The sequence below is a fragment of the Quercus suber genome, unplaced genomic scaffold (genome assembly GCF_002906115.3).
Source record: "Quercus suber isolate HL8 unplaced genomic scaffold, Cork oak 2.0 scaffold_251, whole genome shotgun sequence".
Taxonomy (NCBI): Eukaryota; Viridiplantae; Streptophyta; class Magnoliopsida; order Fagales; family Fagaceae; genus Quercus; species Quercus suber.
Genome location: NW_027069707.1, coordinates 498,248 through 570,336, shown reverse-complemented (window position 1 = coordinate 570,336; position 72,089 = coordinate 498,248). Strand labels below are relative to the sequence as shown.

Here is a 72,089-nt window from a genome sequence, read left to right as displayed (position 1 = left end):
AACCTCGGGTTCTACCAGGGGTACCTCATTCCTTTGCCTGGAAGCCACTTTATTTTCTCCCATAGTCTCTGATGCCACGGGTGGTATGTTGGCACCCTTGCTATTCCTTGGCCTTGAAGCCATGCTTTGCGAAGGGATTGCTTCTTCCCTCTTCTTTGTCCAGTCCCTAGTAAAGTCGTCTTAAAATGTGGGTTCTTATTTTTGACAGTACCCAGGCCTAGGTAGAAACAAGGATCCTATGCCTTATACTCGTGATTTAGTGGACTAGGCTTGGTTCATCGCAATTGTGTTGGGCTGATTACGAACCAAGTTATGCACAAAACATGATTCCTACAACACATACACATTTATACATACAAAATATATACGTATTGTACAGTAAGGAAACAATAAAGGAATAATAAAAAGTAAATAAGACGTTAGGGATCCTCAGAATGATAAATAATATTTCATTATTTTCTTGAGTTTTAGTACATTGGGTCCTTTCTCCACTGGGATATGTCACTAGGTCCAAATAAGTTCAAAAGTCATAGACTTAGATAGCTCTTTGTAGGCTTCTAAGACTTGTGAGGTTTGAATCCCTTTGAATCCAAGTGTATCTCTAGTGCCTGTCTCAGGATCCTTTACAGTGTTTTCTCTCTTTTCTCATTTTTTGAATTCTAAAGAAGTTTTTCAAAGGATCTTTTTGCTCTGATTCTCTATTGCTGATTGGTTTTTGCTGATGGCTTCACTGCCTTTTATAGTACATTCCTAGGGTTTTTGGTGTACCACTAATTCCCTCCATTTGCTACTTTGGGTATCAGAACTAATGTTGTTTCAACAACATTGGTGGCTGGTCCTTTCCTTATTTTCCCACTATTTTCCCCTTTTAAGGTTCCCCCCCCCTCCAAAAGTCCCCAACTGACCTTCCTTTTTGGGAAGTCCTAAGAGTTGATTTTTAATCTTTTCTTCCCAAAGCTTCTAGATGCTCCTTTTCAGACCTACCTTTTTGGTTGCTTCACCTTTTGTCATTTTCTTTACAGTGGCAGATTCCTCCTTGTTAAATTGAAAGATCCCCAGCCACCTTCGTTCATGATCCACCTTCCTGCGTTCCCGAGATACTAGACTTCTTTTTATGAAGTGTTGATTCCTAAGTCATCAACCTTTTTCTGAACCATGGGCGGCTGATGGGACATGCCTATCTTTGTTCCTTGTGTGCATGAGCATGCCCCCTTGAGCTATCCCAATCTCAGCTGATCCCTTTCTGCATTTTTCGAGGATCCCATCTTCCTAGGAATCCTAAGGTATCCTGGTTTAGTCCCTTTCTGGGCTTCCCAGGAAATTTTCCTCACCAATGTTGGGCTGAGCTTCCTTTTTTCCTTTTCCTTTCTTTTCTAAGGCCCAAAGCTTGCCCATTCATAGGTTTGGGCCTCCTCTTGCTTATTTTAAGTGGGCCTTGGTTGGCGAATTAGGCCTTGCATTTTTTGAGTGCCCCTTGGGTTTTAGATTTCAATATTTGTGATGTTTTGGGCCTCAGTACAATACTTGTGATATTTTGGACCTCAACAATAGCTTAGTGGAATAGCCTCCTCTCTTTTATTAGAAGAATAATGTTTCAAATCCCCCTTTCGTATTGTACTTTCAAATTATAGACTTAAAAATAGAAAAGAAAAAATTGATTCAATCATTACCTTTGAATGGTTGACGACTTGACGTTATGTTACCTTTACATGGTTTAACATTTGGATGATTTGCTAACTTATATGGTCTTCTTCTTTTTTTTTTCTTTTTTTTTTTAAATAAAAAAATTTAAAAAATTGGTCGGATCATGGTTCAACTTACTTTTACTCTAGGTAAAAAAATTTTAGATTTGGAGTGGGTCATTGGATTTGGGTCAATTTTGCCATGTCTATTCTTGGATAGGGAATTATAAAAGTCCTTAATTGGTTGCAGTGTTCATAGAATTTGATTGTAGTTTTTTAATTGTGACAAATGCGGTGTTCTATTGGCAGAAAATTATTGAAAATTTTTCTTAACTGAAAAAAATTATTAAAATCTTATTGAGAATAACATGAGAGAAATACCGATATCTTAAAAAGAATTAATGTTCAATTCGCAGTATATTCTCGAAAAAAAAGTGCCATGCAAAAAAAAAAAAAAAAAGATTTTAATTTTCTTGGGAAGTCCATATCATATGTATCGTTAAATTGTAATTTCGAAGTCGCAATGATGTATAACGGGTGTTATGGTCCCTTCGTAGTACGATGACATTAATTCCGAATAAAAAAAAAATTTCATTGATGTGAAAGAAGCATTTGATAATTTAATACGTTTTTTGTTTTTCTTCCCCACTCTCTTTCTTTAATATCATCCACAAAGTGTGATGCATGCAATCATTCTTCTATTTCGGTTTTACGCAAAACCAATAATATATGTGAAGAATAGGTCCTCAAAAGCCACAGAGAGTCCCTAAGTCATATTTAGTGGAGGAGGTTTCAGCACAAATCAAGGTCATTTAATTGATTGTCAATGTCAAAATAAAAATTTTCAATTCCACACACCAAAAGGGCAGTGCCTTTCATTGCGCAAAATTATCATTGTTACTCGCCCTGACTTCTGTCAATTGAATGACAACTATCTGTTTAATATTCCTTAAACCCATTGGAGAGAAATGACTAAGAACAGTACAATTAGTTTCTCGATCACTCAACTAATTAAAAACCTTACATCAGAGTAACAACAAATTAATTATTTAATATACTTGCTTCAAAATGTGTATCAAAATCCAATTTGAGAGAGTTTATTATTGTTGTCCCAACAAGAATTGAATACAATCTCATCTTTGTAAATGAACCCTTCAAGCTGCTTAACATTCAAGTAGATAGAAAACACCTCTTTATGAGAGATTTAGTGCACAAATAGGAGTGTCTCTTTCTCCTTCTTCACTACTACTCTTAATTACCTTTTCCTTCGAAGTTAAAATGTGATTTTTCACAAGCTATTTGACTTGGTTGCAAGTTCCTTCCCCTCTTTTGAAGGTTTTCTATGTGCTGTATAACCTCAAGAAGTACTGTAGCCTTCTTCATTATCTACGTAGATGTGAGTAGCAGATTCAGCTCTTCGAACTAAACCCAAGTCAGCAAAGAATAATCAAATTTAGATACAAGGCACATCAACAAAAAACCCCAAATAATACTATTGAGTCAAAGACATTTACAATGAGAGTAAATTAAAAGATTTCTCTGTTTTTTTATATTTATTTATTTATTTATTTATTTATAGATTCGATAATATTTCAAATATATGATTTTCGTTTCATGATGATTGCTCTTTATCATCAAGCCAAGGTATTGATTGATTTTTGGTGTAAGTAGGAATTAAAACCTAAATCTTTTATTCAACGACAAAATTTTGTTCTTTTGTAAATATTTAAATATAGAGAATTCTATTCCTTCATTAATACAAATTAATATTTTTAATTCACTTTTTAATGGTTTGATTTTGAATTCAAAATTTTTAATTACAACACCATGTTTATAACTTTTCGTGTTCAATTCATAATAAAAACCTTACCTCAGAGTAAAGGGTGAAAACTAAACACACACACAAAAAAAAAAAAAAAAAAAAACATTAATTAATATACTTACTCCATCTTCAAAATGATACCTCAGAGTAAAGGGTGAAAACTAAACACACACACAAAAAAAAAAAAAAAAAAAAAATCATTAATTAATATACTTACTCCATCTTCAAAATGAGTATCAAATTTCAATTTGAGAGATATTACTATTCTTATCCCAACAAGAATGGAATACAATCTCAACTTTCTAAATGAACCCTTCAAGCTACTTAAAATTCAAGTAGATAGAAAACAACCCTTTATGTGCAATTGAGTGCACAAACAGGAGTGTCTCTTCTCTTTCATGACAACTTCTGTTAATTATCCTTTCCTTCAAAATTAAAAGTGTGTTTGGCATGATTAATTTTGCCAATTTATTTTACTATTTAGCTTATTTTTGCAACTATTCATGGGTCTTACTGCATTTTTTAGTACTATTCTTGAGTCCCACTATACTATTTCAACTAACTTTTACTTTTATCTACAGTACTTTCAGTAAAAAAGTTTTCAATTTTAACAAAATAAGTGGATCTCGTGAAGCACCGTTAGCCTTCTTCATTATTTGTGTAGACGTGATTATTATTTGTGTAGACGTGAGCAGTGGATTAAGCTAAACCCAAGTCAACAAAATAGCCCAATCAAATTCAGATACAGGGCACATCAACAAAAGATCCCAAACAATAACTATTGAGTCAAAGACATTTCAATGAGGGCAAATTAGAAGATTTCATTCTCTTTTTATTTATTTATTTTTATCAATACAATAATATTTCAAACCTATGGTTTTACTCCATGATGATTGATCTTTATTATTAGGCCAAAACATCAATTGGTTCTTGGTGTAGGCGGATCCTAGATCTCTTACTCGACGACAAGATTTCGTTCTTTTTAAATATTTAAACACTGAATTCTACTTATTCGTTAATGCAAATTAATATTTTAAAATCACTCTTTAAGTGTTATTTTGAATTCAAAATTTTTATTTACAATACCATGAAAAGTAGGGGTGGCAATTCGTGTTCACATGTCAAGTTCGTGTCGTTTCAACTCATGAGTATTCGACTATATGGGTTAACCTTAACCCGACATGTTTATTAAACGGGTCAGGATTCCCCAACCCTAACACAACCCATTTATTAAACTAGTTAGTCGTGTCGACTTATTTATCATATTTATCAAAATGAAAAAAAAAAAAAAAACTAATTTTAGTATTAACCAAATTGATATGAATTATGAAAAACCAAACAAATAAATATTTTTAACATAAAATTCAAAACCAATGAGAAACTACATCACTAATAATCATTTAAAACTAAAACATATCTCAATATCACAAATAATCAATTATAATATGTCAAAGAAAATAAACCACAACAACTAATAAGTTTATATATCTAGGGTTTGAAGGGTATATTGGTAAAATGTTATTTAATTAAATGGGTCAAACAGATTTCAAGTGATGGACACTAACCCAATCCATTTATTAAACTGGTTAGTCGTGTCAACCCGAATATGACACGAACCCATTAAGCCTCAACTCATAACCTACTAATTTCGTGTCATGTTGTGTCAGATTTGTGGGTTGTGTCCAATTTTGCCACCCCTAATGAAACGTGTTTTTAACTTATCAGCAACTTGTAATTACATATAAGGATTGAAAGTTCTTCAGTTGTATGCCTTTGTTAAGCACAATTGGAATAACTCATGATCCCTTATTATAATAATTGTGTTGAGAATTAAGAGCAATAGTTATGTCACATATTAGATAATATGTATCTTCTCTTATACAATATGTGAGTCTCGCATAGTAGTGAGCTTGTGCAACAGAAGATGCATATATCTGATGTACAAGATACATTCTCAATTAAGAGACCGTGTTGTCACCAAGAGTTTTGTGGCTTACCTTGTACCTCTACTTTTTAGTGTTTCCAACCTAGATATTCAGAGTCCAAATCTCCCCATCCAACTATCTAGTTATAAATTTGAAGAAAAAAAACACATGTTGTTAGTGGCATAACCTTCTCTTTTTTATTAGGAGAATCGTGATTTAATTTCCCCTTCTCCATTGTACTATCAAATTTAAATAAATAAATAAATTTTAAATTTGAGCTTGCACTTGCGCTTGTGCTTGGATAGTAAATGATAAAAATTCTCTTTTATTAGGAGAATCATTATTCAAATTCCCATCTTCTCTTATTATACCATCAAATTATTAAAAAAAAAAAGAGGAAAAAACTGAAAATTTGCATTGGGAAGTCCATAAGCATCCTCAAATTGTAATGTTGAAGAATGATGTATATATACGGGTGTTATGGTTCCTTGGTAGTACGATGAAATTATTATAGAGTGGATGGGATGTTTTAAACTTTAAATTTGTTTCCTCTCAAAAAATAATAATAAAAATCTTATTGTTAATTCCAAAGAGAGAGAAAAAATCATTGATGTGAAAGTAGTCATAGATAATTTCTTACGTTTTTCTTTTTCTTTTTTCTTCCCCCACTTTCATTACTTTTTAATATCATCTACAAAGTTGAATGCATGCAATATTGCTATCGTGTTCATCTATTCCGGTTTTACTCAAAACCAATAATATTTGTGAAGAAAATAGGTCCTCAAAAACCACAGTGAGCATGTAATTCATATTTAGTGGAGGAGGTTGATCAGCACAAATCAAGGTCATTTGATTGTCAATGTCAAAATAAAATATTCAATTCCTTAAAACCAAAAGGGGCATATGCCTTTCATTGTGCAAAATTATCAATGTTACTCGACCTCATGATTTACTATCAATTGAATGACAACTATCTGTTTAGTATTCCTTAAGCCCGTGAAGAAATGATTACTAACAGTACAATTAATTTCTTGATCACTAAACTAAAAGCCTTACATCAGAGATTCAGGGTAAAGAAGAAAACTAACACAAAGTTAATTAGTTAATATACTCACTCTGCCTTCAAAACGTGCATCAAATTCCAATTTCAGAGAGAGGTTACTACTGTTGTTTGAAAAAGATCTCAACTTTGAAATGAACCCTTCAAGCTGCTTCAATTGTAGATAAAAATCTATGGGTATCGGATTATGACTTGACAGTAAGAATGGGTTTTAAACTTCTATTATGTTTTGGACAAAGCTTAGATACGGTTTTTAACTACTTTTTATTTTTTATTTTTTTATTTTTATAAAAAGTTCTAAATTAAATTTAACCATGTAATTGAATTGATCAATGAGTCACATAGTTGAATTTAATTATCTTTGAAGAAAATAATATTTTTTGTGTCGAATTGGTTAATACAATTAAATGGTTGAAATTTACTTGGAAAATCTAAGGTATAGACTGTTTAAACTAAAACCAAATTTCGATTAATCTTGGTTTGTTAATTACCTTTTCAGGTTACTCAAAATGATTGTGGACGGATTGTTATTACCTCGAGATGGTTCTCAAGATATTATTACTAGCTCGAAATGTTATCTGACCTCAAAGACTAGAGTCTAGGGTCTGGAAATGCCTAACTTAATGGGAATTTGGAAATACACACAAATTAACAATTAAAGGGAATGAGAAATTTTTAAATGACAAAGTTACTTAATTGACTTAAGCAGTTTACAACATCTTGAAATCAAAGAGCTTGAAGTAAATCATCTGGATTGAACTAAAACTTAGGCAAATAATCCTGAATAAAGTCATATCATAGGAATTCAGTTGATTCAATCCTAAAACACTAAATTGCATCGAAATGGAAGTTCATACTGATCAAATTGCCACAAACATGTACATATCACATCAAACTTAAAAATATACACAAATATAAGTATCAAGATATAAACTTACGTATCCTATACTATGGTCGTTGTTATGTGCTCAGAAATAAGTTCTCTGATTTGTTCATGAGGTTTGTGGCGTCATTTGAAGGTGGGATGGAACGCTTTGAACGCTCTCTCTCCCTCGAAGAACAAGCGGAGCTTGCCCGCAGTAATAAAAAAGTTAAAAATGTGAACCATGCTAGATTCTGTGAAGGTCAAAGCTCAGGTTCCTCATCTCCTAGCTTCGCTGGGGGTTCTGGCAGCCGAAATTCTTCCTTCAAGGACAAACTTATGGGTGAAATACCAAGTGCATACACACAGGCTTTTTGTTTTAAGGAGTTCATGGATGATGATGCCAAGTCGAATGACGAAGTGGAAACACTCAGGCAAGGTATGGTAGCTGTGAAGTTTTCGAAGGAGCTTAAAGAGATTCAGAGACCATGGGCAAGAGCTTTGATTGTGAAAGTGTACGATAGAGCTACTGGATTAAATTTCCTTCAAGCTAAACTATTGTCTATGTGGAAGCCAGTAGGGCGTTTGGAAGTTGCAGATATAGAACATGGCTTCTTCCTTGTAAGGTTGTCATTGAGGGAAGATGTTGAGAATGTTCTGAAGAAAGGCCCTTGGTTTGTAGGAGACCATTTCCTCTCCGTTAGACCATGGGAACCAGATTTCAAGCCTGACTCAGCCAATGTGTCTTCCATTGCAGTTTGGATAAGACTCAGTGGATTACCAATTAAGTATTACAATGCTAAGGCTCTTCAACATATTGGAAAGGCTATTCGCAATGTGTTAAGGATTGATACGTTTACTGCAGCTGAATCTAGAGGCAAGTTTGCAAGGTTGTGTATCCAAGTTGATGTGGCTAAGCCGCTTATCACTAAGGTGATGATAAAACTTAAGTAATCAGTTACATATGAGGGTATTCATAACTTGTGTTTTGAGTGTGGAGGAATGGGCCACAGAAGAGAGTTCTGTCCATTTGTTGTTAGGCCGGTGCTGTTGTGTGAGGAAGCGGAGTTGGGAGGTGCAGGCAATAGAGGAGCAAGCTCACACGTTGTGCATGTGGCTGATGATGCTGAGCTAAAGGGACCTTTATGGCAAGGAGCACAATGCCGTATGTAAGGACGTGCATGAAGGATTGTATGGGCCATAGGTGGTCGTGGCATGCAGGAAGAAAGAGACAAAAATTCAGAGGAGTACTGGGTCCTTACCTGACCACGGTCTGGCTTATAAGCAGAGGAATAACAGACACCAGGTAGTAAATAGGAAGGCTTGGGCTGGTGTGGAGAGGGATGATGGTCCCAGCGGGCTGAACAGGGAGACAAAGAGAAAAATGTCTCCCTCGAGGATTTTGGATAAAGGCCGAGTGGAGTAGGTGATACATAGAATAGGGAAAGAAGCCCAATCCAGTTTGGCCCAAAGTTTAAGTTTAAAAGTAAAAGAATCAATAGTTGATAAGGCCCAAAAGCCTAACTCAGTAAAGGGAATGAAGGTTGTTGTGCGTGTAAGGGTTGGTCATACTCCTCTAAATAGCATCGCTAGGGAAGACGACATGAAGGAGTTGTCTGAGATGCAAAGTAAGGAGCTAAACGCACCGTTGCACATGAAGGGCTGTTCATATCTTGATGTTGGCTATGGAGATACAAGGTCGAGAACTGCTGAAGATTTTCACTTCACTACCATCGCTGTGTCAGAATGGGTCAAAATCAAAGAGGAAGCATTGGAAAAAATGCTGGTGATTGGGTTGGCCGTGAGGTGAGTAATCTTAACTTGGATTATGGGTTGAGGCAGCCTAAAGACCAAGAAGGCGTGGAAGGAGGGTTGGATGATTCTATCTGTCCTGGCATGGAAAGTAGCGACGACTTGGTGGGCTTTCCTGGCAGTTGTTCCGGCATTGGAGAAGGAACACAGGAAGCTCAATCTGTTCACTGTTCTATATGTGATGGGAGTGGGGGTCGTGCAGCTTATGGTGTGGATCAGATGGAATTGGAAGGGGGTGGAGATGGTAGCGCTTCCTTTTGATGTTTGTTAGAACCCATTCCAAAGATTCCTTATGAATAGCATCATTTGGAATTGTAAAGGTCCTTCAAAGCTCTCCTTTCAAAAGTGTGTTAGGCAGCTGGTTCTAAGTCATAATCCAGCTATCCTGGTGGTAATGGAAACCCGAGTTGGGGGAAAGAGAGTAAGGGAAATCACTGAGAGGCTTCCTTTTAATGGAGCTATCCATTTTGATGTAGTTGGGTATGCTGGTGGAATAGGGGTGCTAAGAAATTCAGACAGAGTTGAGGTTGCCCATTTGGCCAGCATTGAACAAGAAATTCACTTCACGGTTAAGGTACGAATTTCTAATGTAATTTGGCTTTTCTTTGCTGTGTACACTAGTCCTAGGAGTGCTGAAAGGCACATTTTGTGGAATAACCTCATGGAAGTTGCAGACCTTCACAATATGCCTTGAGTTATAGCAGGGGATTTTAATGAACCTTTGGTAAATGATGATAAATTTGGGGGTAGAGCGGTGAGTGTGAACAGGTCTCTTTTGTTCAAGGAGTGTTTAGATAAATGCAATATGATAGATATCAGTTTTGCGGGGCCTCGATACATATGGACCAATAGAAGGGAAATTCAAGCTTTGATTCAGGAAAGGATAGATAGGTTCTTTATGAATCCTAAGTGGTGCTTGCTAAACCCGGATGCAAAAATTACCCATCTACCTAGGTATCATTCTGATCATTGCCCTGTTCTGCTAGATATGCTACCAAGTTTAAAGGGTGGAATAAAGATGCCTTTTAGGTTCCAAATGTGCTAGCTGTTAGACCCTACTTTCCCTGATGTTGTTTCTCAAGCATGGGAAGGTGCAAATAATCTAGTTGAGGCAGTTGATAGCTTCACTAGGAATATTGTAGCTTGGAATAAAAATCAGTTCGGGAATATTTTTACAAGGAAGAGAATTCTGATGGCTAGGATCAATAGTATTCAGAGGGCTATTGCTAGCAAACCTTCTAGTTTTCTTCTTAAGTTGGAAGAGGATCTCCTTAGGGATCTTGATCTTGTTCTTAATCAAGAGGAGGAGTTATGGGCTCTAAAGTCTCGGGAAAATTGGATGGTTTAGGATGATCATAATACAGCTTTCTACCATGTTTTGACATTGGTTAAGAGGAAAAGGAATTAGATCATGGCAATCAAAAATGCAGTGGGGGAGTGGATTCATGAGGAAAGTGATATTAAAGAGGTTATTAAAAGTGGTTTTAATGGGATATACTCGATATCTCATGAGACTGCTTCAAGGGAAGACCCTATCATATTACAGTGTTAGGCTAGACTATCGGATAGGGATAGAGAGAGCATCAGGGATAGAGAGAGCATTGAAGAAGAAATAAAGGCTGCATCGTGGTCCTTAAAACCATTTAAAGCCCCGGGTCCGGATGGGCTTCATGCGGGTTTTTTCCAAAAATTTTGGTCGATAGTGAGGGACTCAATGATTAAGGAAGTTAAGTAGATTTTTAGGAATTGGAAATGCCTGAGCATTTGAATAAAACTCTCATTGCATTGATTCCTAAGATCGCAGGTCCTGAGACATTAGGTAATTACAGACCTATTAGTCTTTGTAACACAGTGTATAAAGTGGTGACCAAGATTATTGTGGCAAGGTTGAGACCTTTCTTGGATAAGCTTATATCTCCCTTACAGAAGGCTTTTGTCCCGGGTAGAAAAGGTATTGACAATATCATCATTGCTCAGGAGATAATTCATTCCCTTGGGAAAAAGAAAGGGAAGACAGGGTATATGGCTTTAAAGATAGATTTGGAAAAGGCTTATGACAAGTTTGAGTGGGGTTTTATTCAAAACATGCTTGCTAGGATTAATCTTCCCATAAAGCTCATAGATGTCATAATGAGTTGTGTGTCAACGGTCCCCACTTCCATCTTGTTTAATGGGGAAGCTTTAGATTAGATTCTACCTTCTAGAGGGATAAGGTAGGGTGACTCGCTTTCCTTTTATCTTTTCATCATTTGCATGGACTTTCTTGGACAGCTAATAGAAGAGATGTGCAATATGAAGACATGGTAGCTAGTAAAAGCCTCTCAAAGTGGTCCTGAATTCTCTCACCTTTTATTTGCGAATGATCTCGTCTTCTTTGCTAAAGCAGATTGGGTAAATTGTTTTGCCATTAGAGATGTTCTTGATGAGTTTTGTGAGTTATCTGGGCAATCAGTGAGTGAAGCTAAATCGAGAGCGTACTTCTCTCCAAATGTGTACAGAGACACAAGGGAATCACTTTGTGACATTCTTGGGTTTGCTTCCACCCTTTTCTTGGGAAAGTATCTTGGCTTTCCTCTAAAGCATCCTAGATCTTCATCTCAAGAGTACAATTTCATCCTTGATAGAGTGAAACAAAAACTCTCAGGTTGGAAGAATAACATGCTCTCTTTGGCGGGGTAGACTGTTCTCATACAAGCCTCTTTTGCTGCTGTACCTTCGTATGTTATGTAATGTACCCATTTGTCTAGTAAAATTTTGGATGGGTTAGATAGAGTGAATTGAAATATCCTTTGGGGTTCATCGGAGGCAACTAAGAAGATTCATTAGGTTGGTTGGGATAAGTTGATGAAGTCTAAGGAGGAAGGGGGACTTGGGCTGCAATCAGCAAAGGGCAAGAATATAGCTCTCCTATCTAATTAGAGGTTCCATAATGAAAAGAAGGCCCCTTGGGCTAGAGTGTTGAATCTGAATTATTGTAATTAGAGAAGAAGAGGTGCTTCCAATGCTAATAGGCTTCCTTGTTCTCACATATGGGCTGTTATGAAAAAAGTGTTAGGTTCTAAATGTTTAGAACAATTGGCAAATTGTGAACACAAACTTGGCTAGATATAGATCTTAGAGTCTATAGGTTTTATTAGACAATACTCAAGGTGATTCAAGTCAAGATTCAAGAACATACAAGCTGCAGGAAGAAGACTTCATATTTTGCCTGGTTCGATCGATCGAAGAACATGCTCGATAAATTGAAAATCGTATCTGTAGAATTTTAAGTCGGCCCAAACAGTCAGCTTAAGCCCATTAAGGATTACGGTTTCAGATCTACTTCTCCCACTATATAAAGGAAACCCTAAGCCACGTTTTTGAGAGCTTTGAGAGAGAGAGAGAGAGAGAAGAGTGTGCCTCTTTTGTATCTAGGGTTTTGTACCCAAACCTCTCTAAGGTCTTTGTTGCTCGTATTGCTGTTTTGTGTAAATCTCTTGTGAGATCTAGAGAAGCTTTCTTTCACACAAAACTTAGGATTTTCAAGGTGGAGATGTTATCTGCATCTTGATGATCAATTCAGTTGCTGTCATTGGAGCTTAAAGAATAACAAGCGTGGGTGCTTGTAGCTGATTGGAGAATCCAAGAAAGAAGGAGTCCGTGGATTCGGAGCTTGCACATGGTCGTGTTAGTGAGTTCTATTGGTGGGTAGCATTAGGAAGTCAAGCGGGGAGCTTGTAAGTTCTTTTGTATGAACTTCGATTCTTTCGCATAGTGGATTCAGGTTTACCTTGAGGATAGCTAGGTTAAATCCTCCCCAGGTTTTTACCGTGTGGTTTTCTAGGTGATCATATCATTGTGTCTTTTATATTTCCGCTGCTTTATATTCTTGATATGATTGTATGTTTGTGATAACCTAGAATTGCATGATTTGACTAAGTTAATCACTTGGCTAATTAACTAGGTTAATCTGGTTGGTTTAAGGGGTCTAAACTGTTCAAGTGGTATCAGAGCGGGTAGCTCTTCTGTTTTAGATCTTTTGATCTAAGACCTGATCCTTGACCCCTGTTATCATGGATAATTTGAAGTGTCTTTCTGCTCATGTTTGTGATGCTTTGAATAAAAAGACACTATTGTTTCTGTTGATTTTTTTGATGCTTTTGAAACTCTTCATAAGGAATTATCTAAATCTTTGAAAATTTTTAAGAAATTCAAGGAAGAGTTAAAATTGGCTAATCTTGAAAAAGAGGAATTGATTGTGAGATTGGATGAGTCTAATAAAAAGAATGAATTTTTGAGAAATCAAATTTCCTCTCAAGATGAGAAGATGAAAAGCTTGGAACAAGAGTTAGTTGAATCTAAAAATAAAATTGAAAATTTGACTAGTACCAAGCCTGTTGTTGATAACAGAAATATTTCTGTTTCTCTTAAGCCTAAAACTGAAAAAGTTTATATCCCTCATTTCAAGAGGAATAATAAAGAAAAAGCTTATTTTGCTAGGTTAAACAAAAGTAAAAGTTCTGTTGTAGGTGCTGAAGTTTCTAAACCTATGTCTAAACCTACTGTTGGAGAGCATAATAAATCTGTTTTTGTGCCTACCTGTCACCTTTGTGGTGTTGTTGATCATATTAAACCAAACTATTCTTTGTTGAGGTAAAAACCAAAATCTGAGACTAGATTTGCTGTTAGGAATACTGATGTTCCTAAATTTGTTCCTGTTTGCCACTGTTGTGGTGTTCGTGGACACATTCATTGTAATTATCATAAATTGAAAATTAAGCATTCTTTGTTTCAATCTAGGATATGTGATGATATTTCTCTTGCCATAAGTCCATATAAATTGTTTCATATTCTTTTGAAAAATTTGAGCTTGTTGGTTTGTGAAAGGAATTTACAGGATTTTATTCTTTCTCAGAAGATTAGTGTAATTCCTCAAATACACTATGCCTCTCATGGATTTTTACCTACAAAGCTGAAGACTCATGCTATATGGGTGAGAAAAGATTTTCCAAGGTGAGTGTTGCTGACTTGTCCCTGATTTAATTCTTTCAATTGTTTGTGGACATGTCTTGTTTCTGTTTTTGGTTGTTTTATATTTTAAGTTTTTTTTATATAAAAAAAAAAATCCAAAAACATTGAAAAATTTCAAAAAGACAAAAATATTTTATTTTGTGTCTTGTTTTATTTTTGAGGATTACATGAGTTATGATATCTCTCTCTTGATTTAGAACATGCTTGACATTGTGGAGAAACTTGAATAGCATGTGTTATATAAGTGTTAAGCTATTTTTGATTTTGTGTGAGTATGTACTGGTTTGTACATGTACTCAAGGGTTAATTAAGAAATTGATATTTCTTGTTTGTGTACCCTCTATAGCTTAGTTAAGCACCATCATGCATAGCTTTGCATTGTTCATTTAGCAAAATGTGTGCTTTTTGTTTTTGGTCATAATTTTTTTTTTTAAAACCAAAAAGATTTTTTGTGTTTTGTATTACACATTTTGGATTTATAATCGAGGATTGGTCATATTATATTTACATAACAAGTTTATGTACCTTGTTTAGCTTTGATGAACTTATTTTTGCATTTTACTAGTTGAAACTTTGTAGTGCATGTTGTGTGAGAAAGATGTTTATAGTTTTTTATCACTTTGTCTTGATCTTGAAATCACATGCTTTTGATTGTTGGACTTGAACCTTTTAAGAAAAGCATAAATAACCATCTCACCACTGTTCACTAGCCAATCATGAACACCTTAGTGCATATCTTAAGATTCTGTGCTCGAGAAAGTGTAGCACATGCACAAAAAGAACATAAGGTGTAACCTCAGTTTAATTACTAAATGCTTAAAATTGGTGTGTACTACTAGGCTTGATACCAAATCACATAATTAAAATTGGTGTGTATATTATGAGGCAAAATTCAAGAAACTTACATGATTGCAAGCTTTTGTTTTAGGAGAAGTGGGAGTTATATGATGTAACTCTTTAGGTGATAGTCTCTTTTAAATTCTATGTGATAAATTTTGTAGACTTTGTGATTGATTGCTATTCACATATCATCTCATATGTATCTCAAAACTTTTGCTAGTTGCACACACTACACAAGTTACTATTTACTAAACTTGGTACATTTTATTGTGTGTAATCTTGTTGTGGCCATCAAAGATTAAAAGTTCCTTGATTTTAATGCAAAATGTGTTTAATGTTTGTGCTTTGAGGACAAATTGATTGAAAATCTTGATTTTGGAAGATCTAGGTTAAATTCAAGTGTTTTTGGAAAACCTTTTGTCTCATACTCATGCATTTTTTATATAAAACAATGTGCCTTGAGGAGTTTCTGCATTAAAATGCTCTGTTTTCAAAAATCTGATTTTTCCAGACTTTCGATCGATCGAACCTATTTTTCGATCAATCGAAATTGCGATTAAAATTTTTGGTTTGAGTCTACCTGACTCGATTGATGTTCGCTCGATTCTTGATCGATCAAAACTGAAAAATTTTCAGTTTCTATGTTTTTGACCAATTTTTTTTTTCCATGCATCATTTGTGTTTAGGATTCACATGCATTGCATTGATTTCTGTATCCATCTTGCAGTTTTGTAGTCATATCTCTCATTGTTTTCACACATAGCATGCATAAACTTTGCTAAATTGGGTACTCAACTTGATTTAAAAATTGATTGATTAATTTTTGAGTTTTGTACATTCTAGTATATGCTATTTCTTATGTGTGAACTGCAGAAAATATTTTTCTTAAGAGATATGATGGATAATCAATGTGCAAATATTTTTCTCTATTTATGCAACTGTTTATGGGTCACATAGTGTCAAGTTTGCATTTATTGGAAGAGAGAATTTTTTTTTTATGTGTATCCTCACCTTAGTTTTTAACTTTGGTTTGTGTGTTTTTCCCCACCTCCTAAAGTTTCTCCAAAACTGTTTTTTCCAAAAACTTGTTTTGTTTTTCCTATTTTTATAGGGGGAGATTTTTTTAAACCTTTGTTGGTCATAAGGGGAGTTGTCTCTATTTACTATAGAGTTGAAGTGGTTTGTGTCCCCTTGATTCTCTATTTTCTCTTATCTTTTATTGCGTATGGTGACTGTTTACTCTTTGTATGAGTTGTCTTTGTCAATACGTGACAAAAAGGGGGAGAAATTATTGATTTATGGGAATCATGTTTGTCTTGTTTAGGGGGAGTTGAAATTATTTTTGAAAGGGGAGAATATAAATAAAAACTTTTTGTTGTATCTAACTTAGGGGGAGAGTTAGAATTTATTTTGATTTATATGTTTCTTGTTTCACTTCTTATTGATTTATACTTATGAGTTCTTCACTGGTATATGTCTTTATTTTGTCATATGTGAAATCAAGAATTTATTTTTGTTTACTTGTATTTTCCACACATGTGTTTATGCGTTTTGTTTAGTGTTTCAGGAAATATACAGGTTGATTCAATTGAGCTGCTGTCTATACTTGCAACTGATGGATAGTAGTTAGATTGAATTTGTTGTAATGGGCATTTTATTGTATTGGGTTGTTCTTGTATTTGAGCATTTCATTTTGTATGAAAGTTTTGTCACGAATTGCCAAAGGGAGAGTTTGTTAGGTTCTAAATGTTTAGAACAATTGGCAAATCGTGAACACAAACTTGTCTAGATATAGATCTTAGAGTCTATAGGTTTTATTAGACAATGCTCAAGGTGATTCAAGTCAAGATTCAAGAACATACAAGCTACAGGAAGAAGACTTCATATTCTACCTAGTTCGATCGATCGAAGAACAGACTCGATCAATTGAAAATCGTATCTGCAGAATTTTAAGTCGGCCCAAATAGTCAGCTTAAGCCTATTAAGGATTAGGGTTTTAGATCTACTTCTCCCACTATATAAAGGAAACCCTAAACCACGTTTTTGAGGGCTTTGAGAGAGAGAGAAGAGTGTGCTTCTTTTGTATCTAGGGTTTTGTACCCAAACCTCTCCAAGGTTTTTGTTGCTCATATTGCTATTTTGTGTAAATCTCTTGTAAGATCTAGAGGAGCTTTCTTTCACACAAAACTTAGGATTTTCAAGGTGGAGATGTTATCTGCATCTTGATGATCAATTCAGTTGCTGCCATTGGAGCTTAAAGAATAACAAGCATGGGTGCTTGTAGCTGATTGGAGAATCCAAGAAAGAAGGAGTCCATGGATTCGGAGCTTACATGTGGTCGTGTTAGTGAGTTCTATTGGTGGGTAGCATTAGGAAGTCAAGCGGGGAGCTTGTAAGTTCTTTTGTATGAACTTCGACTCTTTCGCATAGTGGATTCAGGTTTACCTTGAGGATAGCTAGGTTAAATCCTCCCCAGGTTTTTACCGTGTGGTTTTCTAGGTAATCATATCATTGTGTCTTTTATATTTCCGCTGCTTTATATTCTTGATATGATTGTATGTTTGTGATAACCTAGAACTGCATAATTTGACTAAATTAATCACTTGGCTAATTAACTAGGTTAATCTGATTGGTTTAAAGGGTCTAAAACTGTTCAAAAAGGTATGGATACTTTTAATAAAGGAAGCAGGTGGCTGATTGGTAGGGATAGTGGGCTGAATGTGGCAAAATAAATGGACAAATGGAGGTTCTCTTAGAGGGTTGATTCAAGGTCCTATCATGAGGGAGGCTAGCCATCTAGAAGTTAAAAACTTTATGATGGACACGGGTTGGGATTGGGGGAAGATACCCTTTGAACTTCCCGTAGAAGTTAAAAGGGTGATTCAAGCAACCCTAGTGATGCTGTTAAGTAGAGGTGTTGATAAGTTGGCTTGGTCAGGGTCTCCTAAAGGCACCTTTGATTTAAAGAGTGCTTACAAGATTGCAATGGGGGCTAAATGTATTGAACATTTCTCAGCGCATTGGATTTGGAACTTTTCTTTGGACATGTGTTCATAACAGCATTGGAGTTAAGGTTTGCCTTGAAAGGAGGGGATTTAGTCATGATACTACATGCCCTTTATGTCAGGAAGGAGCTGAAAGCATTTTACATGCCTTGAAGGACTGCTCACTATTAAGATGCATGTGGAACCAGTTGGGGGTTATACCCTCTAATCAAGCTTTTTGGAGGAGTAACCTCCAAGACTGGCTGATGTTAAATAGCAAATTTAAGCACAATTTAGGTGCTACTGAACTGCCTTGGAAAATTTTTTTTCCCTTTGCTGTGTGGAATGTTTGGAAGAGTAGAAACAATTTGGTTTTCAATGGCAAAAGTAGGAACCCGAAGCTAGCTTTGGTGATTGTAAATCAAGCTGTAGAATTTTTTCATTGCCTTTCCTCTCCAAGGTTGCTGACCTGGAATGTCATGATGAGGATTAGATGGGAGAAGTCGATCCAAGGATGGTGGAAGCTGAACACAGATGGCTCATATTGTGGTAACACAGGTTTGGCAGGATGTGGAGGGGTGGTTAGGGATGATGTAGGTAGGTGGGTTATTGGGTTTAGTAGGAGTATTGGCAGGACAAACAGCTTTGCTGTTGAGCTGTGGGGTTTAAGGGAGGGCCTTCTTCTATGCAGCAACCTCAACATTAATCCTCTTGAAGTTGAACTTGATGCCAAGTCTATTGTGGATGCCTTAGGGAACCCCTCATATGTCAATAACGTCATATCACCTTTGTTGGATGATTGCAGGCTTTTGATCTCTCGCATACCGCAGATTTGTATTAAGCACTGCTTCTGTTAGGCGAACAGGTGTGCGGATAGTCTTGCTAGGATGAGCTTTTGTCTAGATGTTGATTTTGCTACCTTTGATAATCTTCCTGTGGACTTAATTGATGTTGTTAAGGATGACCTCAGTGGGATGTTTGGTAACTGGGGCTGTACTGAGAATGTTGATATTTCTTATTTGGTAATGAATCTTATTTTCACCAAAAAAGAGGTTTGTGGCGTCCTTCTTTGTTGAACAAGGCCTTTATTTATATCTACCACCACATGTCCTTTCTCCGTCTTCTTTATTTTGCCATTTGTCCCACGTTTGTAACCGTTGAGGCAACTCTTCAACAACGTCCCATGATCTCTCTTATCAATGGCTACCTTGTAACTGGGCCTTAGTCATCATTGGTAACAAATACTTAGCCCAATGCTCATCAGAATTAATATTACACAGTCATAACAGATTGCATATAATTTTTTTAAAAGGTAAATAGTAGGAGAGAGAGTTGGGACAATTTCCACATAAATTCCAAGATTGAGAGTATGTAGAAGTAGAAGGCAAGCATTTGGCTTAGACGTTGTTGTTAAATAAAACATAAAACATACAACTTGCATATAAAAAAAAAATATATATATATATATATATATCTTGGCAGTTACTTTTGGCCCCACTAATTATTGGGCCCTATGTCCAGATACAAAGACAATTTGAGATTACGAAGGAAAAGAAAAAGTCTTCACAGTTTCCCCGCTTTTATTTTTTTCAACTTGATAATACTCTCTCCTTTTCTTCTTTTTCAATCATCATAATCACAGAGTCCAACTTTCTCCTCCCTTTGTTTTTAACCTTTATTGTGTTCCCATTTACTTTAGCTGGTCTCCTATGAATACAAACTACAAAGAGACTAAAAATAACAATTTCCTTTTTAAAAAAATATTTGTAAAGAGGAATAAGAATTTGCACGAGTTTAATTATAATTTTTTTTAATATAGCAATTGATAGAAGAATCTTTTGTATCTGCATGAGAAAAATGTTCAAGTTTATAGATGTATGTATCTGCTTCAATCTAGCATGCTCCTTTTCTTCCTCATCTGTCTCAACCTATAGACACCTTGATTTGTAAGATCAGTGGTCAAGTTATACTGAATTGTCTATACAACCCGTCATTGTTGGCCACTAAAAAAGTCTAAAACCCCTCCATTCAAAAGGAAGAGGATTTTATTTTGCCATGCCCAAGAATTAAAGAAGTTTAAAAAGCCACCAATAGTATTTTGTTGGCCTGATAAATTTGAGTCTTTACATAATTATATAAATGGATAAAGTCATTTTCAAACAGAAAATCTTTCTTGGGGAACTCTAAGAACACCTTTAGGTAGAAATGGACTAACTGTTTGAGTTATTAGGACCAGTGTTTTGCATAATGCGAAAATTGGAAAGGATCAAATGCATGGTATGACTGTGTCATCAAGTAGAACATTCAAATTTGCCTTTGGTGATAATAGCTCGAGTGAAAGGGACCCAGAAGGGCCATAACCCCTTCACAAGTTGACTACAATATTCAAAGCACCAAACTTTCAGTACATACAAAAATTTCATAGTATATCCTTCTTTCTTAAACAGTCTTTGCCTTTGCCAATAAATGTCACATGAACTTTCCAATTTCTCCACCCCCTATTATCTTCTAACTTAGAACAAGTCCTCACATAAACATTCTGAAAACAATTTTAAATTTTTAAGTGTTGAAATAATGGTAGTGGGAAAGATGGAATTCATATGTATACAACGGTTCAACTTCAGAACAGCTATACCTGTTTAACAGATAAATGACTTGCTGTTGACTGAACATAACCAAAGTAGAAAATATACATGAATTGCTACTTTGTAATTGTTTGTAAAAAAATTTTGCAAACTTTTTTATAGCTCAACTCAATTGACACTTCCTGATATTGCTAACTAGATTCCACAATTATCGAATTGTCAAATAAAAAAAATAAATATTATGTAGTTCTTCACCAAAACAAGAAAAAAGAAAAAGAAAAAAAAGGCAGATTCGAAACTCATCCATGGAATTATATGAAGAGAGAGACAGAAGACTTAAACCCAAAAAAGGCAATTGACCCGAGCAAAATCTATCTCATGTTGATGGTTCTTAATTATGATAATAATAGCCATAAAATTTCCAAAAAAAAAAAAAAAAAGCATCTTTACCTTTCTATGGAAGAGAGATCAAATTGTACAATTAAAAAGCAAGATGTCTAGTTGTGATTGAGAACCATGCATCCAATTCCAAAACCCACGAATTAATACAAGAAAATGAACTTTCTTCAGGAAGAAGACCCTGAAACTCTTGGTGAAGTAAGAGGAAACAAAGGCAAAAGCTGTGGCTCAGCGTCTCTTGGAGTTGTGATCGGTGATGGATGCAAGTAAAACTTTTTCTCAGCGATGGCTTTCTCTTCCTCTGACGAGCTCCCAAGAGAAGGTGAGGAGGATTTGTCAAAAGGGTCTTCACCATTTAATGGGGTAACAGGGCTAAGAGCAAGTGAAGGAAAGTCAAGCAGACTTGGAGACAGAATCTCAGGCTTATTACGTGGCGAGAACCCAGCTGTCTGATGAGCAAAATTAGGTATCAAAGTGTTGATCATGAGGCTGTTTTTGAGGTTGTTCCTTCTCTCATAGAGTTTGAAGCCTTGTTGTTTCTTTTGTGGAGTTCTGATGGGTGGTATGCTATGGTGGTGATGGTGGTTTTTTGATGATGATGATGATTGTGGTGGTGGTGGTGGTGGTGGATCTTTTGAAGACTGTTTGGTTGAGGTGGTGTCTGATGAGCCTGTGAGCATTTGGACAACTTGTTTGAAGTTTGATGTGTCAGCTTGTACAAAGGTTGTTGGGTAAGGGTTAGAGTCAGATCTGGGGATAGGTTTAGGTGTGAGAGGTGGTGTGGGATTTTGATTTTGGAACCCATTGCTTACATTGCTAGTTGGGGAGTTTGTGGGAGATGGGTTCTCTCTATCTTGGGGTTTTGAGGTGTTTTCCATTGATGGGTCTTTCTGTCTCCAACACCACCAAGAGAGAGGGAGAGAGAGAGTGAGTGATTAATTTGGGTGGAGAACAAGAGGTGAAAGAGTGAAAAACAAGGTTTGATGGAGGAAGGGATTGCTTATGGGCTATGTTTTTGTTTTGACGTGCTTTTGTTTGTCTTGTTAGAGTCTTTAAGAGGACTTATTAGTTTCTATGTAGTCTTTCTCTCTCTTGAAATTGCATTGTCTTCTTTGGTGGGTGTTGGAGTTGATTGGTCAGAAAGAAAATGCCCAACGGTTTCTTGGAATTTGATAAAAAAGAAAAAAAAGAAAAAAAAAAAAAGGGTATTGGTTGAATTAGGAATTTTTTGGCCATCAGCAGCATCTGTGCCACCAGTGGCAAATTTATCAAATAATACGTCTCCTTTTATGTGTGTGTATATACGCACACAGACACAACTAGCATTGACTTCAGGGCCCTGACTGAAGAGACTCTTGTGTGTTTTTAAGAGTAATGTGTATGCGTGTGTGATGGGATTGAAGACGATGAAAATAGCATTTGATTTTGATACACAACACCCATCCATTTACGAATTTTGTACATTTTTGTGCGCGTGTGATTCACTCACAAATAAGATGAGGATCAAAGTGGTTGAGAAGTTGCTTCCATTAGTATTGGAGTGTGACCAGGTACAGTGCTAGGAAGAAAGAGAGAACCTTACTACCTCACTAATATTATGAGCATTAATAAAAGTCAAGATTCATCATGTAAAATTTGGTCAAATCTATAGTGCGCAGCAGACCCATCAAGAAGCAAACTTTAAGCTTCCGTTTTTGTTAGTGATTTGTTTGTACCACTAATTTTCCTGTTTTATTCCTTAATTGTGGTTTAGGGAATGATTTCTTTTCCTTTTTTTATTTTATTTTATTTTAATATTTTTCTTAAACTGTCATGTAACACTACATTAAAGAAAATTTATACGTGAAGTGACACCAATTTTCTTTTTACCCGCTCAATTCTAAAACACCTTCATATAATGCTTCCCATCATCATCAATTTTTTTTTGCAACAATTCAAATTTAAAAGAGTAGGATTATCAAGAAGGTATCATTTTGTGGGCAGATAAGATAAATAACCATAAATTAGGGGAGAGAGAGAGAGAGAGAGAGAGAGAATTGGAGTTTTGGGATTAAAGTACCTTCTTTTTGCGTATAATAAAACTTTAAAACATCACTTCAGTGATTTCATTTGTGATGTTAGAATTAGAAGCATGAGAAATGGCATAAGAAAATATAAATAATTTCATAGTGAGTTAATGCATTAGCTACTAGATAATTAGTATTTTTTATGCTAATCATTTATATGTGAATAAGTTCGGTTCCAAAGTAGTGTTATACTACCAGCAAGAGTAGTAGTCAGATTCTAATTCTCATTCTCTAATACATTTCTTAATATGTTGTTCCGTATCCACATTATATAATGAGTGGTTCTTAATTTTGATCATGCTTATATTTTCAGAAAAAAGTAATAAAGGAAAGAGAATCAAATTCTTATTTCTATTGGAGAGAGAGAAGGGTGGGGGACCAAATGCAATGGGTCATAACCATAATCATTATTGTTTGCATTGTGGAGTCCCTAACATACTCCATCAACCATGTAAACGATAGTTTTATTAGCTTAAGTCGTACTATTGAATTCATGAGCAAGTAAGAAACTCAAAAAGAGGTACAATTAATGAGCTTCTGGTCTGTTTGCACACTGCCTCCTTTGTGGGGTTTGATCCTTCTTATTTACCCTTTAAACGTTTCTATTAAAAATATCTAAATATACTAGTTGAGTTATAAATCTTTTATGAAATAAATTAAGAAAGTCAGATAATCAAGTACTATCACTCTCTTTTTAACAAGAGACAAACCTTTGTGTGTAAGTAATTAAGTATGACCATGGGGTTGAGGCATAAAAAGGAGAAATAAAGAAACAAAAAGTGTATTTAAGAAAATAAGTTGCTTTATTTGTTTAAAGCCATTTTTTTTTTATATAGAATTAAAGCCTCTTTTTAATCACCTTTTAAGCAAAATAAGTTTTTTAAAAAAATTTAATAGACAGAATTTAAATAAATAAGTTAGCAGTAAATAAAAGTTGTCCTATAAAAAAGAATATGCAAAGAAAATTTGGGTTTTTTTTTTTTTTTTTTTTTTTTTTCAATCATTGGGTTTTGGGTGATAGAGCATCTTAAGAAAAATTATCATTGAACTCATTCAATCAGCATGATAATTTTGGACAGGAAATTAGCTAAATCAGAAAAAAGCAAAATGAAAAAATCAAAGTGGGAATGAGTAGGTTTGTGAAAAGATGGGTAGCAATGAGCACATGACAGCAATACACTAGTCTTATGTTACATTACATATCATTGACGCAATTGCATGAGAAGATGACTCTCTCTCTCTTTCTCTCTCTGGTTTCTTCTCTCCTCTTTGGCTCCAGACTTTAATGTCCCAATGTCAAACACTCATTAATTGTCTTTTTCCTTTTACTGGAACCTTGTTCATCCCAATCTGTTTTATTTTATTTTTTTGGCTGAAAGGAACCTTGATATCCTTTCGTTGTTACATAGGCGGCCTATGCCTATGGTTGTTTTTTAATCTCTCTGTCAAATTTGTTGTGTTTTCGTCTTGGATATTAGTCTGTGTTTAGATAAATAAGTTTATTATATTGTTTTATAAATTGACTAAAAATAATTAAATTATATTTGAGAAAAAAATTTGTGAGTTCAAATTAGATAGATAAAGTTATTTGTTGTTAAATAAGAGATTTAGATTATGAAATCCATTTATGCCAAAAACTAATTAATATCTTAACTCAATAATAAAGAACAATCATCATAAAGCGAACGTTATAAATTAAACTACTTAGCTCTTCTTAAAAAAAATTTATACTCAAGCCAAATGAACTAAGTAATCAATTTGGGCATGCGGAATATTTGCTGAAAATGTTTATTTGTAGAATATGATTAATCAACAAGGCCAACAAGGCCACAGGATCATGATCATGCAATTACTAGCAAAATCTTGGCGATTGAACTTCATTATTTTCCTTTTCCACATTTCTTTTGTTTTTTATCCCTTTTTGGATCTCGAGAAAGCAGGATAAAGAAATTGTCAAAATGTTATTATTAAAATTTCCTTTAGAAATGTTATCATTAAAAATAAAGAAGGAAAAAGAAAAGGACAAAAAAAAAAAAAATTGTTGAAAAATAATAAATATGACCTAGTCTAGTCCAAGTAACTTTTCCCATAATCCAAACTAAATGAGACTGGATAATGGCCCTTCTAATCTCATCTGGTCCATTGTCAAAGCGCAAATGTGCACATTTGAGTCATAAAAGCAATTGTTCATCCCAAAACATAATAGGGTAGGATCATAACGAAGTCATTACTTCTAAACTCCACTTCAATTAGATCAACATTGTGTAATAACTTTTTTTATATTCTTTTCTTAGTATAAAAATTGCTTACATAACGTTGCGAATTGCTTTTAGGGGAACATGATATTTCATTTTCCTCGGAATGGGAGCTGCTAGTTAAATAAATTTGCACTTTTGATGAACCTAAATAAAATAAAGCATGGTGCCCAAAGCTTTAATAAGTGCAAATTTATAAATAAATTTGCACTTATTAAAGCTTTGGGCACCATACTTTATTATATATATATATATATATATATTCAAGCCTGTTAAGTTAACTAGTAAACAAGAAAAAGTTACATTAATGGCTGCCACAAACTTTATCTAACATAGAGAAAGAAAAAGCCACAAAGAGTCTATTAACACATTTTAACGCTTCAAATCAAAACATTCAAGATTTAAATGACTAACAAATTTTAACGCTTTCAATGAAAACATGCAATATTCAAATCTCGTTTGCTAAACTATCGAAAGAATTATCCCAAGAGCAAATCCCATATGTGCTTACAAAAAAATGATTGAATTCCAAAGAGGCATTTGTGTCAATTGGTCGACACACTATGATCAATAATCCGACAGTAAAGCATAGGAACGTAGATAATGGTAGTTAATAATAGAAACAATAATAAAAGTAGTTAGTCTCTCAGGTTGGCCGGCTAGCTTGACTAAAGTCTTAAACAAATGCAAATATGAGGTGGCATTTTTTTTTTTTTTTTTTTTCTGGTAGGTTTTTATTTTATTTATATGCTGTAGCTGGGTGACCATTTTTTAAGAATCTTAGTTTGATTTTGCTGACTTTGTAGGGTCCGCCAACCTTAGTCTTATTATTATCTCACCGTCACAGCAGGACTAAGCTTATGTTAGGCACGTGTTTTTTCTACAAATCCGGCCAATTCTTAATTCCAAAATACGTTTTCTATTATTGCTCAAAAAAAACAAAAAACGTTTTCTATTTTTTTTATTTAAAAAAAGGCTAAAATAAAATTCACTTGTGAATGGTTATTTACATCCTGTATATGATGCAGTAATAACATAATTGAGTAATCAATTTAACATTAATTGGGCCAAATTCATTGACTTTAAAAAATGTCTCAAAAAAATTTCAATTTATTGTAGGTCTAATTATAGGGGAGGGTTCTAACTTGAGAGATATTAATGGGAAAACAAGTACATATTAGTATATTACTATATGAGGGCCACACACTTAAATTTCTAACCCAAAAAATAAAAAAGTCTACAACAATTTCAACTTATTGTAGGTCTAATTATAGGGGAGGGTTCTAACTTCTAACTTCTAATTAAGAGAGTTATTAATGGGAAAATTATACGTTCTTAATTGCTATAATTTAAGGAATTAACAGTTGGATTAATTGATTGAAAGTAGATCAAGAGCTTTATGACTTGGAAGATTGTCAAGTTGTCTGATTCTCCTTGTGGAGAGAATCTAAATTCAAATTCTCACTTTTATAGAAAAAAAAGAAATCAATTTCAAGTATGACAATGGGATAGATTTTTCAGACCTTGTCCACTTAATCCTTCATAAGATTTTATTTTATATTTTTGGGCCATAGAGATGATTTGGAAAATGCAGTTTAACATGACCGATCTATGTCACATGCGATTTAATTTAAATTAGTGCATCTACTATCTTCAAGATATAGGTGAATGAGGCGGTCACCTAAACCCCCAAGTAGAAAAGAGGCTTTTAAATGTTAACCGATAGAGTTATTTCTTTAATTGTAATAGTATTTATTAAACCCAAATATTAGCCAATAAATAAAATAATACTTTTTATCAAATGAAAAACAAGAGAGAGAGAGAGAGAGAGAGAGAGAGAGAGAGAGAGAGAGAGAGAGATGCTATGTTCACAACATTTTTCACAACAAATCTTAAGTGGTAATTTGTTACTGAATGTTATTGGTAGGAAAAAAAAAGTAATTTTAGTGGTGGATTTAAATTAGAACTAGTAATAACTTAACACTTAAAATTTGTTTTAAAAATATTGTGAATGGGTAATACACAAATCCTAAGTAGTAAGTTGTTATTGGCTGATATTGGTGAGCAAAAAAGTAATTTCAGTGGTGAGTTCAAATTAAAACTATTAATAACTTAACACCTAGGATTTGTTATGAAAATTTTGTGAATATAACACTTCTAAAAAAATAAAAAAGCAATCTAAAAAAAAATTCACAACATTTTTCACAATAATTAAGTTGGAAATTTTTTATTAGTTCTCATCTATGTCGACCACCAACATCATATATTTACTTATTAGCATCAATCGATCACATTGACAAGTATGAAAAGTTTTGTCAAATTAGTAATTTTGCATCTAAAACAAGAAAATAGAATTTAAGTAACTTAAAAAAAAAAATTTAAACAGTCATATTTAAATATATATAAAAAGCCTCAATTTCGTTTTTGTGTAAGGCCACCAAATGCATCAAGCTGCTCCTAATCTCGTATTGGGATTCTAGCGGTTTAGGGCAAGAAGGTGGACCACCCCATAGCCTAATATGACTTTATGTTTTGAGAAAAAAAAAAAAAAAAACCCTTAATAATGTAAGGTAGTCACTTGTAGTGCATATATTAATTGTACCATTTTTTCTCTTATAATTATTTGTATTTGTATGTTTTTTAGGAATTGGGGTGGTGTGGGGGAGAAGGTATATGGTGCAACGGATATATATATCATATAAGGGTGGGTTCTACCCCTATGTGAGGAGGGGGGTCGGGTTACAGTAAGGGTTGGACCAACCATTTGGCCATGCCCGTTCTAGTATACTCCAACAGGTGAGACCCAAAATTACAATCATCAATTAATTGATCTAAAGGCATTTTGTGAAGTTCAAGGGCACTAAACTAGTCGAGCCCCTAAGTTCTTCGGACAAACTGCGTCAAACCATATTTTTCAAATTTATCTAAAATACCACGTATATATGCTCAAGCATAAATGCGTGTGTCATATATAAATTTGCTGATTTTTTTTGAGAAATAAACTAACGGTTAAATACACACACTTAATGTCAATATTCTTAAAAGGATTTATTTGGTCCATAGCAAAGCATTACAGCAGCAGGGAAGCAGGATTCGGTTTGATTTTCCATCATGGAAATCTCAAAGAATCATGATGATGCATCGTAACAGGATCTACAGAATTAGGGATATATTGAGCACTTAAAAAACACAATACAAACACACAAGCAATGTAGACAGTTTCTTGGTGGGTGAGTCAGTTGTCCTGACTCGAACATTCTGATAGAGAAAGATTGAAGACCTTGACTTGGTGTTCCTCTTGGATAGAAGAGCCGAAATCTTTGATTTATCTGTGAGCGAGGGAAAATTGTGTGTTTAGGCTTGGATAAATTATTGTTTCTTATAGACAAAGCTGGATGGCCCTACCCTTGCTTCCTTTAGTTGCTCTCAACAATTACTATCACAAAAACAAGAAAAGGGACATGGCATCTTCCATGATTTATCATGAGTAGTGCATAATATATGTCATGTGGTAAACCCTAATAAAAATTGTTAAATATTAGCATTGATATACCATGTTGAATATGCTAGTATGGATATGGAAGCGAAAACATAAAGTATAAAACACAATAACACACGAGGGGTACGTGGTTCAGTCTAACGGCCTACATCCACGGAGGAAACCCTAAAGGACTACATCAATAATATATTAGAGTGTAGTACAAATCCTGTGTTACAATGAATTATAACATGTGTATATATAGTAGACTAAACCTTAGACTAATAGACTTGTAGTACAAGTAGGAGACTTGGCTTGCACACAAAGTAGAATTAGGTTTGGGCCTATGCTAATGGGCTAATATATTTCTAACACCCCCCTCAAACTCAAGATGGAAACTTGAAGAAATCTTGAGATTTGATAAAGTTGAGAAGATCCCTTGAATGAAGTTTGGTTTTGTGACGGTAGTTTGAGGAAGGCAATGATCTTGCAGTGTTGATGCGACTTCTAACGATGGCATGACTATACCGGAGAGTTTTGACGGCACCAGTAGGAAGCCAAAGAAGATGAACGCAGCGAAAAAAATACTGAGGAAGACAAAGATTGCTCTTGAACATACCGTAAGGACAGAAAACCATGACCACAAGAAGGTGGCTCTGATACCATGTTAAATATTAGCATTGATATACCATGTTGAATATGCTAGTATGGATACGGAAGCGAAAGCATAAAGTATAAAACACAATAACACACGAGGGGTACGTGGTTCAACCTAACGGCCTACATCCACGGAGGAAACCCTAAAGGACTACATCAATAATATATTAGAGTGTAGTACAAATCCTGTGTTACAATGAATTATAACATGTGTATATATAGTAGACTAAACCTTAGATTAATAGACTTGTAGTATAAGTAGGACACTTGGCTTGCACACAAAGTAAAATTAGGCTTGGGCCTATGCTAATGGGCTAATATATTTCTAACAAAAATAATATCAACAATTATATATTTGTATAATATTACTGTGAATAAAATATTATATTGTTTTGAGAAATCTTGCATGAAAGTGTGCAACTAAATGCTTCACTCCAATGAAAATTGAAACTTCTGCATGCCAACTATAAATGTGCTTCCCTCACTTAAATTTGCTTAGAAAAAAATTGATTCTGTTCTGAATATAATAAACCCCCCTATCAGGAAATTGTGTTAATATGTTATACCCTTAATTAAAAAAGTAATCATGCTGTGCGAAGTGAGTTGTGAATGGCCAAAAGGGATTGTACCCTCAAGGCCTCACGCTTTTAATAAATCTTTTTATTTTAAGCTAGCATTTGCACCTTTCAATCCTGATGTAGTTTTATTAATAATAGGTCCCTTTAGAAGAAGAAGTACCACAGTACAAATATTAAGTTTTTTTAATGTCGAAATTGACATAGTTTGAACCGCGCATTAGGTAGAAGGCAGTAACTATTGTTGCTAAAAGTTGATAAAAACTGATTGTTGCTGAAAACACTGTAGCAAAATAATTTTTAAATGTGTGAATAGTATTGTGGGACCCACTTTTAATATTAAATATTGCGTGAACAGTGCGTAAACAGTGCACGCACAGTACACGCCACAGTAAATTTTGTCCCCCAAAGTCAACAAGTGCGGCCAAAAAAAAAAAAAAAAAAAAAAATAGAGGTGAAAACGCGCCGTGACTAACCGAGCTATCCAAACCCATACATAGTATCAACAATGACATCAGTACTTCTTGGAATATTGAGTGATTTTTTTTTTTTATTAACATTTCTTTGGTGTGATGGAAGAAAGGTTGCAATCACATGATCTATGTTAAAATTTGCACCACAATGCTTCTTTAATTAATGTTTCCATACAGAGAGATAGCCCTTCCAAGAAATTGAACCCTCTTTAATTTGGTGAAGTCCATGCTGCCCTCAGATTCGCAATCCATCATTATCATCTCACTTTTTATTGTTTTTGACGGAGACTCTATCAATATGATTGAAGATTTCCAGAATCCTTTACTCAATCCTCCATGTTTTATTATTCTTTTTTGCCTATTGTATATGCTTCTCTAAACTCACTATCCTGTTGGGATTTTTTTTTTTGTAAACAAGAACATTAATCGGTTAACCCACAATTTTGCTCGCTAGGCTGCTCACTCCTGATTATTGTCATTGAAGATCTTTAGAATCCTTCAGTCAATCCTCTGTATTTTGTTTTGTTTTTTTGTTTTTGTTTTTTCTATTTTATATGCTTCTCTAAACTTACTATCTTGTTGAGATTTTTGTTTTGTAAATAAGAACATTAATTGGTTAGCCCACAGCCTTGCTTGCTAGGCTTCTCACTTTAAGTGGGATGGGTCCTTAGATACATCTCTTCTCTTCTTGATCGGATCTCTTCCCTGGGCTCTAGTGATGGATTCACCCCCCCTTTTGCCTTCATTTATAAGATATATCTTTACTTATTATTATTATTATTATAAAATGAACTTAGCCGAACAAGGGGGAAATCATGCTCAGTTGCTCCATTATTTTAGTTAATTGTCAAATACACAAATTTTAGAGAAAAGTGAACATTTCAAAAAGTTACTAGAATTTATAAATTTATTTGATTTTAGTTATTAATCAGAAAACATGCATTCTTTACAACAAAAAAGGATATTATAGAAAAGTAATGCTTTTATTTTGTAGTGGACATAGATTAAGAGATAGCATAATGTAAAGGAAAAAGATAATTTGCATTATAACCCTATTTTTAGAAACCAAATCAAACCCTAGATTTTTAATAGTGTCAATTTAAACTTTCAATTAAACCTGAAAATAAAATGTCACCTCAAAATTAAAGTTTAGACTATTCTAAAATTCTAGAGTATGATTTGAAACTATCAAGCTATAAGGTTTAATTTGAATCTAGCCTTGAAGTTTAAAATTAATTTACACATTGAAAAAGTTAAGGTAATTATATATTATAGGATAATCATTATCATACCAAATACTTTTTTAATGATTCAATAGTACAATTTATATATATATATATATATATAATAGAATTTTAAATTTATGGTGTATAATTCATAATAATTGCTCTTTTTCGTTAGGCAATGACACTAATTGATTTTTGATATAAGGTTCAAATTCTAGATTTTTTTTTTATTCTACAATAATAGATTTTACCAATTGAGTTAATTGAAACCCAAGGGAAGGGGGGGGGGGGGAGGGGTTTGAACCATACTCTTCTAATAAAGGAGTGTTAGTTATACCACATTTTTGTACGAATTCTTAAGTACACAAACATTATTAATAATTTTGTAACTTAATTGGTGCTTTCCAATGTTCCTCTTTTTTTTTTTTTTTTTTTTTTGATACAAGATAAAAATTTGACTCTAACCAAACTAAGTGCATATGTGTGTGAAACTACCTACTGGAGTTTTAAACCCCGACTTTTGCCCCCTATATCCCACAAACACTTATACTTGTGGAGTAACTATCATACCAAGGATGTGCAGTAATGCTTTCCAATGTTCCTAACAAAGTAGTTCAAGGTTCAAATTGGTCATTCTCATTATAACTACCGAATATATATATATATATATATATAAGTCTAAATATTCAAACGTTACTTACAAGTTATAAGTTAGTAGCACGAAGCTTCCAAAAGCATTTCAACTTTCAAGTCTATCAAACCCATTATAACTAAGGTCAACATAAAACTGCTCCTTCCGGAATTTAACGAAATAAAGTTGCAACTTCCAGTTCACATTTTTTATCGTATCGTGTGTATTAATGAATGTGAGAAAACAATAACACGTTATAACTTACATATAAAACTTCAAATTTTTTCTAGAAGCAACAATAACAACACAATGGCTAAAGAGCCTTGACTTACAAACCAGCTAGTTGGAGGTTTGCTAAAAATTATCTTGCCTAAAAAATATATGCGGCGGAGACGAATATTCTGATGATCAATAATTTATGGTAAAAAAAGAAAAGAAAAAACATAGTTATTGCAAATATTTTGATCTTGTTGGACTAGGTCACTTGTATTAGGGACATTGAGGATGGGAGGGTTTGGGGGACCACTGAGACTTGAGGTCCATGTTACAAGGTTCATGAATCAATGAATATTTCACACACAAGTGCGATACTACTATGGCTGTCTTTGTCTTTATTTTATGTTTCCTCTCTGTTGTCTTTAAAGTCAAAAAAGTTATTATCATCAATGCCAATCAGAGAATATGATGAGAAAGTTTGAGTTTTTGCAAAGAAATCAAACCCAACCTAAACTCACCCAACTCCCACTATTCCTTTCTCAAAAAAAAAAAAAAAAAAAAAAAAAATCCCACTATTCATTCTGCTTTTACCTTTTTTTTTTTTTAAGCACACCAATATTCCACTCTTCCCTCTCCCAAACACAAATGATTTGGTAAGTTATGATTGATGTAACAATATCTTTATATGCGTTTATTTATTTATTTATTTATTTTGTATATGATTGTTGTAAATTGTTTCACCACTTTTAAGAAAGGCCAAACAAATTTAGTAATGATATAGATAATTCAAATTTAAATATATCGGATTTACAGTTAGATGTGTCACCAATTACAAAAAATGATTTATATAGGAAAATGCTGTAGACACTATAAATTTTACTACGTAAACTTTTACAAATTGATGTAACAATAAATATTATTGGTAGACTACAACATTTTATTAAATGCATATTTAAATTACTTTTTGTAGCTGATAATACATCTTTGTAAGTGTAAAATATGTGGTATTCCTAGCATCATTCATTCAAATATTTATTTATTATCTTCTTAAAATGCCACTGATTGTTACATTATTTGTAAGTTTTTCTAACTTGATCAATATTAATGGTTTGGCATCGGTTTTAAACTTTAAACTTTTATATATAACTTTTTAAAACTTTATTTCTTCTTATTTTTTTCAATCTTTTTTAAAATACAAGTATATTTTAACACACTTTCAAATTATTTAAGTAATATTTAAATATAAAAAGACCCATTTAAAGTGATCCTTTTCCACTCCAAATGTGTTGAGCCCTCAGCCCTGGTCTAGACCTCATCTAAATTAAGATTTTTTTTTTTTGGGTCCCCACATCTAGCTTGATTGTTTTTAGCATGATGGGATGTGTCGGCTGTGGCAAATGCAACTGGATTAGGTTAGGTGAATCCTGCTGGCAATGTTTGATAAATTCTTGAGTCTCTGAACTTGGCAGAGCAGAGTTGAGCATCCCCACTGCTAGTTGCTGCTAAACGTGTCAAACCATCTCTCTAACTATGTACTTTAAAAAAATGTTTTAATTTGCAAGGAAAAAAGAATAAGCCGAAGAAAACACATTGATTGAAAGTAGCTGCTTCATGAAGTCAAAGAAAAGCACTACAGATTACAGAATTCATATGTGCGCCTACCACTTCTTTTTTCTTTTCTGAGGTTGAATTCATGAAATCTCAACTTGAATCGTTTCTTTATAGATGCTCTTTGATTTAAAGATTATTGGCAAAAAGATAGAAATTTTCTTGTATTTTTTCTCAATGAAAACAAACCATATTTGCCTCATCTCTTGACTAATCGAGAAGTACAGGAGATAGTATGTTTACATGCAACATTTAAAAGAATCAACCCTCCAATCACAAGCTCACAACTAAAATAAGTGAAAATGGTTGTTACAGATAATAAGTAGGGGGGGTCATAGAATAAGAATTTTGTGTGTTCACTAGATGTGAATACCTCTGAACTTCCAGCCATAATACTGTTTCATTAATAAATGGGTTTTGAAAATTTTCCATCATAGTGCCCGAGCAACACTTTTGAACTCATTCAAGCAAGATTGGAGTATCTTTTGACGCTTCTGAAGAGACTGTCGTTCGTTCTGTAGTACATCAATCGCGCCGGGAGCAACAAACATGTCCATGAATCTCTCATCATTCACAGCAAACAAATCCAATCCAAGTGCCAACACAAGCCTATCCCGGCTGCACATTGCAGAACAGATAACAGGTTGTTATGATCAGTTCCTTATATTAGAGAACAGAAAATGATTCTGAAAAATTCAGAGACGCTTAAAGTCTAAAACCAGGAATTTTGCTAGGGACAAAGGCCACAAGAAATAGAACAACAAACTATAGTAAAACTGTAAAAGAATGTTCCATTCAATTAAAAACCCAGAAATACCTCATTACTGAAGGAGCAAACTAGCAAAGTGAAATAGAAATTAATATAAAATGAGCTAGTGTACCTCAGACATAAATCAAGTGAATCTATGAGATATGCATGCAATTTGAGAACAGAAGTTTATGCAAATTTAAAGAAATGGTTTGCACAAAGTGTTGTCATCTGAAATATGTGTAACATAAAACTGACCAAACAAATAAAACCAAGCCTTAAGAAGCTTGATCCCCTCAAGCCTATGATGGTCTAAAGAACAGTAGAGAACTTTTAGGTAACCTGTAAAGATAAATTCCTGATCCCTTCAAGCCACAAATTTAGAACATGTGTTCTGGTATTTCCATAAATATAAATGCGTTTATGGATGCAAAGTTAACGTTGAAAGATAAACATGCTTACCAAGGGGTTAAGAACCCAGAATTCAATGTGGAAGCCACACTTCGCTCAACAAGAACTTCACGTATCCGTGCAAAATGATGTGCAGCTGTTGAACAGATTTCTGAGTAAGCTGAGCCTGATCTTAAACCGCCATCACCAGTTCCAAATAAGAGACCACCACCATTTTGAACTCTCATGTGATCAGCATTTCTGCTATTCCCTGTCAATCTTGAAACCCGTTTTCTCACTCCAACATCAATGCCATTTCCAAAGTCTTTCTTGGCCCCTGCAAGTATTGCATCACATGGCTGATCAGGCGAGGGTGTCTCAGGCACAGTCATTTGGCTATCTCGGAGAGCTTCTCTAGCTTCTGTACCTTTTCCTGGTGTGGTTTGCTGTCCGTTCCTTTGCGGAGGTATGTTCTCTTGGTCTCTCATAATTTCATCATGAGCTGCTGATCCTCCATCAGTTAACTCAACACAAAACGGACCAGCTGACTTGTAAAAAGAGGTTGCACTTGAGCCAAAACCACCTTGAAATTCGTTCTCATAACAGACCTGCGAGTATGGGCTTGTAACTGAATCAAGGTGGTGCCGAACTAGTTGCTTGCATTGTTTGGCCAGGTCCTTCATAAAGCGATTGTAAGCATGCCTTAGAGCAGCATGAAAACCAACATAGCCATCCATTTTTTCTGATTTCCTCCCATCTGCATGAAGAACAAATTCCAATGGGATTATAATCAGTTCTATGAACTTAAAATTCAGACGCACTCCCTCCCCAAGATGGACCTTTTTCCTTTCACTTGGAAATTGAAGGTTGGTGTCCTATATTCATTTCAGGATCTATGCATAGACAAGGTAAGAAATACATAACTAACAAAAATAGTTGATGTAACTCAGACATCAGATTACAAAACCTGAACTCCCACAAACATAAAATATTTACATAACTAAAACATTTATGCATATTTCTTGTTCCCTATTAAATACCATATGCTGAACAAGAATAAGAAAATCACTCTGAGGTTACATAAATAAAGAAAAAGAAACTAGGCTGAATCCATCAAATCTCTAATCCCAAATCTTTGGGTTGGTGATAAAGTAAAATTAACTAACCATGAAAGAAATGTGAACAAAGAATTAAATAGCTTCTTACATTCTGAATCACGACTGTGATTTCTTTCTAGAGCAAGATCATAGAGATTCCCCAAAACAAAAGCAAGCCGATCACAAGCAGTGTCAAGAAGAGGAGCAAGCCATGATCTGGCAGCAGCACGGGCAATTTCTGCAGCAGCTTCAGTTACTCCTCTACCCCCGCCTCGGCCAGCATGGGCAAGTAATATATTTGCCACCTGCCAAGGGACAAAATAATTTAGTTCATAGAATCAAAACCCATCAATCCCCAGGTAAATTTCACTTCTAGGATACACACCTTCTCCCTTGACACTGGGGGGCATTCAATGGAATAAGCAGCACACCGAAATTCATGCATCACCCTTTCAAAAGCAGCTCCTCCATAGAGCCGAAGAGTAGCATTGGGAGGCTTTATATCTGCAGTAACTCCAGGCCATCCCCCAAGACCACTTTGTGACTGCTCCTCCATTGTTGTCTTCCCCCATTGCTCTGGTGCAGGATCTGCTGCTCCATCAATTAAAGCTCCCTTTACAATAGACATAGATAAATTTTTTAATCAAATATCCAAGACTTAAACAAATTTAAGAAAATGAATCTTACATGATACTTCCTGGATTACTTTTTACAGGGTAGAAATAAGTACAAAGTAATTGGGTGATATTTGCAGAGGTATGGATGATTGATAAATTATTCAAACTTTCTTTTCCCAAAAAAATTTGTTTTCTTTTTGAGTTTTCGTGTGCTATTTTATTTTGGGTTTGTGTGTGTGTGTGTGTTGTGGGGGGGGGGGGGGGGGGGGGGGGGGGTGTGGGGTATCAAATTAACTCAAAAACTCTTGACTACTTGAGCTAAGTAAGCCACATTAGCGACAGAAGCATATGTTCTTAAGTGGAAGTAGACAAATCATGAATAGGATATGACTTGACATGAATTTGTCAAAGTGATTACTCACCACATGATTGCTGATAGAAGCCGCATACAACATTGCAGATCTTCTAAGATGAGCAATATCAGAAGTGGCCTGAATTTTAGATTCCATTTTCCCCAATTCAGTAGTAACTTCACAGCAGCGCTGCTCAAGCAAAGCTAGAGTTGCTGGTGCAGCTTCTTTGTATCTCTTATGAAGCTCGGACTCCAAATAATCTCTCAGACAGCCAAAACCAATATGAGGCCTGAACTTTTCCTCATCGAATCCACCCTTAATACCATCACGCAAGTGACGCAGAACTTCCAAGTCCACCTGAGATATTTGCCGGCGGAATTCATCATTTGAAATGGTGCTCTTGTCCTTTGGGAGGGCCACAAAAAATGGGCGCGTGTTATCTCCCAAGTAACCACTTGCACTCAAATATCGGTCCACCTCCCACCGGTCACTGAACTCCTGCATATATATATATATATACATCTCTTATAATTAGGGCCATTTTTTCTTAATAATACTATTTTAAAATTATTTTGTTAATTGAGATTGTTTTAAAGTTATTTTGGGATATAGGATATAGCCTTATTTGAATCTTGCCACTTGGAGAGATGAGTTGAGTACTCCACTGAAAACATGGAAAAAGAAGAATTTGACTAAAACACGGAACTCGAGTTCAGTGCTGGAACTCATCTCTCCAAGAGGTGAGATTCAAAACAGGCTATTTCTCAAAATAACTATTAAACATTGCTATTTGGCCAGATATATATATTTTTTAAAGAAAATACTATTTAGCAAAAATGAACCTTAAAATTAGTATTCAGAAGTTTATATAATTATTTCAAGAGAAACCATTCACTTCCACCACACGATGAAAACAAGATTCTTTTGTTATTTGTACATCACTAAAGCAAACCTCAACAGCAAAGAAGGCAAACATTGACTCATTTGGAATCCATTGACAACATAGATGATGGAAGCATCCACTGTTACAAGCTTATGTGACAGATTGAGCATTGGAAGCATTTGCAAATGGTGGATTAATCTCATGAACCATTATCTTCTTAATATTCTCAATTTTGGTTTAGATAAATAAGAAGAATAAGATTTACTTCAAGGTAAACCTTAACCTTCAAGTTATTCTAGCTAACAATTTGTTATTTGAAAAATCATGAAAATTTTTATTAATTGTGTACTTTTGAATTTATACACGAAATTTCAATAAGATGAAGATAAACTTTAACTTCATAGGATTTACCAACAAAACAAATCATAACTCATCATAATCTAAACTAATTCAACTATCATTATTTCCTGAACACTAATAAAAATAAACTAAACACATAACACCCACTGATCTATATTATTAATTATTTTCTCTTTTCTAAAATGCTTAAACTTGCTTATTGGAGATTAACTCAATAAAAGCCATAAGTTCATACCTTGAGACGATTATCAAATTTGGAGACAACAATTATTGTCCGTCTGAATGTAGGATCAATTTCACGGATAGAATCCAACCACAACGATGAGCACCACTCCACACTACTCTGTTGAAGGAACAACAGAATGCGATGGGGAGGACTAGCCAATGACTTCACCATGTCAAGAATTTCCTCTGGCGTGGTTTCTGGTTCTCCCTTCTTTGCCTGCCAACAAAGTTTCAAACCGAAAATTCATATAAGAAGATAATAATTTCAAGCATTCACTTGCCCAAATATATAGTATATACATTAAGGAGAACCCACCTTAAGAACAAAGCCTGGGGTATCTATAATAGTGAGATTAGGACAATGTGCGTATTCAGCTCTCATCACAATTGGCTTAGAAGAAACTGCAGTTTTAGTCTTCTTCAAAAGTGCTTCAGTTCGGGACTTTATGATATCTGCTATGGCAGATGCCAAAACAACAGGACTTCCATATTCTTCAGAATCCTCTTCCTGTTTTCAATTCTCAACTTTGAGATGGAGATAGAGAGCTAAACACAGTGAAATAACAACAACCTGAAGACAATTGCATATGCATTCATTGCCACACGTGACATGACCAACATAAAATTTTACTAATGCCCAAAAAAAGCCCCACAAGTTTTGAGATGTCAATGTTCAAATTCCCGATGTGTTTATTCTTGTATTATTAGTTATCTGATATTTAATTCCTTAAAAAAAAAAAAAAAAAAAAACCCTTAATTTTTATATCTCCCAGTTTTTAGAAAAAGATCAATTGCATGTTTCTTCATTGTGTCAATCAGCAATTCATCACCATAACAAATAAATACACAATTTTTTCCCTCCTTTTCAAAAATTTGTATTTCTCAGTTTAGCTGTGGTTTCTACTATAGGCAGCCAAACTAGGAATAGAAGTGTAATACTGTTATTCTAAAAGCAGCCTTAAACCTTAACCCCAATTTTGAATATCAAATTTTCAAAATTAAAAAAGAATAAAAAAGCCACCTTTAGTAAATTTATGAAACTGATTAGAACGCTAATCTGTAATAAATATTCTTAATACATGGGCTAGTAATTTCTTATATGTTCCTGGAAACAAGAAAATCAATTTCTGAAAGCAACCTAGTTAGTTTTGAAGCAAAGCAAAGAGAACTGAATGGACAAAATGGAAAGCGAAAGAGAGGAGGAGGAGGACCTGAAAGCGGCAGCGGGGGTCGGGGGCAGAGGGGTCGTGGACCATCTGGAGAATTAGGGGTCGGCGAGTCCCCATCTCGACTTCACGGACGTTGAACCGGAACCCTAGCAGCGCTTCTAACAGTGAGCTCTTGCCGTCGGACTGTCCACCGAGGGCCACGATCTCTGGGATCGGTACTTTCTCTCCGAACGCCACTGCCGCCGCTTGCAGCCGGTTGTACGCCTCGAAACGGGCAGAGTTGTGCTTGCGAGACATGGATGAGGCAGAGGCCGACTTCTCCGATGGGGTCTTGGTGGGTGTAGCCATCAAGCTGTTGGGATTGTTGGCCATTGCAGAGAGAGAATGGGGGATTTCTTTTTGAATTTGAATTTCGTTCATATGAAAATGAAAGCCGTTGGGAGGGAGCGAGGGTTTTTCATTTTAATTTTAATTTTTTAATTATGTCTAAAATTACAAATAACACCCTTACTTTTAGGTAAGTTTCAAATTTTTAATTTTTTATTACTCCAACCTACGTTTGTTTGGAGTGAAAATAAATAGGAGAGAAAATGAGGTTTGTGATTTTTTTTAATTGTTTGGTTGAGATTTGTGGTCAATTTTTTTTTAATTAAATAATTCATAGTTATAACTAGAGAGGGGAGATTTTTGTCGCTGAATATTTTAATTTCATGTGTACAAATTAATCCTAATTACATAATTCAAAATAAAAGTACTATCACAACAATCACAATATTATAGAGGAAAAGCAAAATCAAATCAATGTAAAACCATGAAAATTAAATTAAATTAAATCTAACAACACCTACATATAGTCCTAAATCTAATGGCTTGGAAACATTGCGCTGCTAAACATATTTGATGGTTCAAGTGCATATACCTATCCTTCACCCAAAAAAATCTTCAAATTTGATCATAAGTCATAACTAATCAATCCAAACAACACAAAATCTTTTAGAACATATTTTCCAAAAAATATCATAATATATAATTATAAAGAATTTCCGAGGATGTTGCTCAATCTTGTATGAAAAGTATCGAAACTAGTAAGGATGATGATAAATCTTGATTGCAACAAACATCTAACTCAATTAATTGGTACACATGATGTTATACTATTGAGTGGAAACAATTTAATATCTACAACTCAATTTTTTTTAAAAAAATAAATATTTATAATCAAATTTAGTCATGAATTAAAAGAGGCCAACACAAAATAATAGTAGTAATAAAATTCTCTCTTGAAGTTACTGATCCTTTGATTGACATAACTGCAATTGATCAATTCAACTGAGAGATTGGTCAATAGTTCACTTCAAGTTTAGAAGAAAAGATGTATGAATTTCCATTAAAAAAAAAAGATGCTTGAATATTCTCAATAATCCATATTCTCTTTTGTAGATTTACATTTTATTATGATTCACATGCTCTAGTTTATTCCATTTTGATATTTTCGTGATAACATGTCAATCACAAGTTTGTTTGTGTGATTTTTTTTGGATTTTGCAAGTTTAAGGTTTTCAGCCCAAGGTTGCGTACGCCTATTATAACCGGCATACACCGCTGTGGCAACTATAATATAGTGGTGTATGTTGGTATGATGCAACCTTATGCCCTGATTCGCACTGTTTATGCACTGTTCACGCAATATGTAATATTAAAAGTGGGTCCCACAACACTATTCACACATTTAAAAATTATTTTGCTACAGTGTTTTCAGCAACAATCAGTTTTTATCAACTTTCAGCAACAATAAGTGCTATCTAAACGGACCCTATATATTAAAATAACACTCTAAACGCACATTAAAAAAAAAAATTATTACTTACATTTTTTTTTTTGATAAGTACGTACATTTTTTTTATGTGCGCTTGTAAAGCTCTCTACGTACACTGTCAAGAGTGGTAGTAACGCGCCACACAACCTCCCCCCCCCCCCCCNATCTAATGGCTTGGAAACATTGCGCTGCTAAACATATTTGATGGTTCAAGTGCATATACCTATCCTTCACCCAAAAAAATCTTCAAATTTGATCATAAGTCATAACTAATCAATCCAAACAACACAAAATCTTTTAGAACATATTTTCCAAAAAATATCATAATATATAATTATAAAGAATTTCCGAGGATGTTGCTCAATCTTGTATGAAAAGTATCGAAACTAGTAAGGATGATGATAAATCTTGATTGCAACAAACATCTAACTCAATTAATTGGTACACATGATGTTATACTATTGAGTGGAAACAATTTAATATCTACAACTCAATTTTTTTTAAAAAAATAAATATTTATAATCAAATTTAGTCATGAATTAAAAGAGGCCAACACAAAATAATAGTAGTAATAAAATTCTCTCTTGAAGTTACTGATCCTTTGATTGACATAACTGCAATTGATCAATTCAACTGAGAGATTGGTCAATAGTTCACTTCAAGTTTAGAAGAAAAGATGTATGAATTTCCATTAAAAAAAAAAGATGCTTGAATATTCTCAATAATCCATATTCTCTTTTGTAGATTTACATTTTATTATGATTCACATGCTCTAGTTTATTCCATTTTGATATTTTCGTGATAACATGTCAATCACAAGTTTGTTTGTGTGATTTTTTTTGGATTTTGCAAGTTTAAGGTTTTCAGCCCAAGGTTGCGTACGCCTATTATAACCGGCATACACCGCTGTGGCAACTATAATATAGTGGTGTATGTTGGTATGATGCAACCTTATGCCCTGATTCTTTCTTGTTTGTTCTTATGTTTTTATTTATCTAATTTCATTCTATTAGTGATAAAATAGTATACATATAATTCAAAATTACAAATAATTCAAAATAAGAATGAATTCAATTAGAGATATGGTAATGACGAATTAGAATGAAACTAACCAGACTGAAACACGAAAATTGCACTCACTTTAAAGAGATTCAAACCCTTTGTGCCCCCCTCTCTTTTTTATTGAGATAGTTAACAGCACAATAATATGAGTCAATCCCCCCTTCTTTTTATAGAGGTAGTCACAAGCACAATAATATGAGTCAATGGGTATTATATATTTATTTATTTTATTAACATAAACCAACATGTTCGAAGTCTTGTGGCGTATGCCAGCCACAAATTAATAATGTACTCCACTTTGGACAGAAACCCCATATATCACTTTTATGTATAGTCTACTGTCCCATTGTTCCATTTGATAACCTCCATTAGGTATTGAACGAAGAATAACCCAATTGTTGTATAGTGCATTCATTTCTCTTATGTGGCATTTGGTACAGGGTAATGTTTTAGGATTCTTAGGAATGTTTAAAGATTCCCTTGTTTGGTTGCAAATCATGCTAAGGAATCAGATGCCAGGGGAATCTGAAACCCCTCTTAGTAGGAATGTGGATTCCTTTTAAAACAGGTGGGAATCCAGATTCCCAAATTTAAAGGAAATTATATTTTTTATAAATTGACAATTTTAACCCTTTTTTTAAAATGACTTGGTAGTTCACATTCAAATCTGAGGATAGAATGAGAAAAATAAATAATTCATTTAAGATTCCTGAGAATAAATCAAACATAAGAATAGCTACATTTTTAGAAATGTGGTTCCCAGGAATCACATTCCTAGGAATCTAGATGCCAGGAGTAATGTGGATTCCCCTGTACCAAACGCCACATTAATACAATCTTAACCATTTTTTTAGGGTGATGACCTCAAATTTAGTTAAAATCCATGCAATTCCCATATATTTGTATACACTTCTCATCCATCCCCATTAGAAAGCAACAAGTTTCTAACAAAATCTTATTTATCTTAATTTACTAGAATACCCTTATTAAATAAAAAACAATAAATTTTTCATTTTTATTTTCTTTTGTACATTAATAGTATAATATCAAGTTTCATGAAGTCATTCTCAAAAAAGAAAAAGTTGCAAATTAATTATGGTGCCATTATAGTTTAATGTAATATATATAGTTTTATTTTCTTTATGCCACTTAACATTTTCATATAATAATAATAATAATAACTAGTCGCTAACCCATGTTATGCACGAGAACCTACCTATTTGTGTTACAATTTGATGAAGAAGTCATTACTTGAATGTGCAATGGCTTATAAAAAATTTGTCAGACATTTTCAAATACTGCAAAAAAAAAAAAAAATTTGCTTAAAAATTATTGAAACAAAACAAAATATATATGACTAAACAATAGAGAAATATAAAAGAAAGATGGGTTACATTTGAAAGAATAATTTTAATTATTGCAAGCTTTTTTATTTTGTAAAAAATGGTTAAAGAGAGTTTGGTAGTTCATGTACGAAAAATACTTTTTAAAAATACATGAAAAACCATAAAATAATTTTTTTAACAAAGTAGAGGAGAAGAAAATAACATAAGAAGAGCTCATACCTCTACTCGGCTTAAAAAAAAATATTGGGGTTTGCTTTGCTTTTATAGTGTTCATGATTAACCTCACAAATTTGGAAATAAATTATCAATGTTTGAGTTTAAGTTTAAGTTGAACTTGTTAGAGAGATATAGTTTCACTCTTTATTAAATTTGGATTAAAAAATAATAATAATTTTTTTTTAAAATGATAATGATGAGTTTGAGTTTAAGTTGAACTTGTTAGAGAGATAGAGTTTCACTCCTTGTTAAGTTTGGACTAAACAAAAATAATTTTATTTAAATATTGTGCTGACATGGAAAATTATGAGAATTTCAGAGGTTTCGGTTTTATATAATAATAATAATAATAATAATAATAATAATAATAAAACAGCGTGATTTTTTTTTCCAAATTTGAAAAAAGAAAAAGGGTAAAATTTAGATACAGTATTTTAGATGCTGTTTCCTAGGTATCACTTCTAAATTATTAGAGCTACCTGTGTAATTTAATAACTCTACCAACGGGTGTTAACATCGTTTCTTCTATTTCTTTCTTCTATTTTTCCCCAGCTCGTGAGAAAACCTAATAGCTTCATATTTTCACACAATCGACAGTAACCAGATATCTTTCTTCCTCCATTTTATATTTCTTTCTACCTCAATTTCATTTGATGTTTGAATATTTGACGATAACCAAACAGGAAAATTCAAATTCTAGAAAAAGGAAAAAAAAAAGTTTGATGTTGAGCAAGGTTTTTAGACCCAAACCGTTCATTGAACTGTAAAAGGGAGAGGTTCAAGGTTTTTGAGGTCGAATTATGATGACGTCATAATTAATTAAAGCCTAAATATAGATATTAAATTTATAAAACTAGTAAAATTGACTAATATATCTATATATGTGAGGAAAATTTAATGATTTTCAAGCATATATTTAATAATTAAATAAGAAAGTTAATAAAATAAAATAATAACCATAAAAACATTAAAATTTATGATTAATTTTTGAAGTAAAGTTGAATATCTTTGAAGGATTTTAGTTATAATTTTTTTTTTATTCCTTGTAAGAGATGGATAATTTAATTAACTAGAATAAAATTGTGTTAAGTTGTTTTTATTTAAAAAAAAAAAAATTGCTAAGGGGTTGGACCGCACGGTTCTTGCCACCGCCTCATGCGGTCCAACCTTGGTTTTAGGGGTTCACGGAATTAACAAAAAATCCGGTTTTTATGCTTAAAAAATCGGTTTTCATCCCAGTTCTCGATTTTCATAGTCCGACCTCCTCGAACCGGTCCGGTTCTGAAATCCTTGATGTTGAGTGTTGATGTTGATTACGCTGGAAGCCGACGCATAACCCATGCTCCTAGATTAACCCTCTTTTGTCTTGTTGTCATTTGGAACATTGCATTATTGAGAGGGCAAAATTGATTTTGTACGCATTGGGTTCTTCTTTGGTGGATTTCGATTAGAAAATATCACAATAATAGCCATATGGTGTGACGAGTCTAAGAGATCTGAATGGGTTAACAAAGATCAATTAAGTTATTAAACTAGACAAGTGGCTGTAATTTAAAAAGGATACCTAAAGAATAATACTTAAAGTGCTATATCTAAATTTTGTCCTAATAAAAGTGACATTGAAAATTAGAAGCATAAGGGACAATATAAACCTAATGTTCGGGAGATAGATCTTAGAAGGATAAATCTATCTTACCAACCTATTTTTCCTCCATTTCTTTCCTAATAAACTGTAGAGAATTTCTTCCCACACGCCCTCTTTTCCTTCTTTATATTTCAATCTCTTGAAATCATTTATGGAAAAAGTTTATCTTTAAACTAATTTGAAGGAATCCTCTTCAAATCTGCTATGTGGTAGTTAAAAATGCCATTTATATATGGTTTTAGTTACATGATATTTTTAATGAGTCATGTGACTCGTTTAAATGATGCATATTGATATTTTTACAAATTATCACATAATTTATTGGGGGAGATTTATCCAAGTAAGTTTGGAGCAAGGTAGTCAAAGGCGAAAGACGCCCTTAAGGCGCCAAGGCCTTGTATCGCCCGAGGCGACGAGGCGCCAAAAAGGCGCTAGCCCGAGTGAAGCGAGGCGCCAAATTCTAAAAAATTAGTCTCCATCCAAATATCAACAATCAACTAAGCCCAAATAATTATCAAACATCAACTAAGTCTGAATACAAACATAAATAACTATTTAAAAATTAGTCTCCATCCAAATATCAACTAAATCTGAATATTAAACCAAAATATTGTTCATAACTTCATATTAGAAAGAAGAAAACTCCTAACAAAACATTGAAGATTGAACTTCTGACTATCCATGACAAAACAAAAGCATTTGAAGATTAAACATTCTGTTCTGCCTATTAGATTGAACATTCTGCCTATTAGCCTATTTAATAGCCTAAATGTGGTTGTTATTTTTAATCTAAAGGTCATCATCAGAGTCTTCACTCAAGTTTCCATCACTTTCCAAGCCACTTGAACCAGATTTATAACCATCAACATTCTCTTCCTCAGTCTCATCAGAATAAGCATTTTCCTCTTCAATATTTGGCTGTGATGTTGAGGCCTTTGAGCTTGCCCTTGATTTTGTTTGGAATCTAGTATTCTTCCTTGGTTCTCCAACACTAGCAGCTCTTGCCACTACACCCCATGTCAAACCATCATCATCATCATCAAAAACCAACTCATCTTCAACATTCATAGATGGTTCAGCACCCATTTCCCCCAACAACCATTCATTACTTTCATCGATATCATCTAAGGAGATGGGATCAATAACATCACGCTTATCATATCGTGCCTTCATCTATTGATTATACTTCACAAAGACCAAATCATTTAGTCGTTTTTGTGCAAGTCTATTCCTTCTTTTTGTGTGAATCTACAACCATTTATGAAAACTAAGTATTAGACTATAGTGAATAATTAAACTATTGGAATTTTCTATGAAATAAAGTAGCTCATCAAAGGATAAAATCTACTTATCATACTTTAAAACTCACCTGCTCAAACACACTCCAATTACGCTCACAACCACATGCACTACAAGTCAAGCTCAAGATTCTTATTGCTAACTGTTACAAATTCGGAGTTGAGCTCCCATACAAACTCCACCATTCAGCTATGTTAAAAAAAATAAAAAATAAGTATGAGTAATGATATATGATATATTAGAAGTCAGATTTTTGTGTGTGTGTGTGTGTGTGTGTGTAAAAAGTCACTGTTCTAGTCATTATAAGTTAGATATAAATGCTTTCTTACCTGGAGCCCTTGTCTTTCTTGATCTTTTAGCCAATTCAATGCCAAAGAGTCCTTCAGCTTTCTTATAGATGGGTAGTTCAGCCATGATCTTGTCTTGAATTTCAGCACTAGGAACTAATCTTTGTATACAAGCATACAATCCTGCTATAATTTCATAATTTGTTGCTATGTTATTATCAAAATAGAAGTACTCAGGATTCAAGAAATGACCCGCTGCATGCAAAGGCCGATGTATGACATTCCCATCTCTCATCAATGATTTTAAAAATATTTGAATACCTTTCTTCATTCTCATTAAAAGAGTTTATAATAGCTTCTTTGGCCCTATCCATTGCCTTATATATATAACCTATAGCTGGTTTTCTCTCATTATCAACAAGGCGAAGAACTCGAACAAGAGGGCCCATAACTTTAAGAATGTAAACTATAGTATTCCAAAAAGAAGGCATCAAAATAGTTTCTACTACTCGTTTAGCATTTGCTTCCTTTGCCCATCTACTACGAACCCACTCCTCAGAAGTAAACATGGCCCTTAGGTTATGCTTTTGCTTATAAATGAATTTTATTGTAAGATATGAAGTGCAAAACCTAGTTTTCCCAGCCCTAACCAGCTCTCTTTGTTTTGTGTATTCTCTCATCATATTTAAGACCCCCCCATGGTTGTAGATATATCCAGTCAATTGAATGGCCCTTTCCAAAGTTTTTCCAATTCTAGGAATTTTCCCAATGTCCTCCAATATAAGGTCAATGCAGTATGCAGCACATGGAGTCCAATACAAATTTGGCCTTTTTGCTTCCAACAATTTCCTAGCCAGCACATAATTAGATCCATTATCCGATACTACTTGGACTACATTAGTCTCCCCAATCTGTTCTACAAATGCATCAAGTAATTCAAAAGTTTTTTCCCCAGTTTTCATAAAAGATGATGCATCAATTGACTTCACAAACATGGTTCCAGATGGGCAATTCACCAAAAAGTTAATCAAGGTCCTACTGGTTCTACTAGTCCACCCATCAGACATAATAGAACAACCATATTTCTTCCAATCTTGCTTGTGACCACTCAATAACTCATTTGTGTAAGCCACCTCCTTTTTGAGAATTGGAACTCTTAACTTAACTAGGAGGCTTCATATTTGGACCATACTGCCCAATAGCTTCAATTGCCCATTTAAATTCATCTAAGCGAGCAACATTGAATGGTATACCGGCTAGATAAAATAGCTAGCTAATATACTGACAAGCTCGTGCTCTTTTCTCTTTGTCAAGTTTATCATTGATGTTAGTTTGCTTCATCTTACCCTGTTTTCTAAGTGCAACTACTTTTTCTAGCTTTAACGTTACAAAAGAATCCATGGGACCTTTCAACTTCTTACACTTTGGCATTAATTTCACAGCTTTCACTTGGGTGCTAGTGCTACTGCCAACCCCTCTCTTACTAGAGCATAATTTTTTCCTTTTTTGGATAACTTCTACTTCCTCTACCTCATCATCATCTACATCCTCACTTTCAATCATATTATCTATATCATCAAAATCAGGCATCTTGTCATAGTTCTCCTTGTCACTCTTCTTCTCTGCCATATACTGTGCTAGCTCTTTTCTAACATGATCAGGACATTTTAAACACTTTGTACTATTTTTAAATTTCCCTACTTGATGCTGCTTAGCTCTATGTATCCATCCCTTTGTGACTTTATTACAAAAGAGGCAAGTCATTGCATTTTTGTCTTCTACGTTAGCTAAATAATTATATTTCATCCCGGATCTTTTCTCCTCCCATTATCTGAAGCCATTCTACATATTAAAAAAAAAAAAAAAAAAAACCCAACTCAGTACATTTATTAGGATTCTATATTAAGCTAGCTATGTATCATTTAATATGGTTTAAGCTCTAAAAATTGAGTGAAGTAATGAGTTCAAGAAAAGGGAAAGTTGCTAGAGACAGAGAGGAGAAGGTTGCCGGAGACAGAGAGTCCAACAGAAAAGAGAAAAGAGGGGGGGGGGGGAACAGAGAAAAAATAGAGAGGAGAGAGTTTTATATGCTCTGAAAAGGGGGAAAAAAATAGAGGGTCCAACAGAGAAGAGAAAAGGGGGAAAAAACAGAGAAAAAACTGACAGGAGAGTTTTATATGCTCTGAAAAGTGGGAAAAAAACAGAGTCCAACAGAGAAAAGAAAAGGCCGAAAAAAACAGAGAGGAGAGAGTTTAATATGCTTTGAAAAGGGGGGAAAAAATAGAGTCCAACAAAGAAGAGAAAAGGGGGGAAAAAGTAGAGAGCAAAGAGTTTTATATGCTTTGAAAGTGTGGACAACGACAAACTTGCCAATGTAGTGTTGCAGTGAGAGAACACCCAGTAAAAGAAAAAGTGTAAAAAAAAAAAAGAATAGGAAAATGTTACCTAATGTTGGTTGATTGCTGGCAACAACTGGCCCACTCTCTTCCAAACCCTAGAAGAAGACGAAATGCCTTTGCTGAGTTTGCTCTGATGTTTTTTTTTTTTTTTTTTTTGGAGAAACTGCTTTGATGTGGGTTGATTGCTTGCTTTGCTCTAATGTTCCCGAAACTTCTCTGATTTATCTTTTGTTTTACCTTTTGCTTTATGCTTTTTTTTTTTAAATTAATTTATTTGATATAGTGGGTGACAGCTCATCTCCCACTGAGGTAACAGTTTTAAATCAACCATACACCTCTTTAAATTTACAAAATATGCCATCACAGCCCTTAAAAGCACAAATCAGCCTTAGTTGCTCGCCTCTAGCCTAACAAAATACATCTGGGCGAGCGCCTAGGCTCCAAAGGCGAGCGCCTTACTAAAGGCTTTTCTGGCGCATTGCCTCGCCTGGGCGCCTAGGCGAGCACCCAGAACGCCTTTGACTACACTGGTTTGGAGAAAAATTTTGTCCATCCCCTTTACCATACAATATCTAAATTACGATGCAGCCATTTACAAGTACATTTTGAAAGCTTCAAAGACACGAATAAGTGGAAGTTTTGATTGACTACACAACTAGCTATTTTACAAATCACAATGCAACCATTTCTGTGTTTTTTTAAGCAACTTTTGAAAGCTTCAAAGTCGCAAATGGAAGTGGTGCAGCGATCGACTTCGCAACTAGGTGCTTACTAAAAAAAAAAAACCTATACATATAATTGCCCTAAACTTCACTAATAATGAGGCTGTACGTGGTATATATTTAAAGTTTAGCAAACAGCAAAAAACAGATGTTCTCGAATATAATATATACACCATATAGCATATATCATGTTTTTCCTAACCAAATGGCATTGATGTCGGCGCAGCATATTCTTATGTATGTTCCAACAGCGGGACACTGGACACAGGTAGTACAGTAAGCTAGTGTGAGGCTCGCCCGCTTTTTCCTCTCCATCTCCACTCCACACACACTTTCTCACATAATTCAAAAGCAAATTTAATGTTTTTATAATTTTCTTGTTTTCTTTAGCTAACTCAAGGTTGAGAGGATTTGAACTTCATGTTCAGACCCTACAAAAGGGGGGCATTATGTCACTAATGTTTTTTTTTCCTCTATTATTGTCGATTAGTTTTTTTGGGTGGTAAATTGGAACCAACCTAATCGTGGATTCAATTTCATATAAAGATTCTACAAAATTGACATAATGATAGGAAAATTAGTAGTTTATATTGTATTAACAATGCAAGATTTTTTTTTTAGAAAACTTTATCAATGTAAGATTGATATTGTAAACTGAATAAATATATACAACATTGTATAATTTTATGCAAATGTATACAATATTGTACAATGTTATATACATTTATCTAGTCTATAATGTAAATCTTACCCTGATAATGTAAATCAATAATTGTTATTTAAAAAAAAAAAAAATTACACATATGAAAAGTGATATTGCACCAATCACATTTTGACATCTCAACAAGTGGTGAAAAAGTTGTATTCCTAGCATGTTCCTATATTTAATTCTTGGTTGATTAATTTTACTAAACATTGTTACTAATTTTTAGATTTTATCCTATTTGAGCTAAATCATAATGCTAGCTTTAAATTTTTTTGATTATGGGTACATAATAATATTTGACTGTTTTATTAACTCTTTTTCCCCCTTCAAAGGGAATTAATCGACTTTCAATTATCATGTTACCTTGTACAATATATATATATATATAAAGTTATGATTTGTGCCATAAGCTAATCACTTTTATTGTAAAAAACTTTTTTTTTTTTAAATTACCACTTTGACAATTTGTAATAAAAAAGTTGTATTAATAGAGTTATTGTAAGTATACTGGTACGTCATCTTTTTACAAGATGTTTAATTTACGTGCAAATAATAATAATAATAATAATAATAACAAAAAGGTTTTGATTCTTTCACATCTCCACTATTTTACATTCATTTATGTGTTTTAAAATGTTAACATTTCCATATCAATTGTGAGATATGTATGTGAAATAGAGGATAGGAACAACTGTAAAACAGTATTTTTCCATAACAAAAACTTCATTAATTTTCTAGTAGGTGAGAGGAGTCTGGCCGGAAGTCCCATTCTCAGCATTAGCTCATGTGCTGTCTGTCTGAATTTTTTGAAATGGCATCGCTGACTAGCAAATTTAGCAAATTAAATCAATAATTGTTATTTAAAAAAAAAAAATTACACATGTGAAAAGTGATATTGCACCAATCACATTTTGACATCTCAACAAGTGGTGAAAAAGTTGTATTCCTAGCATGTTCCTATATTTAATTCTTGGTTGATTAATTTTACTAAACACTGTTACTAATTTTTAGATTTTATCCTATTTGAGCTAAATCATAATGCTAGTTTTAAATTTTTTTGATTATGGGTACATAATAATATTTGACTGTTTTATTAACTCTTTTTCCCCCTTCAAAGGGAATTAATCGACTTTCAATTATCATGTTACCTTGTACAATATATATATATATATAAAGTTATGATTTGTGCCATAAGCTAATCACTTTTATTGTAAAAAACTTTTTTTTTTTTAAATTACCACTTTGACAATTTGTAATAAAAAAGTTGTATTAATAGAGTTATTGTAAGTATACTGGTACGTCATCTTTTTACAAGATGTTTAATTTACGTGCAAATAATAATAATAATAATAATAATAACAAAAAGGTTTTGATTCTTTCACATCTCCACTATTTTACATTCATTTATGTGTTTTAAAATGTTAACATTTCCATATCAATTGTGAGATATGTATGTGAAATAGAGGATAGGAACAACTGTAAAACAGTATTTTTCCATAACAAAAACTTCATTAATTTTCTAGTAGGTGAGAGGAGTCTGGCCGGAAGTCCCATTCTCAGCATTAGCTCATGTGCTGTCTGTCTGAATTTTTTGAAATGGCATCGCTGACTAGCAAATTTAGCAAAGATGGACTATATGATACAATGAATTTAAGACACAAATATTTGTCTAATAGTCACGAGAGACCCTTTGAATATCTATAATTAGATGAATTTTTCTTGAGCCCTCACTGAGGAAGGTGGTGATCAGCATGTGCCATGTTGCACTCCACTTGCTTTTCATATTTTTCTTAGGGAAGACAAAAAAAATTTCAAATAGTATTTAAATACAAAGGGAAACAAAAACAATAAAAAAATGAAAAGAAAAGGGGGGAAAAAAATAGGGCTTACTTTTTATGGATGAATAAAAAATTTATTTTACTTGCGGCATAATGAAAATGATACATACCATATATGGTACCCCCAAAACAAGAGGTATAATCAAATCATTTAATTATTTAATGGTCATGTTAATGGGTGTTATGAGAGTAATTGTTAATGATGATGCGTGAATCGTCAGTCATGATGGTTCGTCCAGATGGAGATAAACCCTTGTCGCTATTCCTGCAAACCCAAGAGAAAGTCTCTCCTTAGGTGGTCACCGGTGTGGTGCCTGTCACAACGTCTCCGATGCCAAAGTTTGTTAATGATGATGCGTGAATCGTCAGTCATGATGGTTCGTCCAGATGGAGATAAACCCTTGTCGCTTTTCCTGCAAACCCAAGAGAAAGTCTCTCCTTAGGTGGTCACCGGTGTGGTGCCTGTCACAACGTCTCCGATGCCAAAGTCAGTGTATGGAAGCTTTGTGAAAGTAATAAGAAAATTTTGAATATCGGAGATATCTATATAAGAGTATATTTTGGTGAAAAATTATGTACCTCCTTTGCCTCTGATGAGTGTGTATATATAGATTCATAGTTTCTAGCCGTTGGGGCCTTAATTGTGGTTTTAGTGCTCTTCCTGTAATGCCTTAGGGCTTATTAATGCGAGTTTTGATGAGATTCCAACGGTCTAACAACTAGTTAGTAACTGTCCGAGGTATTGAATCAGTGGCGGCTCTAGGATTTTTTCTTAGGGGAGTCAATAAGAATATATATTTTAAGTAAAATATGAATCTTACGGTCTAAATGGCTTTCTTATTACAAATTTGTCTATAGTACGTACTAGTAATAGAATAAAAATAAATTATAGGTTCATTTAACATATTTTAGTGAATTTTAATTATTACTACTTAAAATAATTTTATTTATTAGTTTATGATGATTATTTGTTTACATTGTACTATTAATGTAAGATTTATATTATAGATAATTATACTATACACATTTGCAAAAACTATACAATATTGTACACATTTGTTTAGAAACAATGTAGATATTACAATGATAGTATAATGTAAACTATGAATTGTCCATTAGTTTATTTCAAATTTTATTAAGATCTAAATGGGCTTTTTAAAACAATTTTAGATGAAAAAAAAACTTACTTTGTTGTTGGGCTTACTATTTCTCCTAGATTTTAGATAAAATTGGATTGTTGTTAGGCGTTTTTTTTTTTTTTGTATTTAAAAAGATCAAAATATTGTTAAGATGATCATAATTAAACTTACTTCAAGTGGGTTTTAAAAAAATTTAGAATCAGAGTGTTCAAATTTTTATTTAGGAGGGTTAAATAAAAAAAAACAAAATATATTATATAAAAAAAATTAAAAAAAAAAATTGCTAGCTTAGGGGGTTCATTTGAACCCCCTGAACTATACATGGCGCCGCCCATGTATTGAATCCTCTTATTAATGGCTTGCCTGTCTTCATCTATGCCGTGTCGAGGTGGACGAATGTATTTGATGAGGTCGTCCAAGAAAAGAGGTATCGTCAGTCCCATCAATTAATAAACCATAATAGAAAAATTTTGATATTACTTTCATGAAAAATATAAAATATTATTAACAAAATTAATTACTCTATTATTTTTTTATAAAATATTTTTAAAAATAATTCATAAATCAATACTCTAAAGCACCGGTTAACATTTCTCATTAAAAACGTTGATGTTATGAACAACAACACACACGGGTTTATCTTGGTTGGACTTGGAAGAGTAATGCAAATGAAGTCGGTGGTACGTCACGGACTCAAAGGAGAAACGTGTGATAATAATCATATATATATATATATATGTGCCATTGGTCAACTGTGATTTGCAACCTCCTTTCAGATTTGTTTATTATACATACTCTAAAAATTCTAGATTGACGAAGGAAATTGGGGCACGTATCTCAATTTTAATTATGATCCTCTTCCAGGATCTAGCTTTGGGTAACGTGACCCAGCAGTGAGTTTGACGCGTTTCTCGCCGGGAAAAAAGACCATCGATCCTAGCCTACACGTCTATCATGCCTCCATGGTCAAGCTATTTGTGGTGTTGTTTATGATGGTGTCCATTGAAAGTTGATACTTCAAGCTTTTACTACAACGTAAATGTAAGTACCACCTTGGTGCAAATTCACTGTGTTCACCATGAAGATGGTCCTTGGACTTGGAGCAATAGATAGTATCAAGTTCAACTAAATATAAATTCACTGCCATTGTCATAAAAAGACATGTATTGTACTGATAATACGGTCACCTTGAACTTGTGCATTACTCACAGTTGATCGAATTTGTTGAAAAAACATGCATCGTACACATACAAGACAACATTGAGTTTGTGTACATGATCAATCATATTATTACTTCATTTATAATCTCAAACTCTAGGACCTTATAATTATTTACGATAATTTGATTGGGTTTTGGAAAATTGTGCCCTTAGTTTTTAGGGAATTCAAGGCCTTATTTTACCTAGAGGAAGAGGAAAGAGGAAAAAAGAAAAAGAAAATCATAGCGTCATCATTTTCATGTTTTGTCATAACACTGGTCAATATTGAAGAGTTAATTAGGTGTTGACAGTTTGGAGAGACAGATGAGGCATAACAGGGTCGAAACAATTACTTTTGAGTACTTTCATTACAAATCAAATTCTTAGTTATATAATCTGTTTGTTCATGTAATTATATTCTTAATTAGAGTACAAGAGGTTGATGTCGAGATCAACAGTATACGGGAAAACTCGCAAAAGTAACATCTGAGTTGACTGAAATAAATACCATGATGATATGTGTGTGTATATATATATACATACTTACAGTACTTCAAATTCTTATTAGTTTGAAAAATTGAATTTAAAGCAATTGGATTCATATATAATTATTCTTAATTACAGCTGTGGCAGTAGCTTACAAGAAGTAGGTGTGCTAGATGCCAATTTTCCGATCCAATTTGTCAAAATTAAACTTTAATGTGGTTCGGCGAGAATCTAGAAGTAATTAACAAAGCTTAAACTCATTCAAATTTCAACACTCAGCAAGCCATTATTTAATCATAAAATTGCATAGTCCATGAAATATTTTATCAAAAACTTGCAGCTTATAAAACCCATCTCCCTTAGCTTACACTCTTGAACGCATGCAATCCGCAACTTCATGAGAGAATGGGTTACAGTACTAATATCCTCAAGCTCACAACCATTCTCTCCCTTGTCATTCCTCTACTCCTATCTTTGCAATATCAAACAGCCTTCTCAAATGACATTGAAGACGACGAAGAATACGTGGTAGACTCCCCATTGTCCAATCTCAGATCGAGAAGCCGGTTCTTAGCAAGTGTAATAAAGAAAGGTACACATTGTAATCCCATTACTAACAATGAATGTAATGGGGTATCCGCAAACAAAGGGAAGAGCCTTCTCTATTGCTGCAAGAAACATTGCCGTAATGTTCTTTCAGATAAGAATAACTGTGGAGGATGTGGGAAAAAGTGCCAAGAAGGACAGCATTGCTGCAATGGAAGATGTACTAACACTTTTTACAATGTGAATCACTGTGGAAAGTGTAACAAGAAGTGTAAGAATGGTGTTAAATGTGAGTATGGATATTGTGGGTATGCCTGAATGTTTTTTTCAGGTGAATTATTGTAAGATTTGGTGTTGTGTATCTAAGACTTTTTACTTACGAATACAAGTTCATATATGTCAGCTAAATGCGCTGACATTTCCCGAGTACTTCTATGAATGTAATGTTTATTTTCATGTTTAATAATCAACACTTCTATTTAAAATGCTGGCTTGTTTCCAATCACCAATCTGTTTCAACTCATTTCTCGACTCAAAAAGTTCGTAAATTTTAAACACAACTAAGCCAAGTGAGGATATCTCCGATCCCCTTATACAAAGGCAATGTGATTGTGTATATTTTTTGTCTAATGCTATATGCACAGATATTAAATCTACAAAGTTTATATCTTGTCCTGCTACTGTCAACTTAAGGGTGGAGATAAGTTGCGTGTGTGTTTTTCCATGCAAATAACATTGCTGGCATATATAGGCACCAAGCATTGATTTACATGGTAATAATAACCAAATTAAGTATGATGCCAACAACATCAATTCGTAGGCAAGAGCCGCAAGATGTAATATAAGTCTTATTGAATATAGTAAATATTTTCTGTTTTTGTTTTTGTTTTTATTTTTCTTTTTATTTTTCTTTTTCGTTTAATGGGGATCTACCCCCATGAAACCCTCCAAAAATTAGCGTATGCCGCTATTTGTGGCAAGCACACGGTATTGGTATTTGACTATTTGTTAGTAAATAATTGACAAATTATTGATATAAAATATTGCATGATGAAATTGTGACCTAGCATTAAAAAAATGAACTATAGGGTGCAAATTGTAAAATTTATTACAATTTGGGTGATAATTTGTTAATTACAAGTTTATAATTTAGTGTGTAAAGAGCAAATATCCTAGTTTAAGGTGGATTGCTATAGTTAACACAAAAATTCTACTAAGAGTCACTGGCAGCCCTACATTCAATTCAAGGTGGTCATAGGACCATCCTGGCCTGAAATTTTTTTTTTATATATAAATTTTGAAAATTTGTGATTTTTTAATCTTTAAAAAATATTTGTGACCGCCCTAAATTTTTTTAAGTCCAACATAATTAAATTTTGAACAAAATTTAGTAACAAACTTAGTTGTAAACTAAGTCTATAACTCTACGTGATATATATATATATATATATTTTACGTGAATTTTGACAAATCCACAAATAGATACATTTTCTTCTTATATCCTTTATATTTGCAAAATTTCAAGAAGATTAATGATAATAGCTATGACATCAATCAAATCTTTAAATTTCGAGTTTTTGTAGTCTAAAATTATACATAAAAAATAAATTTATGAATAAAAAATAAATAATATACGATTGACATGAAATTTGACACGCGTTTTAAGAACATAGAGATTAAAGAACATGTAATTCAACAATTAGATTTTCAAAATTGATTATGTTAATTTATTTAATGAGAGTTGTAGCCTTAGGGTATAATTAAGTTTGTAGTCAAACTTTGTCCTTAAACTTTAGTCCCCTTAACAATATATTAGGTCCTTACAAAAAAAAAATCCCAAGAAAATTTTTATCTAACTAAAATTTTGATAGAGATATAACTTGCAACATTGGTAATGAGACTATCATGCAAAAATTTCAAAAAAAGAAAAATTTGTAGAAAGAAATTGTAAGACTTTATGTATTTGTGTGAGTGTGTGTTTTTTTGGGTCAATCTATGAAATTCTCTTTTAATTAAATTTTGTCTAATTTAAGTTTACCACTCTGGAAAATATTCCTAGAGCTGCCACTGCTAAGAGTGTACTTGGGAGGACATTTTTGTTATATGTCATTGTATGAGTTTATTTTTGTTATATTCCTAAAGTCGCCACTGCTAAGAGTGTCAATATATGAGTTTATTTTTGTTATATGTCATTGTATTTAATTTACATAACACATTTATATATATATATATATATATAATGGATAGATAAAAAAAATAAAATAATAAAGAATTAATTTAATTGATGATATTTTTTTGTTACACAAGAATAGAAAAAAATTGTTTCTCAAAAAAAAAAAATTTATGTATGAAAAAAAAAAAAAAAAAAAAACTTCTAATACAATAAGAGTATAACATATATTTATAAAAATAAATTTTAAAATCAAGTGAACTTTTTTAAGATAGACACTCATTTTTTCTTTTTTAATAATGGTTAAAAATACTATTTACTAGTAACTATATATGTTGCAAGGCAGCGTGTTTAGAAAGTGCGGCCCAGTCTCTCTTTTGTTGTTGTTGTTGTAAAGATTTAGACATTTGAGATTCATCGCTGGGTTTAGATGGAAAATTTGTTTAAGTGAAACGTAAATGACATGCATATCGAATCATGAAATTTGGTGCAATTACGGCATTATATCCTGCAAACACAAAATTTATCCATCATCTAATTAATATGTCCCATTCATTTTTTAAGCTATTATTTCAGCATGCAATTACCTATATTCCAAAAGATGAAAAATATTTAGTTAAAAAAATAAATAAATAAAAAAAGATGAGAAATATTTTTAATTAATCAATTCAGCCTACATATAAAATCCAATAATCCAATACTTAGATATTGGAAAAAACTATTGTTTATATTATAAAATATAAAATATCATTTTGTTTCTATACTCTTAATTTGTTTTATACAGTTTGGTAGAAATTAGGATAAAATCCAGTAAACTACATGAGATTTGAAATAATGCCAAACACATCCAACATTTTTTAAAAATGACCAATTTAATCATTTAACACAAACGGAGTTAATTTTTTCCATTAATAACAATATTTTCACAAAACCAAATTGAAACTCAGATCTACTCTCTCTCTTCCTCTAATTTTTTTTCCCTAATCTCACAAACTCTCTCAACTCTCTTTTCCTTTGCATGTATAAATCTGAAATTTTTTGAATAATCTGTCATAGACCCAAAGATTCATTCTTTGAATTTTTCTCCTTTTTCTTCTTAAAATCAACAACACAAGCAAAGCTTTTCTTTGGTTTTTTTTTTCATAAAATAATTTTTTTAAAGTTAATAACTTTGCTACTTTGCGTTTGGTAGCCGAGAAAATCTGAGAAAATCAACCCCACCCTTTTCTTAATAGATCAACCAACCCTTTTTATTTGGGCAATGGGGAAAAGAAAAAGCTATAGAAAAAGTCACATCTCCTCCATGTAGAGTTTGGTAGCCGAGAAAAGTTGAGAAAAAGTCACATTTCCACCAATTAGCATTTGGCAGCCAAGAAAATCAAAAGGAAAAGCTCCTTAAAACAAAGAAACTCTAGAAAACCCAATAACACCAATGAAGGTTCTAACTGTTGGAAAAATAGCATGGAGTGAATAAAAAATTGATATTTTTTATGTTTACTTGAAGATATTATTAAAAGTGGTAAAAATCCTGAGTCCCACATAGGAAAAGAAAGAGATAATATATGAGTTTATATGCTTATGAGTTGGACATTGGATCGGGCTTTTGACATATGTGGACCGGTCTACTTGTCCAAATAATAATATTTTATTATTTTAATTTTTGAGTCTTTGCAGTGCAGTTTAGTTAAGATCATAACTGCACCGTACCTTATTTTTACGGTTACATGTGTGGTGCGGTATGGTTTAAAGTTTAGTCAAAACCATAACCGCACCGCATCTCATTTTTGCGGTCACATATGCGGTGCAGTATATAAGATACGATTTGAATGATTTGAAGTTGATATATTTTTCAAATTTTGGGCTTTTTCTACCTAGCCCAAAACTAATTTTCCCTTTGTTTTGGTCGAAGTTTTAAACTATTGAGTTAGTTTTTCTTTATTTTGGGCTAGCTTTCTTAATCAACACTTGCTAGGATTATCAAACTATTTTTTTTTTTTTTTTTTGTGAAAACTAGGGTTATTAAACTATTAATAATATATTTAATATTAAAAATAATTAAATATATTAATATATAGAAAGGGTGCAGTGTAGTGCGGTTTGTGAGTTTTCTTATAATAAAACCGCAAACCGCACTGCACCATGTGGTGTGGTGCGGTGCGATGCAATATTACTTGCGGTGCAGTGTGGTTATGCCATTTTGCGGGCGGTTTTGGTGTGGTTTTTACGGTTTGTACGGTTTACGCAGTTTGGTGAACACCCCTAGTTATTACTGAAACAGAGTGTCTGTTCAGTAACGTATTATTTTTCATAATCCCTCATTCATAAAAACTACTTTTCAGAGAGAGAAAAAAAATCCTCTCTAAGTGAGAATATTTTGTGCGTTTCATTTTGTCTCAAAGAGAGAGAAAGAGACATTGAGTAGTTCACAAGAGCACGACCTTGTGTGCTTTGTTTTCATGTTGTAGATCATTTTATCCTGAAAGACAGATGTCCGTGAGTCTCAAAGCACCACAATGATTGTGTGAGGGGCGAAATCTGCTTTAAGGAGATTATGTTAAATACAAGACTTGATCTGAATCATTCATCCTTCCTTCATGCATTTGGTTTGTGAGTTTCTAATTATTTGCAGATTTCTAGTATCAATTTATTGTTTTGTCTATCGCATTTATTTTTGCTATTGCTTATAATTAGATCTTTGTATTGTTCCCTTTTGCTTAATCACAAAAGTAAATTGTAAGTAAACTGTTGAAATATAACCAACACTAACTCCACCACAAAGTTGCCATCAAGCCCCAAGCAAATATCAAACTCCTAATACCCATGTTGGCCAAACCCAAATTCAATAAACCCAATCACCCTTAACCTATAGAAAACTGTTGACCCACCCCCACAAGATCTTCATCACAAAATAGACAGATGAGAAAGAAAGAGGATCCATCATCAGCAAGATTCAAATAGCCATGTAAAGAAGATTAAGAGAGAAAGAAAGAGTCAGGTGATATTAGGAAAAAGAAAAGAGAAGAAAGAGAGAGTCAAATTCGAACAAGCAAATGAAAAAAAAAAATTGAGAGAAAAAGAGAAATTTAGGTGAGATAGCAAAAAGAGATAGATCCGAGTAACGGCAAGCATTCACACCGTTTGTGTTGAGGATTAAATTGGTTATTTTTTAAAAAATTTTGGATGTGTTTGGCATTACCCCAAAGCTCAGGGTAATTTATTGGAATTCACCTAGAAGGTGTTTTTTTTTTTTATTTTTTTTATTTTTTTATTTTTTTTATTTTTTTAACAAGATAAAATTTCTATTCTAGCCTAATCTAAGTATATATGTGTGTGAAACTCCCTCCTGGAAACTTTAACTCCAGCCCTTGTCCCCCACACCCCACAAGCATTTATACTTGTGAAGTGACCATCACACTGTGGGTGAGTGACGGTTACCTAGAAGTTAATATTGTCTTTGTTATGTTTAACTTCATATCAAGTTATCCTTATTGTTCCTTCTCAAAAAAAGTTAGCCTATATTATTAACTTATTTACGTAAAATGCCTATCTGGCAAACAGTGTACACTACTAGCATACGTGTAGCCAATAAAATAATAATTTCTACTTAAAAAGCTTTAAGAATAGGGTCCAGTAACTATTAGTTATTAACTAGTCATAAATACAAGGTTAAATAACTGTTTTCTTCTCCTCTTGCTAGGAGTGCTTTTTCTCATCTAGGGTGAGACTTTCTTTTACTTTTGTGCCCTTAGATTTACTTGGTCCACCTTTATTTTACCTTTATTATTTTCTTTTCCCTTTCTATTTGTTCTCAGAGTTTCTTTTGTCTTTACTGTTTTTTCTCTTCCCTTCCTATTTGTTCTCAGAGGTTCGTTTGACTTCAGTGTTTGTTCTCTTCCTTCCTATTTGTTCTCAGAATTTCTTTGTCCTTAGTATTATTCACTGTTCTTTCCTTATCCATCATGGATTCGGACTTCATTGAGAGATTACAGCGCATCAATTTAACCTCTGAGGAGGGTAAGGCTATTACAGTTCGTTCAGATCACCATGAGAAGATTCTTGAGGAGAGTAACCTCAGTCTTATTGGCCGATTCCTTACAGCAATACCCATCAATCTTCGTGCAGCAAAAAATCTTTTAAGGTCTGTTTGGAAGTTTGGTTAGGATCTAAAAATTATTGATGTTGGGAATGGGCTTATTTAGTTCAAGTTTGCCATGGAGAGCCAATTATTATGGATTGTCAACAATGGACCATGGAGTTTTGACAATCACATACTGCTTCTTAGACGTTGGGAGAAAGGGATGACAGCATTTTCTGTCTAGTTTTTGCAAATCCCTATATGGGTACAGGTATGGGATTACCCTTTGATTTAATTAATGTAGAGGCAGGTAGGGATATTGGTAATGGTATTGGCCATGTTGTTGACATAGATTGTAAAGCTATTTCATCAAACAAGCTTGGTTTCTTTGAATATGGGTTGAGATGCCATTAGACAAACCTATTCGACGAGGGGCTCTTGTTATTAGTCCAGAGGGGNGGAAATTTGACCAAGGCAATCCATGAAAAAGGTGTTGCCGAGTATGCCAGGGACGAGGCTGTGAGAGCCAAAGACGAGACGGTATTTGCGAAAATAGACGCTGAGCGCTCTGTGGAAAAGGCAGAGGAAGATGCTTTCGCAAAAGGGGTGGCTAAGACTGAAGCCATCCTTCGGGCTCAAGTTCCTGCAGTGTGCAGGCATTATTGCTCTCAAACTTGGCATGAAGCCCTCAATCAAGCAGGGGTTGATGCCTCATCTGATCTTAGAAGGGAGGACAGGGTATATTACCCTATTGCCATTCGTGAGGTTGCACCTACTGCTCTTGGGGAGGGATCCTCATTACCATCGGTTGAAAGTCAGGATAGGACCGCCGAGGATGTGCCGTTAACTGATCAACCATCCGAGGAGGTTGAGCCCCAAAGAGTGTTGGGAGAAGTTGTAACCGAGGGTCAGGGAGTACCACAAGACATGGCAAGTCCTCCGACAGACCTTTTGAAATCAAGCCCTTAGGCCTTGGCCCAGATCTTTCGATTTACCTATTGACTTAATTTGCCTATTGAATTGAGAAAACTAGTATACGGCATAGGATGAATTTGTTTATCTTCTCTTTTATCTCATTTTGTTTCTTGCCTCAGTGGCGTTGTAAGGGAATTGTATACTTTCTTTTTGAATTGAATACTTAATACTTCGCTTCCAACTAATGATATTTTCTTTTCTTTTGCTTACTTTACTATTGTATTCTGCTCAATATTCGTATTCTATTTTTGAGTTCGCCTCGTGAAACCATCTGTTATCCTTCGAATATAAATCTAAAGATCGTAGCATAGCTTGATTCTAAGTAACGCTCTGGTTTTTCTCTAGATAGTTATTTTCTCTATGGGTTTGAGTCCGAGGACCATGCAACACTCTGGTTATGCCCAGTACTTCTATTTTTCTATAAGTATTTAGTTTTCCATAGGCTTGGGTCGAGGACCATGCAATGCCTCGGCTCTGTCTAGTACCCAGATATAATGGGGTGTGTAGTTTTACCATAAGTTTGGGTCCGAGGACCATGCAATACCTTGGCTCTGTCTACCACTTCTATTTTTTGTAAGTATTAGATATAATGGTGTGTGTAGTTTTACCATAGGCTTGGGTCGAGGACCATGCAATACCTTGGTTCTGTCTACCACTTCTATTTTTTGTAAGTATTAGATATAATGGTGTGTGTAGTTTTACCATAGGCTTGGGTCCGAGGACCATGCAATACCTTGATTCTGTCTACCACTTCTATTTTTTGTAAGTATTAGATATAATGGTGTGTGTAGTTTTACCATAGGCTTGGGTCCGAGGACCATGCAATACCTTGGCTCTGTCTACCACTTCAATTTTTCCTGTAAGTATCTAGTTTCTCCATAGGTTTGGGTCCGAGGACCATGCAATACTTTGGTTCTGTCTAGTACCAGGTATAATGGTGTGTGTAGTTTTACCATAGGTTTGGGTCCGAGGACCATGCATACCTTGGCTCTGTCAACCACTTCAATTTTTCCTGTAAGTATCTAGTTTCCCCATAGGTTTGGGTCCGAGGACCATGCAATACCTTGGTTCTGTCTAGTACCCAGGTATAATGGTGTGTGTAGTTTTGCCATAGGTTTGGGTCCGAGGACCATGCAATACCTTGGCTCTGTCTACCACTTCAATTTTTCCTGTAAGTATCTAGTTTCCCCATAGGTTTGGGTCCGAGGACCATGCAATACCTTGGTTCTGTCTAGTACCCAGGTATAATGGTGTGTGTAGTTTTACCATATGTTTGGGTCCGAGGACCATGCAATACTTGGCTCTGTCTACCACTTCAATTTTTCCTGTAAGTAGAGGTTTGTTCTCAGATCGCTTTACTGGAGATGACTACTCTTTGCGTCAAATTATGATCTTTACACGTGGCATTGATCTCGCCTCCAACTCGAGGCCCATCTTTTTCATTTATGAAGCGCCCTTTGTCTGTTCGTGTTCCGCGCTCGACGCTCCGGTGCGCGAAACGCGCCTTCATTAATGTCCTCGTAAATTGACACGAGTCCAACCGTCCGTGGCCTCCTTGGAAATTGGCGACTTCATTACTAACCCAGCTGATAATACTCTTTTCGAACTCTGCATGAATTAATTCTCACCAACCCCATCCCCTATATAAAGTAAGGAGATGGTTCCTCCACAACCCATGAACCTCTCAACACAAACAGAACAAAACACTTTCTTCCAACTTCCCATGCCCTTTTAACAACCCCACCGGAATTGTTACCGGGACTGACAAAAATCGGTATGGCCGCAGCCCCCACTGGGCTTTCGGTGCGGCAGAGTCTAGGCGTAACCTGATGGTGCCCTTCGAGGTATCCCAGAGGGACGTTGCTAGAGAACCTAACGTCTTTCCTCGGAGCACACCCCCGACGAGGAAGGCGTGCGAATTCACCTCATGGGCGGTGCTCGAGTGTTGCCGTCTCCAACGGCCAACACTTGAGAGGAACGGAGAGAATCGAGGGAACATCAAGGGGGAGGGTATCCCGGAGCCCTGCATCTGCTCCTCTCTTTGTTCCAGCTCCGCCTAGCCGAGAAAGAAGTTGTTGAGGGCCTGGAGACAGGATTGTCCTTCACCTCCTCCACCCCTTGTCAAGCCCTCCCATTCTCTTGGTGCCATAAAAGCACGGGTTGACACTTCTCTCCGGCCAGTTCTTTCTTAGGGCGGCTCCACCTGGGCCTCTGATTGTAGGAATAGCAGGTGGCTATTAGCTCGTAAATTTGCTTGTAAAACAGGCCTACCTGAGCCTCTGATTGTAATATGTAACTTTTTTATGCATGAAATAATAATATTAAAATCTTCCTTTGTTTGTCTTTTTTTTACTGCCAAATCTTCTATATATTTTTTTTCTTTTTTTTTTCAACCTACTGTAAAACGAATACTTAGAACTTAGAACACTTACCTGGTGCGCCGGCCAGCACCCTAATCCTTCCCACAGACGGCGCCAATTGTAGGGACTCAATTTGGATTGACCCTGAGTGATGGGTTTCAGCCCAATAAGCCCAAACAATAAATTTATAGAGAGTGGGTTGACAGGTTTAGGTGCTGGCCGTCGATCACCATGCATGAACTTTTCTTATAAAAAATGCTAAGAGTTTCTTTACAAATGGGGGGATGCTCCTCGGCCTGTGGCCGAGGAGACCTTATTGTTCTCCCTTTTCCCCCCCCCTCGTTTACTTTACTAGCTTTTTTTTATAGTTTTCATCTTCCTATCTCCTCCTTCCATCTGTTGATCATCTATTTGCCTTTTGTCTGGTCGTCCGTCCCATCAGAGGCATTATCGGTACTCAAGTGATTCACTCTGATCAACGTTATCCTGCCAAGGGGTTACCTCCCCATTAATGCGGCCAGGGGGGTTAGTTGAGTGCATTAAATATGAGAGTGACAGCTTGCTTTGGGGTTAGTCCCTCCCAAAATCGCCTTTGTCAGGCCGAGGATAAGGTGGTCCTCGGCGTGGATTGGGAAAAGACTTTCCCCCACCTTAGCCCTGAATAGCCTGTGCTCCTCAGCCTGGGCCTTGGGCCTGCTACGTGATGGGCCGAGGCTATCAGGCCCATGGGCCCCACAGATCCAATCTTTAAATTTCGAGTTTTTGTAGTCTAAAATTATACATAAAAAATAAATTTATGATAAATAAATAAATACAATTAACATGAAATTTGACAGCGTTTTAAGAATATAAAGAAACATGAATTCAACAATTGGATTTTCAAAATTGATATGTTAATTTATTTAATGAGAGTTTAGCTTTAGGGTAAATTAATTTTGTACCAAATTTTGTCCTTAACTTTAGTCTTTAAAATATATTAGGTCCTTACAAAAAAAAAATCCCAAGAAAATTTTTATCTAACAAAAATTTTGATAGAGATTAACTTGCAAATTGGTAATGAGATTATCATGAAAAATTTCAAAAAAAAAATTTGTGAGAAAGACTTTATGTGTGTTGTGTGTTTGTGTGTGAGTTTTTTTTTTTTGGGTCAATTATGAATTCTCTTTTAATTATTTTGTTTTGTAATTTAAGTTTACCATTCTGGAAAATATTTCTGGAGCCGCCATTGCATGTGTATATAAGCTTTTAGGCACCTTCCTTTTGCAAGTTGATTTTTAAAAGTGAGTATTACTCATGGATTTGTATCATTTATTATTAGAGCCAACCGTCACATCGAGTAATCGAATATAGCTCATTGAGTATGGAATCACAAATGAGTTGCAACTTTGTGTTCAGATCTTGGAGGGGTGACCTAAAGGCTAGATTAAAATAAATTGCCAAGTCATTGAATATCTGATAGGTGAGTGAGGCTACCAAAAAAGAAAAAGAATTTAAAAAAATACCATTGGGTTAGTGTTGATAGAGTGAGCCAAAGTGGACATCGGCTGCATAGCGTGATAATATGTTATGATCCAGGTATCTCACATAGATTAAGTGTAAGTTTAACCTTGTGTATATAAGCTCTTAGGCACTTTCCTCTTGCAAATTGATTTTCTAAGGTGAGTTCTACCCTTGAGTTTGTATCAAACTTGGCAATATGAAAATCTAAACTCATTTTATTTTTCATGCTAATTTCACGAGTTTCAGTGTTTAATTTATATATGATTAACACAATTAGAAGCCAATTCAAACTGGTTTTATAAAATGAATGCATAATAGTCAAGCACATGTAATTTCTTTTTAAAAAAATTCAATTTGACAAGCTTTAGCATTTTTGGATAGACTAGGTATGTGTGTTTAATTTATGCTTAACACAGTTAGAACTAAGAAGCGAATTCAAACTGGTTTTATAAAATGAAAGCATAATAGTCAATCACATTTATTTATTTTTATTTTTTTAATTTTGAATCCTTGAAATTTCTAAAAAAACAAGGATTCCTGTTGTTGAATCTCTATAATAAGCTCTTATTATCATAATAAAATAATAAATAGAGTGTTTGATCACAGTTTGTAATCAATTGAATTATATTTAAGATGATTTTTTACAAAAACAAACAAAACAGAAGTCAACAACATTTTTTTTTTTTTTTTTTGGAGAATCAAAACTCAACAACTTTGATTGAATATATATATTTTTTTTAAAGCGCAACTTTGATTGAATTAAGTAAACCTTCAACAACCAAAAAAAAAAAAAAAAGCATTTTTTTACTCTTTTATTATAGATTGATAAACATTCCTCGTACTAAAACAAATACAATACCTCCTCCACATGTACTCTATCTGCTAACATGCGCTGGTCCCCTGTTCCGCGCCATTTAGTGCTCTACCTTTGAAGGTTTCAACCGTAATGGCAATTGGCAGTTGGCTTTTCACAAAGAAACAAAAAAAATAGAGAGAGAGAGAGAGAGAAAGAAAGAAAAAAAAAAACACTTTGTTTAGAGAGAGAAAGATTCAGAGAGAAAAATGACAACCCATACCCATCTTTATTTGCCTGCCTCCTCATCTTCAACCAGCTCTTTCACATCTTCGTTTTGATCTCTCTCTCACGAATCCATAAATATCCTTCTCTCTCTCTCTCTCTCTCTCTCTCTCTGGTAGTTGGCTTTGATTTTTCATCTAACCTAATCCAAAATATAAACACTTGGGTTTTCTTTGTTGACCCTTTTTTTTTTTTTTTCCTTCTTCCTTCTCTTTCAAAAAGTTCCAACCTTTTTTCTCTGAATTCTCTAAAAACTTTAGCTTTTTTTTTTTTTTTTTTTTTTTAAATTCTTTGTTCTCCTATATACCCTCCTGTGTAAAGTTTTCAATTTGATCCCTTCCTCTCAATTTAACTTGGGTTTTCTTTGTAGACCTTTTTTTCTCTTTCTTCTTCCTGTATCTATAAAGTTGGGTTTTTTGGTTGATTTGTTTCAATTTCTCAAATACCCATTTCTTCTTTGACCTCCTTCTGTCTGTTTTTTTTTTTGGGGGAAATTGATCAGCTTTTTCATTCCTCCTCACCCACTTTCCAAAAAAAGTTCAATTTGGTAGCTACCCTTTTCATCTCTAGCCTTGTTGAAGCAGGAGATGATGATGATGACAATGGAGGGGATGATGGATAAGGGTGTGTTGGATGATATAATAAGGAGGCTATTGGAAGGGAAAGGAGGGAAACAGGTGCAGCTATCTGAGGGGGAGATCCGTCAACTCTGTGTCAACGCCAAGCAAATCTTCCTCTCACAGCCTAATCTCCTCGAGATTCATGCCCCGGTTCGCATATGCGGTCAGCTCTCTTGTAACCTTTTTGTTGATCATGATCATGATGATGATGTTCTTGATGTTGTTGAATTATGTAATTACAGGATGATTTGTGATTATATGTTTTTTTTTTTTTTTTTTGGTGGATGATTATAAGAATGATGTGGGTTTGTCATAATTTGAATGAACATATCATTTTTTTTATAGAAAAATCTTATATCAGAGATAATTTGTATACCATGTTAATATCAAGGTTTGGCAGTCTTGTGCCCTTTTGAGGTGGTGTTTGGCAATAGAAATTCTAGTTGTGAAGGGATTGTGGATTTATAGGTGAGTTGCAAGGATTATTGTTTTGTGTTTGTTTCTGTTTTTGGGGATTAGCCTATTGGTTCAGTATTTGTGTTTGATTATTCTGCTATTCAAATTGTGTACACAACTTGCCATTTGATGTGGATTATTACCTCACAGTTTATTTTTTATGAACTGGAGGGAAGAATTCATAGACAAAATGCAACCAAATAGCACGCACTTGGTGTTACTTAACATTTATCTACCTTGCTCCCCCTGGTCCTAATATTGCAGGCCTTTTACAGGTGACATACATGGGCAATACCTAGACCTACTAAGGCTTTTTGAATATGGTGGCTACCCTCCTACTGCAAATTACCTCTTTCTTGGGGATTATGTTGATAGAGGCAAGCAAAGTTTGGAGACAATATGTTTGCTCCTGGCATACAAAATAAGACATCCTGACAGAGTCTACATGTTGAGAGGAAACCATGAAGACGCAAAGATCAATCGGATTTATGGGTTTTATGACGAGTGTAAACGGAGGTTTAATGTTAGGCTATGGAAAATATTTACCGAGTGCTTCAACTGTTTGCCTGTGGCTGCACTCATTGATGACAAGATACTTTGTATGCACGGGGGACTGTCTCCAGAGTTGCAAAATTTGGATCAAATAAAGGAGATTTCAAGGCCTACTGATGTACCAGATAGTGGTCTCCTCTGTGATCTGCTATGGTCTGACCCTGATCCAAATGTTGAGGGATGGGCAGAGAGTGATCGAGGTGTTTCATGTACCTTTGGACCTGATAGGGTCGCCGAGTTCTTGGACAAGAACGACCTTGATCTCATTTGCAGAGGTCATCAGGTAAGACAGTTTTATTTTGAGCAAGCCCTAACCTACAGGCAGTAAAAGCCTTCTTTTCTTTATTTTATTTTATTTTTTTCATATAGCTTCTTTAAGGATATCCCTTTAAGTTTAGCAGTAGGATCCTACCCACTAGAATTTAGCCAAAACGATGCCACATTTAAATAGAATATGGATATTATGGTTTTGAACAGCCATCCCACTTTAAACCAGAGAAACCCTTAGAGCATCTGTAACCTGGAAAATTAAAAAAATTATGTACTATAGTAACATCACATTGTTTGATTCTTTTTCTACTGTTGAATCATTTTATTTAATAGTAATTTTTATTTCTTTCTATCAAATATGAGATTCATTTATAATACAGATATTGCAAGAAGTGAAAAATTTAGCCGCCATTCCAAAGGTCCTAGTGTTATCAAACAAATGTGACAGAACAGGTTGCAGTTTATGGTTGGTAGTTAGTAACTTAGTATCCCTATGCATCCTTTGGCATAATAGTAATGCTATGGATATAACATTTTTTACTACTTGTTAAGATGGTAAGTTATTGATTTTCACATTGATACACTACTGATACCACTTTATTGTCTATCGTTGACAACTTATCACTTCAACAGTTGTAAAAAAAAAGTTGTGTATACTTATGTTTGCAAAATGAATTTTGGCCATCATTTGCAAAATCTACTGCTAGGAGACTGACCTTCATTCAACATTCCATATTAAGACATTTTTAAATTTATTGCAGGTGGTGGAGGATGGATATGAGTTTTTCGCTAAACGGAGATTGGTCACAATATTTTCAGCTCCAAACTATGGTGGAGAGTTTGATAATGCAGGTGCTCTATTGAGTGTTGATGAATCTTTAGTGTGTTCTTTTGAGATATTGAAACCAAGGGATGCTAGGGCATCAGCAAGCGGGTCTAGTACAATGGTGAAACTTAAAAAGGTAAATGCACATTTATATACTTCCTACCTTTTTTCTATTTTGCTAATATTGAAACATATTGAAGCCATAGGATACTAAAGCATCAGAATGTTGGATGTCAATGATTTTTCTTCCTTTTTTTTTTTCTCTTTTTCCACCCCCCCGCAGCAACTGAACTATGCACCTAAAGGTTCTGATCTCTTTTTCTTGTCTTTGCACAGCCACCTAAAACTGGAAACATCTGATTATTTGGAGATTTCTTCTGTTCAAATAGGAGGCACAGCAAGTGATACAGCAAGCTCACTTCGTGTTAGGGTTTGAATTATGTGTTAGTAGACAGGTTTGGCGAAGAAGAAGCATTGCCGTTGTTATATTCGA

At 34.1% G+C, this 72,089-nt stretch overlaps 5 protein-coding genes across 5 annotated transcripts in view; 3 read left to right on the top strand and 2 right to left on the bottom strand.

Annotated features, from left to right (window-relative positions):
* Positions 1-7,483: 7,483 nt before the first annotated feature.
* Positions 7,484-8,305, top strand: LOC112017803 (uncharacterized). Its single transcript, XM_024050249.2, has one exon. It carries the CDS (start codon positions 7,484-7,486, stop codon positions 8,303-8,305), a length of 822 nt encoding a protein of 273 aa, XP_023906017.2.
* A 12,566-nt stretch (positions 8,306-20,871) lies between these two features.
* Positions 20,872-22,060, bottom strand: LOC111982925 (VQ motif-containing protein 4). Its single transcript, XM_024014549.2, has one exon. The coding sequence runs from the start codon at positions 21,857-21,859 to the stop codon at positions 21,149-21,151; it is 711 nt and encodes a 236-aa protein (XP_023870317.1). The 5' UTR covers positions 21,860-22,060; the 3' UTR covers positions 20,872-21,148.
* A 12,242-nt stretch (positions 22,061-34,302) lies between these two features.
* LOC111982921 (dynamin-related protein 5A) lies at positions 34,303-40,445 on the bottom strand. Its single transcript, XM_024014544.2, has 8 exons — positions 40,051-40,445; positions 39,156-39,347; positions 38,850-39,056; positions 37,441-37,869; positions 36,787-37,014; positions 36,511-36,706; positions 35,377-36,061; positions 34,303-34,784 (listed from the first exon to the last, which is right to left on the bottom strand). The coding sequence occupies exons 1-8, from the start codon at positions 40,426-40,428 to the stop codon at positions 34,598-34,600; spliced, it is 2,502 nt and encodes an 833-aa protein (XP_023870312.2). The 5' UTR covers positions 40,429-40,445; the 3' UTR covers positions 34,303-34,597.
* A 16,071-nt stretch (positions 40,446-56,516) lies between these two features.
* LOC111982912 (protein GRIM REAPER) lies at positions 56,517-57,197 on the top strand. Its single transcript, XM_024014534.2, has one exon. The coding sequence runs from the start codon at positions 56,574-56,576 to the stop codon at positions 57,030-57,032; it is 459 nt and encodes a 152-aa protein (XP_023870302.1). The 5' UTR covers positions 56,517-56,573; the 3' UTR covers positions 57,033-57,197.
* Positions 57,198-69,121: 11,924 nt separating this feature from the next.
* The window catches only part of LOC112032731 (serine/threonine-protein phosphatase PP1), a 3,354-nt gene continuing 386 nt past the window's right edge, over positions 69,122-72,089 (top strand). The window contains exons 1-4 of the mRNA XM_024065491.2: positions 69,122-69,655; positions 70,224-70,783; positions 71,532-71,732; positions 71,933-72,089. The exon at positions 71,933-72,089 is cut by the window's right edge and continues 386 nt beyond it. Coding sequence (XP_023921259.1) covers positions 69,460-69,655; positions 70,224-70,783; positions 71,532-71,732; positions 71,933-71,956 — 981 coding nt within the window. The 5' untranslated portion in view covers positions 69,122-69,459 and the 3' untranslated portion in view covers positions 71,957-72,089. The remainder of the gene's footprint in view (positions 69,656-70,223; positions 70,784-71,531; positions 71,733-71,932) is intronic.

What these genes read in the sequence shown, in the direction of transcription:
- LOC112017803 (XM_024050249.2), top strand. Translation starts at nt 7,484, where the DNA reads ATGAGGTTTGTGGCGTCATTTGAAGGTGGGATGGAACGCTTTGAACGC.
- LOC111982925 (XM_024014549.2), bottom strand. Translation starts at nt 21,859, where the DNA reads ATGGAAAACACCTCAAAACCCCAAGATAGAGAGAACCCATCTCCCACA.
- LOC111982921 (XM_024014544.2), bottom strand. Translation starts at nt 40,428, where the DNA reads ATGAACGAAATTCAAATTCAAAAAGAAATCCCCCATTCTCTCTCTGCA. An exon ending in AATTTGATAATCGTCTCAAG is followed by an intron (nt 37,870 to 38,849) that starts GTATGAACTTAT and finishes ATATATATGCAG; the next exon opens with GAGTTCAGTGACCGGTGGGA. An exon ending in TCACAGTCGTGATTCAGAAT is followed by an intron (nt 36,062 to 36,510) that starts GTAAGAAGCTAT and finishes TTCTTCATGCAG; the next exon opens with ATGGGAGGAAATCAGAAAAA.
- LOC111982912 (XM_024014534.2), top strand. Translation starts at nt 56,574, where the DNA reads ATGGGTTACAGTACTAATATCCTCAAGCTCACAACCATTCTCTCCCTT.